This window comes from Triticum aestivum, chromosome 7B (genome assembly GCF_018294505.1).
Source record: "Triticum aestivum cultivar Chinese Spring chromosome 7B, IWGSC CS RefSeq v2.1, whole genome shotgun sequence".
NCBI lineage: Eukaryota > Viridiplantae > Streptophyta > Magnoliopsida > Poales > Poaceae > Triticum > Triticum aestivum.
In genome coordinates, this window is record NC_057813.1 from 246,593,125 (window position 1) to 246,665,213 (window position 72,089).

The window sequence follows — 72,089 nt, forward strand, 5'->3', positions numbered from 1 at the left end:
GAACACTACGTACAACTAAAACCAGACCTCAAGTTTCCTCAAGGTGGAGCTGCAAGTGGCTCTGGTTCGGACCAACACATAGAGAAGCATTGGCCCATGGGGGCGTAATAAAGATGACCCTGGAGAGCGCGACTCCCAAGGGAAAAGTAGGTGGTGGTGAGGCAAATGGTAAAACCAAGGTTGGGCCTTGCTGGAGGAGTTTTATTCAAAGCGAACTGTCAAGGGGGTCCCATAAATCACCCAACCGCGTAAGGAACGCAAAATCAAGGAACATAACACCGGTATGACGGAAACTAGGGCGACAAGAGTGGAACAAAACACCAGGCTTAAGGCCGATTCTTCCACCCTTTACAAAGTATATAGATGCATTGATTAAATAAGAGATATTGTGATATCCCAACATAACCCTGTCCACCATGGAGGAATCTTCAACTTCACCTGCAACTAACAACGCTATAAGAGGGGCTGAGCACAGCGGTAACATAGCCAAGCAACGGTTTGCTAGGAAGGGTGAAAAGGTTAGAGGCTGACATGGCAATTTGGGAGGCTTGAAGAACAAGTGATAGGTAGCGCAGCATAGCGATAGAACAAAGCAACTAGCATAGCAATGATAGTAGTGAGATCCAAGGTGACGGTCATCTTGCCTGAAATCCCGCTAGGAAGAAGAACGAGTCCATGAAGAAGACGAACGGGAGTAGTCGAACGAATCCTCACAATCAAAAGATTACCGGAACTAAGAAGCAACACCGGAAAGAAACAAACAACATGGTAAACACTCAACACATAAACATGACATGATGCAAAACAAGTATGATGCATGACCGGTTTAATGAGGCATGGCATGGCAAAGTGCAACAAACAACACTACAAATTAAGTGGGGCTCAATATGCAAAGAGTTGCATATTGCTGAAACACCACATCAATTATTTGGTTTCTCTCTCGGTTATGTACCCAAAAATATTAAATGTTATTAAACATAGCAAGGGGTGAAGCATAAGAAAACTATCTATTTAGGCAAGTTTAAATGAGGCCGGAAATAACAAATAACAATTCCGGAAAATCCCCATATGTCATTTAGCAATTTAAAGCAAACAACAATTTTAAACATTTTAAATGTTATTATCATGATGCGGATGACATATGCAAGTTTTAAGCAATTTTATGGAAATGTTGACATGAGCATGATACGATGCATTTGTCGCCATGGCGGAAGGAAAAGGGTGCCACGGCGGTGAAACGGAAATGGTGCCACGGCAACATCCCGGTTCCGGCAACTCGATTGAGATGCTGGTGCAAAGAAACAAGTGTGGGTGCGCGAAACGTGCAAGAGTGACGGGGAGTGATCCCGGATACGGGGTGTCCCACATGTCGGTGGCATGGTTTACGGTGAACGTGCAAGGAACAATTCGGACACGGTCCAAACATAGGGTGCATCTCATACAACACATGCATTCGGTCCACGGACGTTGCCTCGGGGTTATACCTTCTAAGCATGCATTTCGGAGCGGTTCGATCTCGTCGAGGGAAGTAGTGGTACTCGCGGGTCGTAGTGGAAGTAGTTGTACTCGTGCCATAGTGGAAGTAGACATTCTCGCAACGGAAGTTGTACACGTGTCGAGGTACTTGTCGAATCCCTAGGATCGTCGGGGACGTAGTGGAACTTGACGGTCTCGGGTCTTGGCGACGGTGGTCGTACAACATTCTGTAGACGTTCGGGGTCGTCGGCACAGATACTTGTCGCATTGCCGGGCGTAGTCGATCTTGGCGTAGGGGTACTTGTGCATCCCAAAATTGCTCCTGTTCGGGGAGGTACCATGACAACAACTCGAGGCGAGGCTACGCGTGGGATGTGCAAGGAGGAGTGAGGGTTGCTGGTCTTGCATCCAGGGACAGGAACATGGGTCGGTGGTGCGAGGAACCCAAGCGAAGAGGACAACAACGGAGGTTGTACACAACAAAAATAGGTTGTGGCCTTGGCGCAGGCTACAGCCCACAGCGAAGCAGAGAGGAGGTGAGACATGAGAAGCGGGACTTGGCGGATTCAGTGGCTGGGTGGCGGAGCAGAGGAGATCCAGACCAGCTCGGGGCCCGACGCAAAGTTGAACGGCGTCTTGACAAACCAAAGGAGGCGGCGGCCCTGGCTCCTGTAGGAGGTGGGCGGCTGCGAGGCGACGAGGAGAAGGCGGAGGGCGGCACCGGAATATGGCAGCAGCTTGGCCAGGAGGGCGACGGAGGCAGCAGCGGTCGCTGGTCGGCGTGAGGGGGTGGTGAGGAACCGGAGTAGGCCTCCAGGCGTTGGGGGCTAGGTAGAGGAGGAAGGGGCACGACGGGGTGGCCCAGGATGGGCGCCATGGGGTTGCAGGTAGCGGAGAGGCGCGGGGCGTCGTGGCCAATCGGAGGGAGGAGGAGGCGCAGATGGGACAGCGCCGGTCGCCGACGCCAGGGCCCATGGTGGAGCTCGTGGTGGTTGGTGGTGGCTCGGGACAAGGATAGACGCAGGGGAGAGGCGGTCGGTAATGGGGCAAGGGCATCACTCCTCTGTACGTGTGTGCGTGGCGGCGGACAGGAACGAGAGGGAGAGATGGGGATCGAGAGGAGGGGATCGGGGTAGCTAGGGTTAACAGCGGGGCGCGGCTAGGCCTGTGGAATGGGACAGTCTGATTGGTCAGGCCCAAGAGGCCGCCGGGGCTGGCTCCTCTCTCCTCTCTTCTCTTATAACAGAGAAAAAGAAAGAAAAGGGAAGAAAATAACAGGTTAGAGAAAGAGTTTGGGCATGGGGATTATTTTCCCGGACTCACAAAAATATGCTTGTTCCGAGAAAATAGAAAAAGCCATGATTGAAAGATGTAAATTCAAACTCATTTGAATTTAATTCAAATGGGTTTGAACTAGGACTTGATAAAAGGAAGGTCCAAAAATGTCGGATTTTTGTTGGAGCTCCGGAATATTATGAAAGAATATATGGCAAGGTTGGAGACCAAGAATTAAGATAACAAAGGCATTGGGATATCTTGCAAGTGTGTTATGGTGAATTCCAAATTAATGAAATATTTAAATATAGCTCCCTAATATTGGGAGGATATGTTATAAAGAGAAGTCACCCTTCCCTCGATTTAAATAGATCAACCATCTATGCAATTTATTAGTTGAGTTGAGATGCAAAGATTAATGACATGATGGCATGATGAATGCAACAAGCAAAGAAAAAACACGACAACAATGAAAAACATGAAAGCCGTCTGGAGCGTCAGTCTTGGGGCGTTACAACACTCCACCACTAGAAGAGGATCTCTTGCCGAGATCTAGGATGGCACCAGAGAGAAGCGGAAGATAAAGAGGTAAGACAAAGTTGCTTCTTTGACAAACGAGTGAACCCAATGAACCTTGAAAGGTTGAAAAGTTGAAAGACAAAACACCACGGAGTTGAACACAATTGAGAGCACTGCGATAGAAAATAGAAACAAGGAACACCATGGGAACCTTGGAGGTTGCAAAGCTACGAATGACGAGTACAATGGACAAGAAGGAATTGGAACCACTCTAGTTGAAACGAGATAAACAAGGAACAAGGAAGATCAAATTCGGATAGCACTCCGGTTGAAAAGAGATGCAAGACTTGATAAGATGAAAAGAACTTGAAGAGATTACACAACACTCTGGTTAAATGGATAAGCACGAAAATAACATGATCTTGACAAAACGAGATGATGGGTCAATGAGAGCAACCTCACAAAGCCTCTGGAAGAAAGAATAGAAGATATATCATTGGAATAACAGAATGGAGAAGAAAATGCCAACTTCTGCCACAAAAGAACTTGGAAAGCACCCTTCCAAGAAGGTTATAATGGAGTTGTTGGAAAACCAACAACGAAACGAATAAGCTTGTAGTGGGCTTATGGAAGACAACTCAAAATTATGAGGTGACAAACGGCCACTAACAAAAAACAATTGATTGCTTGAGAGCAACAAAGAGATGAAAACTTTTTCATCGAGAGGATAGGAGGAAACTTGGATCATTGATAAGCACCACAATAGCATCATTCCTTAGGGAAGGCTTTAGGTGAAATCTATACCAAGATAACCTCGAACAAAAGATTGATTGGTTAAAAAGATCTCTTGAACGAACAGAAAATGATGGATTTAAATATGTCAGTCTTGAAAACTTGTGAATCATGAAACACGAAGGAAAATTATCAAGAATGACATAACACCGCCTCAAAAGATAAGGTAGGAAGAATTGCACTTCGGATGCAAGAAGAAGAATGCTTGAACTCCTCAAAACAAAACATGTGTTGGGTACCATGTTTATTTTTAGAGTATAGCTTGGTGGATCTTAACTCCGTGAGAAATCTTGACGAACAATTGAAGAATGAAAGGGCTCCTTGATGAACCACCATGTAGAGCCTCCATGAAGAGCTCCGGTAATAAAAGGATGATAAAAAGAAAGGGGAGTTGAAACACAAGGTGAAGCCTTGCGATGATTTAGATGGAGCTTCACAACGAGATAAATCGGAAAACTTGGAACTCCGGAAAAGAAAAGATGAAAACACTTGGAACTAGAATTTATTCCTTGAGAACAAACTCTGAAGGAAGGGATTACTTGACAACGATGAAGAATAATGAATTACGTTATGCTTACCTTCATCCAATTTAATTGATGACAAGCGAATTTGGCATGCAACTTATTCTTGTTGAAAAAGGATTAAGGGGGATATAGCACAAAACTTGAGAAAGTCTACATGAATCATCGGTGGAATTGGGAATAACGAATTAATAGATATGATAAGAACGGAAAAGGAATCTCTCAATGAACCACCGTAAGAAATCAAACTTGACTGACAAAAAGGAATGAATCTCCGGGAAGAATTAGATAAGCACGAAGAAACTTGAGAGAATTTAGAGACAAGAGAATGAAGAGATCACAAACTGATTAAAGAGCAAAGCACTTGAAGAATATGAGGATGAACGAAAAGGCATGAATATAAAATAATTGGAGAACGAAGCTGAAAACTTGAAACGAAGAAATACTCTGAAATGATGGCCTTCGGATGATCGGTAGAGAAAGAAACTCCCGAAATGCTCCGGATGGAAGAAAAGAATTGCGCGACTGGAAACAACTTGATAGGGTAGCATCGAGCTAGCACCGTGAATTTCCGAGAGAACGGACAAGATTTAGAGGAAAAACTCTTCTTCGGTCTTCAAATGACGACGAGAAACACCACCAAAATTACTGAGATACTCCGGGAGAATGAAAAACGAAGAGGTTGAGCCAACAATGAAAAAGAATTTGAAAAAGATCTTGGAGAAGGCATCTGACTGATGAAATACATACTTACGTCACACTTGAAAAGAATTGAGAATAACTCCGGGAGAATTAGAAGAGTCAGGTAAGATCCTAGGAAAAGACCTGTGGGTTAGGGCCCACTAGAAGAAAGCACCGTTGGAAAGGATTGTTGAAGAGAAAAATGATGCACCGGAACAATTGAAATATTTGAATGAGGTGACAACCTCGAATTAATTGGAACACAAACGAATCTCCTGAGATGTCTTGAGCACTCCGAAAAGATAAACTGGCGAGAGGCGAACGAGCAAGGGGAAAACATTTGAGCCGAGGAAAAGAATATGATCAACACCAAAAAAACTTGAATTGAATCCACCGGAAAAAGAAAGGGATGAAGAATGACGAACGAGACGAGAATTCACCGGTTGAAATAATTGAGGGAAGGCTGAAAAGGTTCCACATGAATGAAATTGATGCTCGAAATAGACTCAGGATCCGGGAAGAAGAGGGTGGGAGGGCGGGAAAACAAAGGCAACTTGGAAGGGGGAACCGACGAATATCTTGAAGAGAAAACACCGGTTGAACTCATTGAGGAAAGAAAGCAAAGACTTCGCACGAGTAGGATGGATACTCGATTATGGACCCCGGCTTCGAGATGAAAAATGGTGGGTGGGTGGGAAAAAGAAAACAACTGGGGATGGGGAAACAACTTCGATGAGAAAGAACTGAGGATTGATCTTGCAAAAAACAGAGAGGGTTAAATCGACTTGACAAGAAATGCACCGGATAAAAAGAGCTGAGAACCAACGATCGGAAAACCAACTGCGTGATCCTAAAGAAAATTTTTGTAGGAGAAGAGGAGTAAGTCAAAACACCTACGTCGAGATTCCTTACCATAGCGACGAAGGGGCTGAGGAGTAAAAAGAATTCCTACTCTCCGATATAACTAGACTCCAAAAAAGTTTTCTTCTAGACTCGACATCGGCCAAACTACATGATCAATCAAGGGGCTCCTAGGGTCGGTCGAGGCTCTGATACCAACTTGTCACGCCCAATATGCGATACTATCCTAAAGAGACTCGAAGGTCCCATCAAGGATAGAACCACATATTGATACGCTTTTGCAAGGTGGATATCATTACAACAACATTACATAATAGACGGGGATACATACAAAAGGCATACATTGCCACACGAATACAACATCGTCTTACATAAGAGCACCATCCGACTACGGATGAAACACAAACATAAACTCAAACGACATCCACCCTGCTAGCCCAGGCTGCCGACCTGGAACCTATCCCCTGATCGAAGAAGAAGCAGAAGAAGAACTCCAAAATAAGCAAGCATCTCTCTCGCATCATGATCATCGCATAACCTGCACCTGCAACTATTGTTGTAGTAATCTGTGAGCCACGAGGACTCAGCAATCCCATTACCATGGGTATCAAAACTAGCAAAGCTTAATGGGAAAAGAAGGGGTAAAGTGGTGAGGTTGCAACAGCGACTAAGCATGATATGGTGGCTAACATATGCAAATGAGAGCGAGAAGAGAAGCAACGGAACGGTCGTGAAGCTAGCAATGATCAAGAGGTGATCCTGAACTCTTACTTACGTCAAACATAACCCAAAACCGGGTTCACTTCCCGGACTCCGCCGAAAAGAGACCATCACGGCTACACATGCGATTGATGCGTTTTAATTCGTATCTGGTGTCAAGTTATCTACAACCAGATATTAACAAATTCCCATCTGCCACATAACCGCGGGCATGGCTCTCGAAAGTTTATACCCTGTAGGGGTGTCCCAACTTAGCCCATCACAAGCTCTCGCGGTCAACGAAGGATATTCCTTCTCCTAGGAAGACCTGATCAGTCTCGAAATCCCAGTTTACAAGACATTTCGACAATGGTAAAACAAGTCCAGCAAGACCGCCCGATGCGCCGACATCCCGATAGGAGTTGCACATATCTCATTCTCAGGGCAACACCGGATGAACACTACGTACAACTAAAACCAGACCTCAAGTTTCCTCAAGGTGGAGCTGCAAGTGGCTCTGGTTCGGACCAACACATAGAGAAGCATTGGCCCATGGGGGCGGAATAAAGATGACCCTCGAGAGCGCGACTCCCAAGGGAAAAGTAGGTGGTGGTGAGGCAAATGGTAAAACCAATGTTGGGCCTTGCTGGAGGAGTTTTATTCAAAGCAAACTGTCAAGGGGGTCCCATAAATCACCCAACCTCGTAAGGAACGCAAAATCAAGGAACATAACACCGGTATGACAGAAACTAGGGCGGCAAGAGTGGAACAAAACACCAGGCTTAAGGCCGAGTCTTCCACCCTTTACCAAGTATATAGATGCATTAATTAAATAAGAGATATTGTGATATCCCAACATAACCCTGTCCACCATGGAGCAATCTTCAACTTCACCTGCAACTAACAATGCTATAAGAGGGGCTGAGCACAGCGGTAAAATAGCCAAGCAACGGTTTGCTAGGAATGGTGAAAAGGTTAGAGGCTGACATGGCAATTTGGGAGGCTTGAAGAACAAGTGATAGGTAGCACAGCATAGCGATAGAACGAAGCAAGCATAGCAATGATAGTAGTGAGATCCAAGGTGACGGTCATCTTGCCTGAAATCCCGTTGGGAAGAAGAACGAGTCCATGAAGAAGACGAACGGGAGTAGTCGAACGAATCCTCACAATCGCAACATTACCGGAACTAAGAAGCAACACCGGAAAGAAACAAACAACATGGTAAACACTCAACACATAAACATGACATGATGCAAAACAAGTATGATGCATGACCGGTATAATGAGGCATGGCATGGCAAAGTGCAACAAACAACACTACAAATTAAGTGGGGCTCAATATGCAACGAGTTGCATATTGCTGAAACACCACATCAGTTATTTGGTTTCTCTCTCGGTTATGTACCCAACAATATTAAATGTTATTAAACATAGCAAGGGGTGAAGCATAAGAAAACTATCTATTTAGGCAAGTTTAAATGAAGCCGGAAATAACAAATAACAATTCCGGAAAATCCCCATATGTCATTTAGCAATTTAAAGCAAACAACAATTTTAAACATTTTAAATGTTATTATCATGATGCGGATGACATATGCAAGTTTTAAGCAATTTTATGTAAATGTTGACATGAGCATGATACGAGGCATTTGTCGCTATGGCAGAAGGAAAAGGGTGCCACGGCGGTGATACGGAAATGGTGCCACGGCAACATCCCGGTTCCGGCAACTCGATTGAGATGCTGGTGCAAAGGAACAAGTGTGGGTGCGAGAAACGTGCAAGAGTGACGGGGAGTGATCCCGGATACGGGGTGTCCCACATGTCGGTGGCATGGCTTATGGCGAACGTGCAAGGAACAACTCGTACACGGTCCAAACATAGGGTGCATCTCATACAACACATGCATTCGGTCCACAGACTCGCCTCGGGGTTATACTTTCGAAGCATGCATTTCGGAGCGGTTCGATCTCGTCGAGGGAAGTAGTGGTACTCGTGGGTCGTAGTGGAAGTTGTTGTACTAGTGCCGTAGTGGAAGTAGACATTCTCGCGACGGAAGTTGTACATGTGTCGAGGTACTTGTCGAATCCCTAGGATCGTCGGGGACATAGTGGAACTTGACGGTCTCGGGTCTTGGCGACGGTAGTCGTACAACGTTTTGTAGACGTTCGGGGTCGTCGGCAGAGATACTTGTTGCATTGCTGGGCGTAGTCGATCTTGACGTAGGGGTACTTATGCATCCCAAAATTGCTCCTGTTCGGGGAGGTAGCATGACAACAACTCGAGGCGAGGCTACGCGTGGGACGTGCAAGGAGGAGTGAGGGTTGCTGATCTTGCATCCAAGGACAGGAACATGGGTTAGTGGTGCGAGGAACCCAAGCGAAGAGGGCAACAACAGAGGTTGTACACAGCAAAAATAGGTTGTGGCCTTGGCGCAGGCTACAGCCCACAGCGAAGCAGAGAGGATGCGAGACACGAGAAGCAGGACTTGGCGGATTCGGTGGCTAGGTGGTGGAGCAGAGGAGATCCCGACCAGCTCGGGGCCCAACGCAAAGTTGAACGGCGTCTTGACAAACCAAAGGTGGCGGCAGCCTTGGCTCCTGCAAGAGGTGGGCGGCTGCGAGGCGACGAGGAGAAGGCAGAGGGCGGCACCGGAATATGGCAGCAGCTTGGCCAGGAGGACGATGGAGGCAGCGGCGGTCGCTGGTCGGCGCGAGGGGGTAGTGAGGCACGGGAGGAGGCCTCCAGGTGTTGGGGGCTAGGCAGAGGAGGAAGGGGCATGACGGGGTGGCCGAGGACAGGCGCCATGGGGTTGCAGGCAGCGGAGAGGCGCGGGGCGTCGTGGCCAAGTGGAGGGAGGAGGAGGCGCAGATGGGACGGCTCCGGTCGGCGACGTTAGGGCCCATGGTGGAGCTCGTGGTGGTTGGTGGTGTCTCGGGACGAGGATGGACGTAGGGGAGAGGCGGTCGGGAATGGGGCAAGGGCGTCGCTCCTCTGTACGTGCGTGCGTGGCGGCGGACAGGAACGAGAGGGAGAGATGGGGATCGAGAGGAGGGGATCGGGGTAGCTAGGGTTAACAGCGGGGCGCGGCTGGGCCTATGGAATGGGCATGTCTGGTTGGTCAGGCCCAAGAGGCCGGCTAGGCTGGCTCCTCTCTCCTCTCTTCTCTTATAACAGAGAAAAAGAAAGAAAAGGGAAGAAAAGAACAGGTTAGAGAAAGAGTTTGGGCATGGGGATTATTTTCCCGGACTCACAAAAATATGCTTGTTCCGAGAAAATAGAAAAAGCCATGATTGAAAGATGTAAATTCAAACTCATTTGAATTTAATTCAAATGGGTTTGAAATAGGACTTGATAAAAGGAAGGTCCAAAAATGTCGGATTTTTGGTGGAGCTCTGGAATATTATGAAAGAATATACGGCAAGGTTGGAGACCAAGAATTAAGATAACAAAGGCATTGGGATATCTTGCAAGTGTGTTATGGTGAATTCCAAATTAATGAAATATTTAAATATAGCTCCCTAATATTGGGAGGATATGTTATAAAGAGAAGTCACCCTTCCCTCGATTTAAATAGATCAACCATCTATGCAATTTATTAGTTGAGTTGAGATGCAAAGATTAATGACATGATGGCATGATGAATGCAACAAGCAAAAAAACACGGCAACAACGAAAAACATGAAAGCCGTCTGGAGGTCGGTCTCGGGGCGTTACAGATCTCCCTCCGCGAACCTGGATGCCCAGACACCTGCACAACTAGGTGACATTGGTCTTCTCACCAGTCGGCGGGTCTTTCTTGACGGTCATCGACCGACAAGTGAAGATATACTTGAAGAGGCCCCAATGGGGCAGACAACCCAACAAGTTCTCACAGAGAGAGACAAAGGCCGAGAGGTAAATAATGGCGTCAGGAGGAAGATGGTGAAGTTGCGGGCCAAAATAATCAAGAAACTCCTAAAAGAAAGGGTGAGGAGGCATGGAGAAACCCCGCTCAATGTGGGTGATGAGCAGAATGCGCTTGTCCTCCTGGGGCCCTAGCTCGACCTCCCTCGCGCCTGGGCTATGCCATCCCTCGAGCGGAATCATCCCCTCCTCCGCCAACTCCTCTAGTTGTCGAGCTGAGACGTGCGACGGGATCCAGTCCCCCATCGCACCGCCGGTCGCCACACCAGAGCCAGAGGAGGAACCCTTCCCCGCCTTCTTCGCTTTCTCCGCCTTGGCCACAGAATCCCTTGCCATTGCTGCACACTCGAGAGGAGCGAGGAGGCGGAGGAGTCGAAGTGAGGGGAAGAGGGTCTGAGGGTCAGACCTTTGTCCCCAAACCTTTTATATCACTGGACAAAATCTATGGCCGGATCTCTCACCGCGAATCCACGGATCGCTGGCCCACGCGAAAGGGCTTGCACAGGATAGGCGCGACATGTGGCGGGGGTCATGCACACAAATCAAGGAGCCACGCCCCCCACTTCCCCACTAACGCACGACGTTATCGCTTCAACGCGCGAACACGCGAATCCAAATCCCGAGATCTTCAGGACAGATCAATCCGATTGATTACCGGTGATTCCTTTCCTAAAGGACGCATGTCAGTCCGACTGACCACCCTCCATGGGGACCCGTGCATTCGGCCACGTTAAACACCTGACTGAAGTCCCCTTCAGGATCGTTATGAGACGAGCTTGACGCCCCTCTGCGGGTTCACTTGGCCATCTCAGTAGGCTCCAAGGTGCATGACTCGTAAACCTAGACTCGTAGGAGGCCTGCGCCGGCGTTCCCCTGGGATAAGGAGTGGAATCTCTCTAGAGAGTTAGACCAAGCGTCGGCGTCGTGGCGTCTCTCTGGAGAGTTAGATCATGTGTCGGCATCGCCACTTGAGTTGTTATGGCATGCCCTCACTCGGGCCCATAGTCCATTTCCTCTTAGAGACAAAACAAATGCCACCGGGTTTTTTCTCGACGATCCATAGCACCCTGTCATCTGGGTAAAACTAAAGTCCAGAATCCATTGTGTTTTCGTCGAAGGAACAACAAATCACGGCCCGGAAACATATCCCGAGTGTCCCTGCAGCACTCGGACCCAATCGAAGGATTGGTTTGTTTGTCCTACGAAATCCCAAGCGATTCGGGGGCTAATTATGTGGTCACCTATTACAGGTAGGGTCAAGGGCCCATTATCTGGGACCTACAGGGGGCCCATCAACGTCGTAGGAAGGTCTCTGGACCATGTCAGCATTCGTATGATACATCAGGAGGATCACTCGGACGGCTCTACAGCACTCGAACAACCACATGTCACTCGGCAGACAAACTACCACTTGGACTTACCGGACAGGGAGGCATCGTGGGAGCTGCAACGGTCGAAGAATCCCAAGTCATCAACTAAATAGAGTTATAGCTACCGTTACCTGTAACTGCTGCAGTAGAGTCTCATTACACTAGTAACTCTCTCATTCAATGGCATTAATTACCCCAGCGGCATGGGAGACATGGGGCTGCAGCGCACTCTATATAAGCCGCTCCCTTCTCCATAGCCGGGCATGTTCAACCCTTGTAACCATATTGTAATGCCACTTATGTAACATTCCCCTATTTGGCAATATATCCACTTTATGTTCATCCAATTCCTTTTGGGTTCCATCATTTTGGCCTCTTTTTTTGATGTGTTGTTTTATTTATTGCATTTGCATTACTCACCCCCTTGCCACTTTGCATTTGTGCCTCTTGTCATTTTGCATTTCATCATGCTCATCATGTGCATTTTGTTATTCATCTTGTCATTGCTTGCTCTATGTGTGACCCTTGAATTATCACCCTCTCATTTCCTTCTACTTCCTTTCTTTTTGCAAGTGCCACTTTTCCCTTCTCCATTAATGTTCATCTTTTCCCTACAAATATTAGACCTTGACCTAAACCTCTCTGCCAAATTTCATTCTATTTGAAGTTGTTTTGGTTAGGTTCAAAAATGCCTCAAGTTTGAATTTTATTCAAACTCGTCTTATTTTTCTACCTCTAAAAATGTCCAAACCAATTTGATTAAATAGAGCGTAATTCCAGGAGCTTGAGGATATTTTTATATCTACAAAACTCCTCTCCTAGCCCACTGGCATTTTTACTTTCTTGCACTTGTTTATTTAATTAAACAGAGAGTAAAAGAAAAGAAAACGGGCTTACTTGGGCCGGCCTCAGAGCGCAGCAGCTACCGAGCCCAGATAGCAGGCCAGTTAGGCGCCCCGCAACCCACCTGGACCCGCACGACCTCCCTCTCCCTCTTTTTCTCACCCAAATGCTCGCACACCCCCTCTAGCTCCTCGACACGTGGCCTGGCAGACCCCACCCGTCAGCGACCATGCCAGCCCGCTCACCCACCTTTCCCCTTCCTCGGCCCCCCTCGCCGAGCACGCACATGGGCGATGCCGAGAGAATGCGAGCTCCAGCTCGACGCCTCCGGCCCCCTTTTAACCCCTCTCCTTTCCCACCTAACCCTCTAGGGGTTCCCTCTTCCCTCTCGCCGTCGCCAGGTGATTTAGCCACCAGATCCGCCGCTAGAACTCCGACCTGACCCCGACCAGGAGTGTGTGTCGTCGCCGGCGTGCTCCCATTCCTCTCCTCCCAGAGACCGTGTCCGTCAAGTCTGTCATCATCGTCTATGTCAGCTACTTCCCCTATGGCCCGCGGGACATCAAGTCCAAGCCGACATATTCCTCGACATCCGCGGCAGTGGCCGCATCTTCTCCGACGATCCCCTCTGTCTCCGCCCATGTCCCGAGCAGCCAAGGACACCACCGTGATTGTGGTGAGCCACCGCGTCTCCCGACCCCCTTTTCTTTGCCTGTCTGGCTCTCTGTCGCCGTTAGCTGTTCGCGCCCGACCTCCCCGCTGTCGGACCTCGCCCCGGCGAGTGCTCGGACCACTGTAGGCCCTCCACACGTGTCCTTCGTGTTTGACGTACCGCTTGGTGTTGATCAGTGCATGCAACTTCTCACCTAGGCCCGTCATGCGCCACGTTCGTCTCCGCCGTCGCCGTTTATATCACCTCGTCGCCAGCATCGTTCTCGTCATTGTCCGACGTCATTCTTATCATGCGCGTGAGCGGGATCCCTTGGCGATCCCATTGCGCTCCACCACCGCGTCTTTTGGTCACTGGAGCAAACTCCGACAGCCTCCTCCACCATGTCGTCCTCGCCGTCGGCCTCCCCTGTCCCTCCTCTACTCTGCTTTGTTTGAGCCCAGCTGCAGCCACCGCCAGGTGGGCCCTGCACGATCCGCTTGTCATCCCCACAGACAGCCAGGACCCCACCTATCACACACCTAACCCCTCCTTTTTCTTGTATTATTTTTCTTTGCAGCGAATGTTCCATTTCAGGCAAGGGAATCTTTCCATTCAAGGCAAGTCTATTTCTGGACATTTCCCTTTGAGGAAAATGCCAATTTTGTCATAATCCCTTTTAGGTAGGTTCTTAATTTGTGCATTTGTGGAGATTTTTCCATGGTGAACCCAACATATTTTATATGTTTTTGGGCTAGAAAAATCCAATGAATCCAGTGGTGGAATTAGTTTTAGCTTTTGAACAAGTTTGTTCTCATGTTATATTTGCATTTAATGCCATTTATGTTATGAGGAAGTTTTGCATGTAAACATGTTCTTCATCGTGTCTATTTTCTGTTAGAATTATTTACATGACATGTTATGTTTTGTGGTGAGTTAAACAAGCTTGCAAACATGCCTACTTGAATCTGTTTTTGCCATGCTAGTTTTTTTTTGCCAAGTCTGAAATAGTTTATATCATGTGCCCCTTTTGCATTAGAGCTATCGTTAGTGGCGGATCCAGGATTTGAAGTTACCCGGGGCGGATTTCTAATATAAATAAAAATTGAAGTCACAATACAATCAAATAAGGAAATCAAGTATATTAATAAGCCAAGAATACACATTCAGACAGGACGATCAACACAATGAATTTTTCAAAGTTGTTTCACTCTTAAGAATTACTACGTGGAAAATATATAATGCAAAAATTTATATAAAATCTAACTTCCAAGAATTATGCCAACGTAACAACAAAATAAAGAATGATAGAACAACAGAGGAGAAGACTAGGGGATAGCCAAGAACCTGCTACTTGTTGTTTTTGTTGGTTGCTCGCTTGTTGTTTGGATCGGGGCGTGCGGCCACGGTGAACACGTCTCCTGTGCTTATTAATGGACTCGTCTAATCTTTTACTGGGCTTACTTGACTGGCCCATATCTAACTCTTCCAGCGCCTATCTGGCCCATATCTCTCCCGACGAATCGTTTCTTTTACCCTTCCTTCGTCAAGCTCGCACCCATCTGAAACCTTCGACTGAATCTGCTCACCTCCCATGGTGTCCATCGGCCAAAAGCAGCAAGGGTACCCTAGGTTACCGAAATTTACCTGCGGCGGCCGCCCCTACACGACCCCACGCTGGATCCGCCCCTGGCTATCGTCTTATCGATTGACTTCTAGACAAAGTTAAGTGAGGGAGTTTTGTTTAGTGCATATAGTACTAGAATGCCATTCTCTTGTTTTCCATAATATGTTCCTTTAGCATATTGTTTCCTAGCTGTAAACATTGCAACCCAGATCTGTTTTCTGCTATGTCCAGTATTTTTTTACCAAGTCTGTAAAACTATTATCATTTGCCATTTTGCCATGTTGTTTTGATGATGATCTATTAAGTTTTAGAAATAGATCAGTAAGCATGTTTTGAAGTAGATGCTATGCAATATCATACCATATCACTTGTTTCCTTGTTTAAGTTCTGAATCATATTTAAATGTTGCATCTAAAGTGCCATGTTGCTGTTATGGTCAGTTTTGCATTGCATATTGTTTTACTCGCCGTTTGAGCTCCGTGCATCCGTTTTCGATGATCTTTATATCGTTTTCAACCGAGATCTTCCTATCTTTCCAGTGGCATGCTTGGGTTACCAAGATTTTGCCCATATCCATCTTGTCCCCATCGATTCCTTCCCGTTGACGTATCCCTCGTTCCGGTAGAACCGTAGCTCCGTTCATAACGTTCTTCATATGCATTCATGATAGAATGGCATGTAGAATATGTTCGTTGCCATGACTTGTTTGTTTATTGTATGCTTGTACTTTCTTGTGGGTAGTTCTGGGAGACGAGTTCGAGTTCGAGGACCCTGTCGAGTACGTTCACGGGGAACAAGGTTTCGATACCACCGAGGACAATTCAGGCAAGATGACCATTACCCCCGATATCACTACTATCTTTGCTTGCTAGTTGTTCGTTGATATCGCTATGTCGCGCTACTACCACTTGTTTATCAAGCCTCCCATGTTGCCATGAAAATCCTCTAACCCACCTTCCTAGCAAACCATTGTTTGGCTATGTTACCGCTTGCTTAGCCCCCTCTTATAGTGTCGCTAGTTGCAGGTTGTTCCACTCTTGCCAACCTAGTTTCCATCATACCGGTGTTATGTTCCTTGAATTTTGTGTTCCTAAGGTGGTCGGGGTTTTTGGGCCCCCCTTAACAGTTCGCTTTGAATAAAACTCTTCCAGCAAGGCCCAACTTTGGTTTTACCATTTTCCTAATAACAACTAAAATTTTCATAGGGAGTAATTAACCCGAGGATTCTTAATCAACAAGCTGGGCCAGTGCTCCTCATGAGTGTTGGTCCAAAACAGAGCCACTTGCGGTGCCAACCTATCAACTGGGGTTTTCAGTTGCCGTATGTAGTGTTCATCCAATCGCGGCCTGAGAAAACATACGTGCGGCTACTATCAGGGTGTTGGCACATCGGGAGGTCTTGCTGGTTTTGTTTTACCATTGTCGAAATGTCTTGTGCACCGGGATCCCGAGCTTGATCGGGGTGTCCCGAGATGAAGACGCCTCCGCGGATAATGAGAGCTTATGATGGGCTAAGTTGGGACACCATTGCAGGGTTTAAACTTTCGAAAGATGTGCCCACGGTAATGTGGCAGATGGGAGTTTTTAATATCCGGTTGCAGTGAACTTGTAACTAAACTCTCTTAAAATACACCAACCGCATGTGTAACCATGATCGTCTCTTTTCGACGAAGTTTGGGAAGAGAACACAATTGGGTTATGTTTGAACGTAAGTAGTTTAGGATCACTTCTTGATCATTACTAGTTTGCGACCGTTCTGTAGTTTCTCATCTTATTCTTGTGTTCGTAGTTTAGCCACCATACAAAGGCTTTGAGCTTGCTGCAACTCCAACACTTTACCATGCCATACCTATTTTAAGCTTTGATAATCTTGACACCGTGGGTAATAAGATTGCTAAGTCCCTATGGCTCACAGTATACTACAAACACAGCTGCAGGTACCTTTGAGTCAGACATAGAAGATGCCACTGAGCTCCAGTTGGTGTTTGACGAGGATCTTGGTTGTTTCTATGTTACATATCCGTATGATCAATAGAGGCCCTAGTCGGAGTATCCAGGGATAGTAGCAGGGTGGTATTTTCTTATTTATCTTGTCCATAGTCGGACTCTATCTATATGTCCTGGATGATTGTATGATGATTGTCATATTTATACTATTCTGGGGCAAGTGTATGCCTTGATCTTGTATTCTGTCTATTCATTTGGTTGTATGCATTTGTATGCCACCTTGCTATGTGTTCCAAAATGGGATTCTGCCATGACCTCGAATTCATCACGAGATCGCTATAGAGTTTCGTCTTGGGTGTTACACATATCTATCAGAATCAAAGCAAGCCTCAAGGCACGAGATGTAGGGCTTTTACCTCCACCGAGTGAGGGGCCTGAACTCGCTGAACACCGAGTGTTACACATATGTCGTAGTTAGTCTCTACCCCTTATTCGTACCCCTAGTACTCATTGTCACCATCATAACCCCGACATTGGCCAAATACGAAAATGCATACTATGATTTCCAAACACATCACTGTCTTCAAAATACTTTGCTTCCAAACAGAGCTAGCTCCCAGGAATTGAAACTTTGGCAGCGATCCTGGCTTGCTCCCGTCGCTATCCCCACTAATCAGAAAGTGTTTGCCACAGGTGTCTTGTAGTGTGTCATGTGTTCCCGGGCTAGTGCGTCTGTGTCGACACGTGTATTTTCATTGCATCATGGGGTCGGTGGAGAAGGGAAATTATCGCGTGAGAAGGGGAAACTTCTGGTGCATGTTGTTATTTTCGTTCTATATCAGGCGTGGTGATTCCTAGCGGGGCTCTGTGTGGAGATTTGATGATATTTGTCCTATGTGTGCCGCTCGTGCTCCCTCCACCCTCCCCCACTGGGAAGGCAACTCGGCATGCTCCTCTAGGAGCTCCAGCCGGGCAGGAATCCTAGGGCCGCCCCCGGCTATGGTCGCGCTCGCCATCAAACGAGAGGAAGAAGCATCGCATATGATGTGCAGGTTTGGGTAGCTGTGAACTAGAGAACGGCGGATGTGGGCAGGGCATGAGCGTGGCGAACATGCTCTCCGTGCAGAGACTCGAGCGCGACCATTGAGTTTGCTAGCCCTGTTCTTTTCTGAATCAACATTGATGCATCTATTGCCTATGTCCAGAAAGAAGCAAAGTTTGGTTTTTCTGAATCAACACAACACTTCAGTTGGGGAGAGAGTAGTTAGTTTTATGTGTTCCATTTTACTCGGTCAATGCCAGAGAGAGGTACTCGCTGCAGGTTTGTCTCATCTTCCAGGTCGATTGAGACCATGGGAGACTGGGCGGGGGCTTCTGGTATGGATGAACTCGTGGCAGAGTAGGTTACTGTGTGGAGTGTGTGTGCCAGAGAGGGTTGTCATGTGGAGGAGGGTGGCGCTGAGTTATTGTCCTGTGGGTTGATTTCACGAAAGTGTGGGGACTTTTATGCAAAATGTGCGATGACGGACGAACAGAAGCGCTCAATGCTTTATTATTAGGTAAAGATCGGGAGGGAGGTTGAGAGATTGAGAGAAAGATGAGAGTGGCTTCGGATGATTTGCCATGGCTTGCTTATATAGAGATTTTGTTGCTGCTATTTATGGTTGTTGCATATATACACACGCTCTACTTTTGCTATTGGTGCTAAATTTGTCGTTCATCGTTTCATATCCCGGTCACTAATTTCACTATAGATGACCTATTGTACTTCAGATCTGCTACAAACATGGTAGTGCCTTGTGAAAGATGAAAAGGGTTGGATGATCGAGAAAAACACTTCTTGATTTATGATTGTTGATTTTGAACCTGAGCTGGTAATCCATACCCCTTATTCTTCCTATATTATGGTATATAAGGGCAACTCCAATGCTAACCCCCAAACTTGATCGTTAAGGGCTGGTATGCAAACAGTGATGCAGGAGCCAGGCATCCAATGCTATGCCCTAAATATCCGCCCAAGTCCGGTATTTTTTAAATTCAAATGCGCCCGATCACACAGAGCCCAATCACACAAAAAGAAGCAAGTATGCATAGTTTTAAATGCCCGATCACAAAAGAATGTCAGTCTGGTAGTTAGTGCATTTTTTGCCCTGCCGAACTGGCAATCCGAACCTCCACGCTCACTTTGTCGTCGCCACCTTGTCTACCACCTTCTTCCCCGCCTTCGCCTCTAGCTGATCCTTTCACGCTATAACGTCTTGAAACGGACGGCTTGCATGATCATGCTTGCATCATATTTAGGGTCAACATCTTCATCTCCTCCAAAGCCATTTCAATCTGAACCTTCTTCCCTTCAAGCATGGCCTTCTTCTCTTCAAGCTTGAGCTTTTTCTCGGTAGCCTCCATCAACATGTTAAACCTCTCGACCTTACATGCCTCTTTGATGTCCGAACGCTTGACATATTGTTGTGGTTTTGTCATGACAGATGTCCTCATGAGAGAACTAAGTTGTGGGGCCATCGCAGCTAGGTGATTGCTTGAATGGGGTTGGTTGGAATCGAGAGATGCGACTTTACCCAGGTTCGGCCCCTCACGGTGGAGGTAAAAGCCTACATCATGCTTGATTGCTATTGATGATAATGATGATCTTGGTTACAAGGGCGGTGTTTCGCTACCTCTATTTCATGAGCTACTAATTTGTCTATATGTAATCCCATGTTGAAAGCACAAGTGCTCCCATGGTGATTTTGGTAATTAATGTCAACATATCTCTTGTTGGACTAATACCTTTATCTAGTATATTTCAGATAAGTCCAACAGTGGATTGGCATCGACAAGAGGATGTAGAACCCCTTCAAGATGCTAAGGACAAAGAATTGGCTCAAGCTCAAAGCTCAGGACTCAACATTTTCTATTTTCAGTGATCCAAGATCACATTGAGTCCATAGGAAAGCCAATACTATTAAAAGGGGATGAGGTGTTGCTTAATGGCTTGCTTGCGCAAAGTGCTTAGTGATATGCTCCAAAGCCCTCAACCACTTTCTCATTTCCACATATGTCCCAAACCAAAAGTCAAACTCGGCCCCACCGATTTGATCCATCCGGCACCACCGAGTTCATTTGACATAGCCACTGCCAGAAACCCTAATCAATTCGATCTCACTGATGGGATCTCGGTCTCACTGAGATGGGCTTGCAAACTCACTGTTATCTATTGCAATATTTTTGGTCTCACCGAGAATATTTAATCGGTCACACCGATTTTGCCTGACCAACTCTCTGTTTTGCTTATTACCAAATTGGTCCCACCAAGTTGTGTAATCGGTCAAACCAAGATGAGGTTTTACCCTAACCCTTGCACATCGGTCCCACCGAGTTGATCGTGTCGGTCCCACCGAAATGCCTAACGGTCACATTATGGACTAAATCGGTCCGACCGAGTTTTCTGATTCTGTCCCACCGACTTTGATGAATTGTGTGTAACGGTTAGATTTTGTGTGGAGGCTATATATACCCCTCCACCCTCTCCTCATTCGTGAGGGATGCCATCAGAATGTGCCTACACTTCCAGCATTCGTTTTCTGAGAGAGAACCACCTACTCATGTGTTGAGGCCAAGATATTCCAATCCAACCATATGAATCATGATCTCTAGCCTTCCCCAAGTTGCTTTCCACTCAAATCATCTTTCCACCAAATCCAATCCTATGAGAGAGAGTTGAGTGTTGGGGAGACTATCATTTGAATCACAAGAGCAAGGAGTTCATCAGCAACACCATCTATTACCTTTTGGAGAGTGGTGTCTCCTAGATTGGTTAGGTGTCACTTGGGAGCCTCCAACAAGATTGTGGAGTTGAACCAAGGAGTTTGTAAGGGCAAGGAGATCGCCTACTTCGTGAAGATCTACCCTAGTGAGGCAAGTCCTTCGTGGGCGATGGCCATGGTGGGATAGACAAGGTTGCTTCTTCGTGGACCCTTCGTGGGTGGAGCCCTCCATGGACTCGCGCAACCGTTACCCTTCGTGGGTTGAAGTCTCCATCAACGTGGATGTACGATAGCACCACCTATCAGAACCACGCCAAAAACATATGTGTCTCCAATTGTGTTTGCACACTCCAATCCCATCCCTTTACTTTCTTGCAAGTTGCATGCTTTACTTTCTGCTGCCCATATACTCTTTGCATGCTTGCTTGATATGTATTGTGAATGGTTAAACTTGTGCCTGAACTCCACCGAAACTTGAAAAAACTTAAAAACTGCCAACTTTGTGTGGTGAGGGTTTATTCAACCCCCCTCCCTCTAGACACCTCTTCTCGATCCTTTCAATTGGTATCAGAGCTTTGGTCTCCATTGCTTTGGTTTAAACACCATTGGAGGAAGATGGATGAGTCTACTTTGGGGAGTCTTAGACATAGATTGCCTAATACTTGATGGAGAGTACTTTCATGAGTGGAAAAATGAAATGCTTGTGATTTTCAATGAATATCATTTTAACAAGTACATTACTAGCCGTTGTGCACCTCATGTTGATCCGATGCATCCTACTCTTGATGAGTCCATTGACATGATTCACAATCTTAGGACTGTTAACCTTATCACTAGAGGTCTGCCTAGAAACCTGATTGGTTACTTGCCTACTCTTAATTGTGCCTACACTATATGGAGATTTGTTGAGGAAAGATTTCCAAACTATTCTTTGCAAAATCTAGATGAGATTCTCCATAAGTCTATTGCCTTGAGTAAGATGAATTCCAATGATCCTAAGTTTGGTGACTGTCTATTTGAGCTTAAAATCTTATGCATGCCAAAGGAGATGTTGGAATTATTAGCAATGTTATTTCCGAAGCTATTAGAATTCATAAAGATGATCATTGTTAAAATCATTTATCTAATGAATCACCCTCTCTAGGAATTGATCCACAACATGACGATGTTGAATGTGGATACTATGATGAGGATGATGATAGTGACTATGATCTTGATGATGGAATGAGACACTTTGGTCTTATTGCAAATTTTCGAGGATACATGGAAGGAGGAAAGGAATGGGTTCTTGATAGTGGATGTACCGATCACATGACCGGAGATAAAGATATGTTTCGTGAGCTTGCTGAAAACGACGGCCCTCGAAAGTATGTCACTTTTGGTGATAACTCAAAGGGTAAGGTGGTTGGCCTCGGTAAGGTGGCCATCTCACATGATAGCTCCATACAAAATGCCATGCTCGTTGAATCTCTTGGCTATAATCTGCTTTCTATTTCTAGACTAGCTGACTTTGGTTTCAATGTCCTACTTACCAAAGTAGATTGCCAAGTGTTTCGTAGAGATAATCATAAAATGGTCTTTATCGGTATACGTAAAGGTGATCTATACATTGTTGATTTCACTAAAAAGACTCAACCTAGAACTTGCTTAATTGCTAAATCTTCTAAAGGCTGGTTGTGGCATAGGCGGTTAGGTCATGCGGGCATGCGAAACCTTGACAAGCTTATTAAAGGTGATCATATCCTTGGTGTTAAAAATGTCATATTTGATAAGGATAGACTTTGCAGCGCTTGCCAAGCAGGAAAACAGGTTGGAGGAAGCCACCTCGTGAAGAACATCATGACCACAAGGAGACCGCTCAAGCTACTTCAGATGGATCTTTTCGGTCCCAATGCTTACAAAAGTCTTGGTTGAAACTCATTTGGTCTAGTTATAGTTGATGCTTTTTCAAGATTTACGTGGGTGTTCTTTCTCAATGATAAATCATAGGTCCAAAAGATCTTCAAAAACTTCGCTAGGAAGGCCCCAAATCAATTTGAAGTGAAGATCAAGAAGGTTCGCAGCGACAACAGAACGGAGTTCAAGAACACCAATGTGTATACCTTTCTTGACGAAGAAGGGATTTCACATGAGTTCTCGGCTACATACACACCTCAACAAAATGGAGTTGTTGAGAGGAAGAACTGGACGCTCATTGAAATGGCGAGAATGATGCTTGAAGCACTTTTGGGTGGAAGCGGTTGAGATAGCTTGTCATGTGACAAATCGCTTGTATCTTCGCAAGCTACTCGGCAAGACGGCATACGAGCTACTCACCAGTAACAAACCCCAAGTTGGATACTTTCGAGTATTCGGCTCAAAGTGCTACATTCTTGATAAGCATCATCGTTCTAAATTTGCTCCCAAATCTCATGAAGGTTTCCTACTTGGTTATGGCTCAAACTCTCACACTTACCGTGTCTACAACAATTTCACCCGAAAGGTTGAAGAGACAGTACATGTGAAGTGTGATGAATCTAACGGATCGCAAGTAGAGCAATTGCCAATTGATGTAGGAGATAAAGACCCTTCGAAAGCAATCCAAGACTTGTCTATTGGCAAGGTCTATGCAACGGAGGTGAAGGAGAGGACCCCATCCATCCAAGTGGAAGCTTCTACCTCACGACAAGGTGAACCAAGAGTTGATATGGAAGCATCCACAAGTGGGGCACACCAAGATGAAGAAAACGAGGAAGTAAACCAAGATGAACCGCATCAACCTCCCTCTCCACCACGATGAGAGAACGACAACGTCAACAATGAAGAACGCAAAGAAGAAGAACGAGATGATGAAAAAGTTGTTCCACCCCGATCAAAGCAAAAGCTCTCATGAATTCGAGCAAGAATTGCTAGAGACCATCCCGTCGAGCAAATCTACAATGATATCCAAACCGGGAGAATCACCCGCTCTAAATCTTGTTTGGCTAACTTTTGTGAACATTATTCATTCATCTCTAGCATTGAACCCATGATCGTTGAAGAAGCATTGGAATATCCGGATTGGATAAACGCCATGCATGAAGAACTACACAACTTTGAGAGAAACCAAGTGTGGACATTGGTCGAGAAGCCTGACAACAACCATAACATCATCGGTACCAAATGGGTGTTTCGCAACAAGCAAGATGAAGATGGACAAGTAGTTCGCAACAAAGCATGTCTCATCGCCCAAGGCTACGCTCAAGTCGAAGGTATGGACTATGGTGAGACATATGCCCCCATTGCTATACTTGAGTCCATTCGCATCTTACTTGCCTATGCTAATCACCATGATATCACTTTATACCAAATGGATATTAAAAGTGCTTTTCTAAATGGTGAAATTGAGGAGGAAGTTTATGTTAAACAACCTCCCGGCTTTGTTAATCCTAAGAAACCCAATCATGTTTACAAACTTCACAAAGCTCTTTATGGTCTTAAACAAGCTCCTAGAGCATGGTATAAATGCTTGACCAAGTTCCTTATTGAAAAAGGCTTTGAGATTGGAAAAATTGATTCTACTCTTTTCACTAAAAGGGTTAATGGAGAATTATTTGTGTGCCAAATTTATGTTGATGATATTATATTTGGATCAACTAACCCTCATTTTAGTGAGAAGTTTGGGAAAGCTTATGTCGGAGAAGTTTGAGATGTCTATGATGAGTGAACTCAAGTTCTTTCTTGGTTTGCAAATCAAGCAAACTAAGGAAGGTACCTTTGTCTCTCAAACGAAGTACACCAAGGACTTGTTCAAAAAGTTCAATATGCAAGAATGCAAAAGTATGAGTACACCCATGCCTACTAGTGGACATCTTGACTTGACTAAAGATGGTGAACCCGTTGATCAAAAAGTTTACCGCTCTATGATTGGTTCATTATTATATCTATGTGCCTCTCGTCCCGATATTATGCTAAGTGTGTGCATGTGTGCATGATATCAAGCGGCCCCTAAAGAATGTCATCTTAAGGCTGGATAGTGAGATACTAAATACATACACCAAATTTTGGCATTTGGTATCCTAAGAGGTCTTCTTTTGATCTTGTTGGCTACTCCGATTCGGACTATGCCGAAGACAAGGTTAATAGAAAGTCCACTTCGGGTACTTGTCAATTTCTTGGTAGATCTCTTGTGTCTTGGTCCTCCAAGAAACAAAACTCGGTATCCTTATCCACCGCCGAAGCGGAATACATTGCCGCCGGTTCATGTTGCGCTCAATTACTTTGGATGACCCAAGCTCTTAAATATTATGGGATATATGTGAAACATGTTCCTTTGCTTTGCGACAACGAAAGTGCTATTAAGATTTCTCACAATCCCGTGCAACATTCTCGAACTAAGTATATTGAAGTTCGTCATTATTTCATTCGAGATCATGTTGCTAAGGGTGATATTAACCTAAAGCATGTTTGTACCGACAAGCAATTAGCGGATATATTCACTAAACCACTTGATGAGAAAGTGTTTTGCAGGTTGAGAGGTGAATTGAACATCATTGATGCTTAAAACTTGGAGTAGGAACTCCATCTGGATACATGCAAGACATGAGCCTATGACTAATCCTTGATATTTCTCTTATGATGATAATCACATGTCTTGGATATATTTGCACCCTTGCATGTTATCTAACCCTTGTAGGTACTTGGATGAATCTAAATCTATGAGATTGCAACTCACTCACATCTTGAGCAATCTCTACATCACCAAGTCTCTACTTTACGGTGGTTGAAGACAAGGAAGCATGAAACCCTTCAAATATATCCTTTGACAAAACCCTATATCAAATGTCATGATTGTCATTTTGGATGCACAAGTGCTATTCCTTGCAAAACTAATTCATGTAGGAAGATGAACTCCAATTACAAGTGGTGCTCCCAATGAACTACATCAACATTGAGCGTCCCACACAAGTTCAACTACATGATCAAGATCAACACCACCACCCAAGGTATGTTATTCCATTTTAGAGAAGCTTTACCCCAAGTCATGGGTCAAAGCAGATCAACAAGATGAGAATACATCAAAATGCTTAAACGAAAAATGGCAACCCCATTTTGAGCTTAAAAGATGAGTCTGACCTATGATCAAGTGTCTTCACTTGACTCCTAAGTCAATATACTCTAACATAGGTGACTTTGTCGCCGACCAATTCTATACAAAGTTCTCTAGTGTTTCTTCTTGTTCTTGCATTTGTCTCATGCATATTTGTTTCCCCTTTTAAAAAAACTTCATCTAGATTTCTTCTTTTATTTTTGTTCTGCATTTCTCTCAATCCAATTCATTGCAAATCCTTTAATTAATTCATTGCAATTTATAGCTGAGGTGACTAGTGCTTTTTCTCTATGATGAACTCGAACAAACCGACTTGCCTCTTTCGGTCAAACTGAAACTTTTCGGTGCCACCGAAGGAAACAACTCGGTGTAGCCGATCTCAATGCTGAGAAAACACTCTGTCATTTCCATCCTGCACATTCTGTTCCAGCTCCACTCGATGATTCTTATCCTCTACCAGCACCTTATTTTTCCCTGCTACTTTGCTATGTGGCTCAAGGACCAAACCTAATGACTCACACTAGAAGACCCTTCTTGGAAATTGATGTCAAAGGGGGAGAGAGAGCTCACATCAAAGCTTAAACATGTCAAAAAGGGAAAGAGAGATAAATAATCACATCAAAGAGAGACCCCAGTTGCTTGGTATTCAAGCGGAGAGATCTTCCATGTCTTTAGAGGGGAATACATGTTCATGTTGTTTTTGTGTGCTTTGCTCTGATTTTTCTATTCCCTATCTTCTCCCAATATCCCATATAAGATATAGGGGGAGCAAGACAACTAAGGGAAGGAAATCTTCAAATTCATTGCATATCTTTACCTTTGGGGACATGTCTACACTCAAATAGAGTACCTAGTACTCACTCTATACATGTCATCCCAATCTTGGTACTCTTGTGGTTTGCTGCTCTTGCTCTGGTTAGTAGATGTTTCTATGTTGTCTAACCTTGTTTACTCAGGTTCATCCTTTCCAAAGCTAGCTCAAGACCACAAGGTAAGTATATGCATCACACTCATGTGCATGAGGGTTTATTGCTGATGTACATATTGTTTGCAAGAAGGACTCGTGAACATGAAGGTACTTTCTCAAATTCACACCATTTACTCTGATGCATATAGCCAAGATACATGTAACTCATTGCCTGATCTGTCATGATTATGCACTCACATGATTTTATGTTCCATATCTGCATGATTGCATACATGTAGGGGGAGCCTATGCATGTTACATGTCCTTCCAAAGCTTTACATGTCCTTCTCTATATCTTTATCTAAAGCTTTGATGTATGTTGTCATAAATTACCAAGAAGGGGGAGATTGAAAGCACAAGTGCTCCCTGGGTGATTTTAGTAATTAATGTCAACATATGTCTTGTTGGACTAGTACCTTTATCTAGAGTATTTCAGATAAGTCCATCAGTGGAGTGGCATGGACAAGAGGATGTGGAACCCCTTCAAGATGCTAAGGAAAAAGGATTGGCTCAAGCTCAAAGCTCAGGACTCTACATTTTCTATTTTCAGTGATCTAAGATCACATTGAGTCCATAGGAAAGCCAATACTATTAAAAGGGGATGAAGTGTTGCTTAATGGCTTGCTTGCTCAAAGTGCTTAGTGATATGCTCCATAGCCCTCAACCACTTTCTCATTTCCACATATGTCCCAAACCAAAAGTGAAACTCGGCCCCACCGATTTGATCCATCCGGCACCACCGAGTTCATTTGACATAGCCACTGCCAGAAACCCTAATCAATTTGGTCTCATCAATGGGATCTTGGTCTCACCGAGATGGGCTTGCAAACTCCCTGTTATCTATTGCAATATTTTCGGTCTCACCGAGAATATGTAATCGGTCACACCGATTTTGCCTGACCAACTCTCTGCTTTGCTTATTACCAAATCGTTCCCACCGAGTTGTGTAATCGGTCAAACCGAGATGAGGTTTTACCCTAACCCTTGCACATTGGTCCCACCGAGTTGATCATGTCGGTCCCACCGAAATGCCTAACGGTCACATTATGAACTAAATCGGTCCAACCGAGTTTTCTGATTCAGTCCCACTGACTTTGATGAATTGTGTGTAATGGTTAGATTTTGTGTGGAGGCTATATATACCCCTCCACCCTCTCCTCATTCGTGAGGGAAGCCATCAGAATGTGCCTACACTTCCAGCATTCAATTTCTGAGAGAGAACCACCTACTCATGTGTGGAGGCCAAGATGTTCCAATCCAACCATATGAGTCCTGATCTCTAGCCTTCCCCAAGTTGCTTTCCACTCAAATCATCTTTCCACCAAATCCAATCCTATGAGAGAGAGTTGAGTGTTGGGGAGACTATCATTTGTAGAACAAGAGCAAGCAGTTCATCAACAACACACCATCTATTACCTTTTGGAGAGTGGTGTCTCCTAGATTGGTTAGGTGTCACTTGGGAGCCTCAGACAAGATTGTGGAGTGAACCAAGGAGTTTGTAAGGGCAAGGAGATCACCTACTTCATGAAGATCTACCCTAGTGAGGCAAGTCCTTCGTGGGCAATAGCCATGATGGGATAGACAAGGTTGCTTCTTCGTGGACCCTTCGTGGGTGGAGCCCTCTGTGGACTCGCGCAACCATTACCCTTCATGGGTTGAAGTCTCCATCAACGTGGATGTACGATAGCACCACCTATCGGAACCACGCCAAAAACATCCGTGTCTCCAATTGCATTTGCACACTCCAATACCATTCATTTACTTTCTTGCAAGTTGCATGCTTTACTTTCCGCCGCCCATATACTCTTTGCATGCTTGCTTGATATGTATTGTGAATGGTTAAACTTGTGCATAAACTCCACCGAAACTTGAAAAAACTTAAAAACTGCCAACTTTGTGTGGTGAGGGTCTATTCACCCCCCCTCTAGACACCTCTTCTCGATCCTTTCGCATGTCCCTCTTGGGGTGCCTTGCCCGTCCTTATATAAGTTAAAGGGGCCGACTTACATGTAGAGTCCTAGTAAGACTACAACTAGACTCTTTTTTATTACAAGACAGATACTAGTTCGGGTCTTATCCGAACATTCCAAAAATCGGCCTGCTAGGTCATCCCCATGTTGGGCCACGCTCGGGCACCCGTATTCTCTTCCGCACAATTCAACCCAGGTCGGGTCTGTCATCGGCTGGGTCTCGTTTCCCTCACCGGGTTCCTTCCAGGCTCCCAGCCTATGGAGAGTTGGCCCGCATGATGCCTTGGACAACCAGGGCATGGGCCTTCTGTTCTAGCCGGGTCATGTCTCGGACTGTCGGGTCTAGCCACGGGTAATTCCCCCGACATTACCCCCCAGGTTAGCTTGAATTTGTTCATGCTAAGCTCCTGAAATAAGAATAATTAATTTGTTAAGGGACCAGCTGTCGGTGTCAAAACCGGCGGATCTCGGGTAGGGGGTCCCAAACTGTGCGTCTAAGGTTGATGGTAACATGAGACAGGGGACATGATGTTTTAGCCAGGTTCGGGCCCTCTCTATGGAGGTAATACCCTACTTCCTGCTTGATTGATCTTGATGAATACGAGTATTACAAGAGTTAATCTACCACGAGATCGTAATGGCTAAAACCCTAGAAGTCTAGCCTATGATTATGATTCTGCCCTATGTACTAAACCCTCCGGTGTATATAGACACCGGAGGGGACTAGGGTTATACAAAGTTGGTTATAGAGAAAGGAATCTACACATCCGAATCGCCAAGCTTGCCATCCACGCAAAGGAGAGTTACATCCGGACACGGGACGAAGTCTTCTGTCTTGTATCTTCATAGCCCAACAGTCTGGCCCATGTTAATAGTCCGGCCATCTGAGGACCCCTTAATCCCGGACTCCCTCAGTAGCCCCTGAACCAGGCTTCAATGACAAGGTGTCCGGCATGCAGATTTTCATCGGCATTGCAAGGCGGGTTCCTTCTCCGAATACTCCAAAATAGTCTTCGAACACAAGAATCGTGTCCGGTTCTGCAAAACAAGTTCCACACACAACTGTAGAGAGTACAATATTTCACGAGTTCAATCCGCTGACAACTTTTTTGTAGCGTGACATCACGTCACTGCCCGGTCATTATTCGAACCGTTTTTAGCCTGCTGCTTCATATTTCGAGGTGCAGTTTTATTGGCATGTCTCGTCAAAGCAGTGATCGTGTCCCCTTATTGCGGGATTCTCATCAATACGGGCATGGGTAACCCAACCATGCCACCTACACGGCCCTTGGGGAATAGGCGAGTTTCAAGGCGAGTGGGGAGGCGCATGACTTTTACTGCCTTTATAAAGAGATAAAGATTCACCCTTTTTCACCCACGCCTTCTCCTTCCGCTGCCCATCCATTCTCGAGCTCCAGCGCCCAAGATCTCGCCTTCTCCGTCCAAAAAAGCACTCCCACCATGTCCAGATCCGGAGTAGGAGGCAAGTGGATGGCCTCCTCCGTCAAGGAGAAGGACCTCACGAAGCTTCGGGAGGCCGCGTACCTGGCCAAGGAAATCGCCCATCGGCTTCCGGCCGAGGGACAGATTGTCCCCACCCCGAAGCCCCAGGAGAGGGTGGTGTTCATCTCACACTTCGTCCGCGGGCTGGGATTCCCTCTCCACCTGTTTGTCCACAGACTCATGTTCTACTATGGGCTGGACTTCCACGATCTGCCCCCCAACTCCATCCTCAATATCTCGGCATTTATTGTCGTGTGTGAGGCCTTCCTCCGCATCCCACCTCACTTCAGGCTATGGCTGAAGACCTTCAATGTGAAGCCGAAGGTGGTGAGTGGTCAACAAGCAGAGTGCGGAGGCGCCATGGTGGGTAAGATGCCCAATGTCACATGGCCTGAAGGCTCCTTTGTGGAGACTGTCAAAGGGTGGCAGTCAAAGTGGTTCTATGTCACAGAGCCGCGCAGCACCAACTGGGCTGCGGCTCCCGCATTCCGGTCCGGAGTCCCGATGCGGCTCACCTCCTGGCAAGAGAAAGGCCTAACTTGGTCTTCCACGGACGAGCTGACGGTGCTCCGGACGCGCGTTCAAAACATGATAAACAAGAGAATCAAGCTCGTCAACATGATCCAGGTGATGCTTGGTCATCGGATCATTCCGTGCCAAAGCCGGACTTGCCATCTATGGGAGTTCGATTTGGCCAAGCACCAACCCCTACTAGAGTTCTTCGGCACTACGCACCAAGACATGTGGAAGGTGCTCTTCAAGGCCAACGAGGCGCCACCGCCCACGACCGAGGATCGCAGGCACGATCTAACCCACCCTGCTAGTCCGATAAGTTCTTTCGTGTTTTCAAGGTATACCCTTTACTTGCATACCTGAGGAAGGCATCTAAGCCTCCCTGCTAATTTTTCAGGCCTGGACAGAGATGGCAGAGCGGATTAACTGTCCAGCTCCGCTGCCTGAAGGCCCAGAAATCCCGCTTCTGACGAAGATGATGGTTCCGGCGCCTTATCAGGTGCCGGAGAAGAAAGCCAAGAAGAAGGCCAAGGGCACCAGAGGTGGTCTCCGTCGCAAGGGCAATTCAGACGTGACGTCCGAAGAAGCCGAGGCTCACTCCTCCACCACCGAGGACGACAAGGAGGAGGAGGAGGAAGAAGAAAGCCATCCCCCCTGCATGGGGGAGAAATAAGAGGACGGCCTCCACGCATCTGTAAGTCGAGGCGTCCAAGAAGGGGAAAGCCTCCCTTTTGGATAGCTCTGCAGCGGCCACCGACAGCAGCTAGGAATGGGAGCCCAGGGACAAGCCACTAGCCAAATCGTAAGTGTCCGGACACATTCATATATCTGGCCTCTTTACTTAATTGTTTTAATTTGCTGAATTATGCATTTGTAGTCCGGCTCGGTCCAACCTCGAACTATCCTCCTCTTCGGAGGGCTCGCTGGACCCAGAGGCGATGGACAGCGGGACCCTTCCGGTGGCCTCCTCCCCCAAGACCGTGGACAACATTGAGGTGTTGTTCCGAGGGATCCCAGGTTAGGGAGAGGCTCATGAGGCCATCCAGGCGGCGCCGAAGGGTGAAACCTCGGTTGCCGAACACATGGGGGAGCAAACCCCCATGGACACCAACGACGGGGGCCATATCTAATTTGCCCTCAGCCGAATACAGTTTCGGAGACCCATGCGACTCCGGAATCAGGCAGGCTGCCTCTTTCTAAAGAGGGAGGTGCGCCTACTCCACCGGTGACCTCTGTCCATCTAGAGGCACCGGATAGTTTGCTGGAAGCGCTGCGAGGCGCTTCCGTTGTTGAAGAACACCGTACCCTTATGGGTACGGTGATTAAGAGGATCCAGTCCGTGAAGAACAGACAGATCGAAGCGTGCACGAGCCTTCTAATAGGATTTGAGGTAAGCAACGCAACCATTAAAAGAATGTCACAGTATAGACAATAGCCCATGATACTCTGTCTGGTGTTCGGAAAGAAAAGCTGAACAGAGGATCAAATAATTTTTGCTTGAGTCTAACTTAATATGTCTATGTCGTAAGTAGGCATCACTGCTAGCTGCAACCTCACAGACTGCGGAAGTCTCCGAACTAAAGCAAAGTTTGGAGCAGACCGAGGAGGAGCTCAGTCGCGTGAAAAAGCGGCTGGAAGATAACCAAGGTATGCAATAACCTTGTATATATTCAGGAAGGAGGAAATGATTTGAGCTAACCAAAGTTCCATTTTATTTGTTAGGAGCGGCGACTGAGGTGGAGCCCCTCAAGAAGGCGCTAGCCGAGGCCGAGGAGAGAGCAGCCAAGGAAAAGGCCACCTGAGGGAGTCCTGGACTAGGGGGTGTCCGGATAGCCGAACTATCATCATCGGCCGGACTCCAAGACTATGAAGATACAAGATTGAAGACTTCGTCCCGTGTCCGGATGGGACTTTCCTTGGCGTGGAATGCAAGCTTGGAGATACGGATATGTAGATCTCCTACCATTGTAACCGACTCTGTGTAACCCTAGCCCTCTCCGGTGTCTATATGAACCGGAGGGTTTTAGTCCGTAGGACGAACAACCATTACAACAATCATACCATAGTCCGCACTGTCACGACGGGCATGATTTAGCTCTACAGCCGGACAATAGCCTGGAGGCCGCACTCGAGCCCGCTCCGATCTTCAATTCGGAGCCGGCTGCGCAGATCGAGGACGGATGGCTAGAAACCGCCTCGGGGGCTGCAACCTCTATGGCGATAGAGACGAACACTGACCTTGTCCCTCTTGAAGCTCGTGACTCCGAGGTGCCGGACTCCGAACCTCCCGCGCCACCTCCAATCGAATCCGATTGGGCGCCGGTCATGGAGTTCACCGCAGCGGACATCTTTCAACACTCACCTTTCGGCGACATCTTGAGTTTGCTAAAGTGTCTCTCGTTATCAGGAGAGCCCTGGCCGGACTGCGGTCAGGACGGTTGGGATGCGGACGACGAAGAAATTCAAAGCCCACCCACCACCCACTTAGCAGCCACTGTCGACGATTTAACTGACATGCTAGACTACAACTCCGAAGACATCGATGGTATGGACGACAATGCCGGAGACGACCAAGAACCAGCGCCTACCGGGCACTGGAAAGCCACCTCATCATATGACATATACATGGTGGATATCCCAAAGGATGGGAATGGCAAAGGAACAGCGGAGGATGACCCCTCCAAGAAATAGCCCAAGCGCCGGCGTCAACGGCGCCGCTCTAAATCCCGCCACAGCAAGAATGAAGATTCCGGCACCGGAGATAATAACACACCGGACAGTGCCGAAGACAACCCACTCCAGCAAGATTCAGCACAGGAGGACGGAGACGCCAGCCCTCATGAGAGAGCGGTAGAAGAAGAGGTAGAGGATTATATGCCTCCCTCCGGAGACGAGGCAAGCCTCGACGATGACGAATTCGTCGTGCCTGAGGATCCCGTCGAACAAGAGCATTTTAAACGCAGGCTTATGGCCACGGCAAACAGCCTCAAGAAAAAGCAGCAACAGCTTAGAGCTGATCAAGACCTGCTAGCCGACAGATGGACTGAAGTCCTCGCGGCCGAAGAGCATGAGCTCGAACGCCCCTCCAAAAGCTACCCTAAACGCAAGATGCTCCCCCGATTAGAGGAGGAGGCGTATGAACCTGCATCACCAGCAGACCATACGGCTGACCGACCACCCCGTGGTCACGACAGAGAGGTCTCTAGGCCCTTCACTAGAACCGTACCCCGGCATCGCTCGAAAAGCACAAGGCCACAGGGGAACGCTCCGGACTTGCGAGATATATTGGGGGATAAGGCAAGACAATCAAGATCGATCTACGGATCGCGTGGGCGCCCCATGATACGCGACGACAACCGTCGCGCCGGACACAGTAAGTTCGGCCGGGCCGAACAAAATAGACAAAGCTCTTTTGAGCTTCGTCGTGATATCGCTCAGTATAGGCGCCGCACACCCACTATGCTTCACAGATGAAGTAATGAAGGGTTTAAACCTGTGAATATTGAATCTTACGATGGCACAACAGACCCCGCGGTTTGGATCGAAGACTATCTCCTCACATCCAGATGGCCCGCGGTGACGATCTTCACGCCATCAAATATCTCCCACTCAAACTTAAAGGACCAGCCCGGCATTGGCTTAACAGCTTGCCAGCAGAGTCAATCGGGAGTTGGAAAGACCTGGAAGCCACATTCCTCGATAACTTCCAAGGCACGTATGTGCGACCACCAGACGCCGATGACCTAAGCCACATAATTCAGCAGCCAGACGAATCGGCCAGACAATTCTGGACATGGTTCTTAACCAAGAAAAACCAAATCGTCGACTATCCGGATGCGGAGCCCCTCGCGGCCTTCAAGCATAACATCCGTGACTAGTGGCTTGCCTGGCACCTGGGACAGGAAAAGCCGAAATCCATGGCATCCCTCACATCACTCATGACCCGCTTCTGCGCGGGTGAGGACAGCTGGCTAGAACGCAGCAACAACCTCAGCAAAAATTCTAGCAGTCCGGATATCAAGGACCGTAATGGCAGGTCGTGTCGCAACAAAAACAAACGCCGCATTAACGGCGATAATAGTGAAGATACGACAGTCAATGCCGGATTCAGAGGCTCTAAACCCGGTCAGCGGAAAAAGCCATTCAAAAGAGCTACTCCGGGTCCGTCCAATTTGGACCGAATACTCAACCGCTCGTGCCAGATACACGGCACCCCCGAAAAGCCAGCCAACCACACCAACAGGGACTGTTGGGTATTCAAGCAGGCAGGCAAGTTAATTGCCAAAAACAATGACAAGGGGCTGCATAGCGATGACGAGGAAGAGACCCGACCGCCGAACAATAGAGTACAGAAGGGTTTCCCCCCATAGGTGCGGACGGTGAACATGATATACGCAACGCACATACCCAAAAGGGAGCGGAAGCGTGCACTCAGGGATGTATACACGATGGAGCCAGTTGCCCCAAAGTTCAATCCATGGTCCTCCTGCCCGATCACTTTTGACCGAAGGGACCACCCCACAAGCATCCGCCATGGCGGATTCGCCGCATTGGTTCTAGACCCAATCGTCGATGGATTTCACCTTACCAGAGTCCTGATGGACGGCGGCAGCAGCCTGAACCTGCTTTATCAGGATACAGTGCGCAAAATGGGCATAGACCCCTCAATGATTAAACCTACCAAGACGACCTTTAAAGGCGTCATACCAGGTGTAGAAGCCAATTGTACAGGCTCAGTTACACTGGAAGTGGTCTTCGGATCCCCGAATAACTTCCGAAGCGAGGAGTTAATCTTCGACATAGTTCCGTTCCGCAGCGGCTATCATGCCCTGCTCGGACGTACCACACTATGCATACCTCAAGCTCAAGATGCCAGGCCCTCGAGGAGTCATCATGGTCCATGGAAACACTGAACGTTCTCTCCGCACGGAGGAACATATAGCGGCTCTCATGGCAGAAGTACAATGCAGGCCTCTTAAGGCAATTCTCGAGTCCGGCCGTTAAGCGCCGGACACAGCTAAGCGCGCCCGGAGTAACCTACAACAAGACCACCTGGCATGTTCCGAGCACGCGTAGCAGTGCGGCCCCAACCCCAGCCCCTGTAAAACGTCAAGACAGGTCCTTCGCGTACACCATTACGCTCTGAAGATACCATGGGCATGGGAGAGGGGCACGACCACGATAGGCCCAGACTGCGGCTCAACCACACCAGGGGATCTCACGTGTGTCGTTCTTTTTTTCTTTTTTCTTTTTTATTACCCATAGGACTCCGTTCGCCAGAGGCCCTGTCCGGCAGCAGACCTGCCGAACTCACGATGCAACAGCCAGGGAAGGAGAAAGGCTACAACGAATATCCAGGTGGTCTCCATTACGAGCATTAAATCTGTTTTATGCACCATTCCGCAGCCTACCCCTGGAGGGGGACATGTTTAATAGTCCCACCCCTTTCTTATCGCACCATTTGTATCGTTCTGCATTTACAGCAGTTTTTCTTGAATAAGTAATGCAGCACCCTTTTGCTTCCAATTGCATTTCTTTCTTATACATATGTTCATTTATGACCTGTTGCGTCCGTACATTTTGGTACGGCTAAATACACCAGGGGCTTATGTTTCCCGCATCATGGTGTCATAAGTCCGAACACTTTCACAAGTGTGGCACCCCGAACTTATAGCATTATATTCATCGGCTCCGAATCATGTCTTGGGTCAATAGTTGGGTTTGCCCGGCTCCCATGTTTTGGTACCTTACGTTCCGTTGTATCGGCTAAGGTAGCACTGGGAGAACCACTACGATTGTGCCCCAGTTGAGCTGGGCGAGCGCCTCAGTGGAGAAAGCTAAAACTGACCGTCATGATGAGGCGAGAGTTGGTCGCTGTTCGAGAGGTTTTTTGCGAGTCCCTAAAGACTTATGCCGCTTAGAGCGAGGAGCTAGCTTTTGTCCAGCCCAGGCGTGGATAGCGCCCCAAATTCGGCCTTCCGAAGACTAGGGGCTTCGCCAAAATTTAAAATTATAGAATTCTATGGCTAAGTGAGAGTGTTCAAGCATTATAAGTCTGGTTGCCTTGTTCGCTGTGTTGAGCGCCTCCCTAGATGGACCCAAAAATGGGAACAAGAGTGCTCAAGTTTATCCCAAACACCCCAGCACTCGTGGCATGGGGGCTGAAGCCGACGACTTGCCATCTCTTAGATTTGATAAACAGCCGCACAGAAGGTAATATTTTAAATTAACAAGCGTTGCTTAGCGCATATGAACTAAGTTTTCAGCGCACAGGATAACAAAATGCGAGTCTACTCAAATATTACATCTTTGGAGCACTCACCCGCAATAGTGCGGGCACCCTTCAGCACAGTCTTATAATACATCTTGGGAGTACGATACTCCTTGCCCTGCGGTGGCGCGTCCTTCACAAGCTTCTGAGCATCCATCTTGCCCCAGTGCACCTTTGCGCGGGCAAGGGCCCGACAGGCACCTTCAATACAGGCGGAGTGCTTGATGACTTCAACCCATGGACACGCATCCACCAGCCGCCGCACCAGGCCGAAGTAGCTCCCAGGCATGGCCTCCTTCGGCCACAGCCGAACAATGAGGCCCTTCATGGCCTGTTCGGCCGCCTTGTGGAGCTCGACCAGCTGCTTCAGCTGGTCGCTAAGGGGCACCGGATGTCCGGCCTCAGCATACTGAGACCAGAAGACCTTCTCCGTCGAGCTCCCCTCCTCGGCCCGGTAGAACGCGGCAGCATCGGACACGCTGCAAGGAAGATCTGCGAACGCTCCTGGAGAGCTCCGAATTCGGGTAAGCAACAGGTAATTAACACTCACATACTTACTTTGCATGAAAAATGCCTTACCCGCTGCTATTTTCTTCAACACCTCGATTTCTTGGAGGGCCTTGTAGGCTTCGGCCTTAGCGGCTTTGGCACTCTCAAGAGCCATTGCAAGCTTAGACTCTTGAGTCTTCGAGTCACGCTCCAGGCTCTCATGTTTTTTCACGAGATCCTGGAGCTCTTGCTGTACCTCCGCCACCCGCGCCTCCTGCTTCTCTCGCTCGGTGCGCTCCGCGGCCGCATTACGTTCGGCCGCGGCCACCGCCTCCTTCAGGGTAGCCGCCTCGTTAGTGGCCCCTGCAATACCCACATTATCCTTGTCATTCTTTTTGCAACCAAAATCCTTTTCTGTAAGGTACAATTTTAATAAGGTCTTACTCACCTTCCTTGTCCTCGAGCTGCTTCTTGGCACGGCCGAGCTCGTTCTCGGACCGCTCGAGGTTTTGCTTCAAAGTATTGACCTCCGCAGTCAGTGCGGCAAAGGTCAGTAGCGCAGCCTGCAATCCCATATTGACATATTTTTTATAACTCCTGCGTATATCTTTTAAGATCCTCAGTCCGGCTTTTCTTTCCGAACACCGAACCGAGCATCAGGGGCTACTGTCTATGCGGTACTATTTTACATATATCAAAATTCTCACCTCAAAGCCTGTTAGAAGGCTGCTGTAGGCTTCGGTCAGCCCACTCTTCGCAAGCTGAACCTTCTGAATCACCGCACTCATAACAGTGCGGTGTTCCTCTTTGATGGAGGCGCCATTGAGCGCCTCCAGCAAGCTATCCGGCGCCTCCGGTTGGACGGAGGCTGCCGGGTCACGGTCTTGCCCTTCTTACGAAGGGGCCGCCCGCCGGACTCCGGAGCCACTATGGGTTCCTGGGCCGAGTCCGGTGCAAAGTCCGGGAGGTTGTCCTGTGACACCTCCGGGGCCTCCTCCTCCTGGTGGGTCCGTTCTCGGGATCCCACCTCGGCATCGTCCACGTCACGGGGGGTGGAGGCGGTCGGAAGAGAATCCATATCCGACGCACCTAAGGACCCGCTCGACGAAGCGGGAAGATCATCCTTGGGCGGACTGCAGGGTTGTATGCGGCATTAGAAAGACATTGCATGGCAAAAAAGAAAAACCATGAAGTTATTTGGGAGTCCGGATACTCACGATCTCGCCAGGGGCTTGGCCCTTGGAGGCCAGTCCTCGTCGTCGTCACTGGCGTTGGCAGAGCAGTCTGGGGAAAGAGTTTTGCCTCCCTCGTTGGGGAGGCCTTCCTTTTCCTCCCTCCCCCCACTGGGGGAGAGGCTTTCTTCTTCTCCTCCTCACCTTTGTGAGAGGAGTCGGCCTCGGAGTCGTCATCCGATAACACCTGAAAACGGTAACTCTTCCGAGTGCCCGTGGCCTTCTTCTTGGCCTTCTTCTCCGGCACCACGTGGGGTGCCGGAGCCAGCAGCCCCGTTAGGCGGGCGTCCGCTGGGTCCTCTGGCAATGGGGCCGGACAAATAGTCTGTTCGTCCATCGTCAGCCAGTCCTATCAAAGGAAAGGGATTTTAGATCCCGCATAGTGTCAAACTATGGAAAACAAGTGTCCCGTAAAGCACAAAATCGCTTAGCTCGTCAGCCGGACGCTGCGAGCTGAATCCGCGATGTTCGGTAGGGGATGCGGGAGCCTCGGCGCCCTTGAACAGCACCTTCCAGACATCTTCGTACATAGTGTCGAAGAGCCCGCTCAAAGTCTTGTGCTGTGCCGGATCGAACGCCCACATGTTGAAGCCCCGTCGTTGGCACGGGTGGATCCGGCGGATGAGCATGACCTAGACTACGTTGACAAGCTTGAGCTTCTTGTCCACTAGCTTTTGGACGCAGGCTTGGAGTCCGGTCAGCTCCTCCGAATCACCCCATGTCCGGCCGCTCTCTTTCCAGGAGGTGAGCCGTGTGGGGATGCCAGATCTGAATACGGGGGCCGCTGCCCATTCGGGGTCACGCGGCTCGGTGATGTAGAACCACCCCGATTGCCACCCCTTAATGGTTTCCATGAAAGTGCCCACAAGCCAAGTAACGTTGGACATCCTGCCCACCATGCCGCCTCCGCACTCCGCTTGGCTGCCCTTCACAACCTTCGGCTTGACACTGAAGGTCTTGAGCCACAAGCCGAAGTGGGGCTGGATGTAGAGGAAGGCCTCACACACGACGATAAATGCTAAGATGTTGAGAATGAAATTCGGGGCCATATCATGGAAATCCAGGCCATAGTAGAACATGAGCCCCCGGACAAAGGGATGGAGTGGGAAGCCCAGTCCACGGAGGAAATGGGTAAGAAATACTGCCCTCTCATGGGGCCTAGGGTGGGGATGAGCTCTCCCTCGTCGGGGAGCCGATGCGCGATGTTGCTGGATAAATATCCGGCGCTGCACAGCTTCTGGATGTGCCCCTCCGTGACGGAGGAGGCCATCCACTTGCCTCCTGCTCCGGACATAGTTGGAGAAGTTTGAGGTGAGATGTGTGCACTTGGGCGCTGGAGCTCGAGTTCACGGAGATGGATAAGCCAAGGAGGAAGAAGGCGCAGGTAAAAGGGTTGGATCTTTATCGCCTTATATGGGCGGAAAAAAACATGTGTCCCCACCGGCCTGGTAAAACTCGCTTATCTCCCAAGCGCCACAATCAATGGCGCGGTTGGGTTATCCACGTCCGTATTGATGGGAATCCCAGAATAAGGGGAACACGATCTATGCTTCGACAAGACATGCCAAGGAAACCACTTCGCTAAACGCGCTGAGGTGGTACAATAAAAACAATTCGAGTAAAGCCTTGGTAGTGGTGTGACATCATGCCACGAAATACGTCAGCAGATTGAACTTGTGTAAATGTTATTCTCTCTACGGTGGTACGTGGAATTTATTTTGCAGAGCCGGACACTATCCTGGTGTTCACAATCTTCTATAAATTATTCGGAGGAGGAACCCGCCTTGCAATGCCGAAGATAATATGCGCGTCGGACTCGTCGTCATTGAAGCCTGGTTTAGGGGCTACCGAGGGAGTCCTGGACTAGGGGGTGTCCGGATAGCCGAACTATCATCATCGGCCGGACTCCAAGACTATGAAGATACAAGATTGAAGACTTCGTCCCGTGTCCGGATGGGACTTTCCTTGGCGCGGAAGGCAAGCTTGGCGATACGGATATGTAGATCTCCTACCATTGTAACCGACTCTATGTAACCCTAGCCCTCTCCGGTGTCTATATAAACTGGATGGCTTTAGTCCGTAGGACGAACAACAATCATACCATAGGCTAGCTTCTAGGGTTTAGCCTCCTTGATCTCGTGGTGGATCTACTCTTGTAACACACATCATCAATATTAATCAAGCAGGACGTAGGGTTTTACCTCCATCAAGAGGGCCTGAACCTGGGTAAAACATCGTGTCCCTTGTCTCATGTTACCACCCGCCTAGACGCACAGTTCAGGCCCCCCTACCCGAGATCCGCCGGTTTTGACACCGACACCACCCGTGAGCAACATGAGGCCAGGGTCAATGAGGTCCAACAGGAGCTCCAAGACGCCGTCAAGAACTTTGAGTCCTTGGAGCGCGACCTTAAGGATCAAGGGTCCGAGCTCATCAAGGCCCGCAAAAGCGCACACGATGCCCGGGATGAAGCCCAAGGTGACCTCCAGGAAATCCAGGAGGCCAGCAAAATCGCGACGGGTAAGGCCTTTATTATGCAGAGCAAATATGTGAAGAAAAGGTTCCTATTACTGACCCAGATTTGGAGTTCTCCAGGGGCATTTGTAGATCTGCCGCGCAACATTTCCGATGTTGTGGAATTTTTCCGAGCCGAAGAGGGGAGCTCTATGGAGGCGCTATTCTGGTCGCAATACCTTGCGCTAGAATACCCGGTACCGTTGAGCGGTCAGCTAAAACAGCTGGTCGAACTGCACAAGGCGGCCGAACTAGCCATGAAGGATTTGATAATCCGGCTGTGGCCTGCCGAAGTCATCCCCAGCAGATACTTCGGGCTCGTGAAGCGGCTCATTAATGCCTGCCCTTGGCTGGATGCCATCAAGCGGTTAGTCTGCATCGAAGGCGCGCGAATGGCCTTCGCCTGAGTCAAGATGCATTGGGCGAAGATGGACGCCGCGAAGCTTATGACTGAGGGACCGCCCGCGGGCAAGGATCACCGCACCCCTGAGCTGCATTTTGACAATGTCATGGAGGGGTCCCGCATTGTTGCGGAGCGATGTGCAAAGGATGTTATGTTTCCCTGAATACATTCATGTCATCGTGTCCTATATCGTGAAACAAGATCGTTATGTAATATAATGCTTGTTATTTAAAATTTTACCTCATGTGCGGCCGTTATTGTTAAATCTGAAAGTTGGCTAGTTGTTGGCTTCTGCCCCCACGTAGGTAGTACGGGGGTGTTTGGGATAAATCTAAACACTCTTTACTCCAAAGTTTGGTCCTTAAAGGAGGTGTTTAGCGCAACGAATAAGGCAATCAGACTATGTGGCTTTATCACCCTCACTTAGCCATAGGAGTTTGACAATAAAAATTTAGGCGCAACCCCTAGTATTCGGAAATCTGAGCTTGAGAAGCTGTCAACACCTGATCGGATAAAAACTGATTTATCGCAAGATGCGGAGAAAATCCCAAAAGATTTAAAAACCTCTCAAACAGCTGACCGGCACACGCCGCATCATGACAGTCAGTTTTCGGCTTTCTCTACTGAGGTGCTCATCCGGATGAACCGGGACACAATCGCAGTAGTTCTCCCTTTACTACGCTAGCCGATATAGAAGAACGTAAGGTAGCTAGCACAGGAGCCGGGCAACCCAACTATTGACTAAAGACTTGATTCGGAGCCGATGCATATAATCCTATAAGTTCGAAGTGCCCAACTATGCTGTAAAATAAAAGTGTTCGGACTTTGTTGCCGTATTATGGAGCATAATGGAGCCCCAGGCGAATTAAGTCGTACCAGAGTGTACGGGCACAAGTTGATCAAGATATCAAGAAAAGGAAAAAAATGAAATAATGGGCTAACGCTGCAAAAATTGGGCCACCAACTATCTTTCATTGTAGTTTGATTAATACATCAAAGCATATTTTGTACAAGTAATGCGATAAGCACCAAGGATATTTAACATGTCACAACAAAGGGAGAGCTACGTGCGGGTCCTCAAGACATGTATAATGATTATTTAAAGAAACCATCTGGAAATTTCCCCATGCGTCGATGCTTCTTGCCGTCCTGGTGTATCCGTCCCTCTATAGGTCTATCGATCAGGTTGCCAGGAACTACCTGGGAAAGAAAACAGACCTGAAAATAAAAAGGAAAGGTAAAAGTATGTGGATCCAGGAGCGGTTTTGCCGTAATATGGACCACAATCTAGATGTGCCTGTCGGTGTCAAAACCGGCGGATCTCGGGCAGGGGGTCCCAAACTGTGTGTCTAAGGCTGATGGTAACAGGAGGCGGGGGACACAATGTTTACCCAGGTTCGGGCCCTCTCTATGGAGGTAATACCCTACTTCCTGCTTGATTGATCTTGATGATATAAGTATTACAAGAGTTGATCTACCACGAGATCATAGAGGCTAAACCCTAGAAGCTAGCCTATGATTATGATTGTTCTTGTCCTACAGACTAAACCCTCTGGTTTATATAGACACCAGAGGGGGCTAGGGTTACATAGAGTTGGTTATAGAGAAGGAAATCTACATATCCTAATTGCCAAGCTTGCCTTCCATGCAAAGGAGAGTCCCACCCGGACACGGGATGAAGCCTTCAATCTTGTATCTTCATAGTCCAACAGTCCGACAAAAGTACATAGTCCGGCTGTCCGAGGACCCCCTAATCCAGGACTCCTTCAGTATCCCCTGAACCAGGCTTCAATGACGATGAGTCCGGCGCGCGGATTGTCTTCGGCATTGCAAGGCGGGTTCCTTCTCCGAATACTCCATGGAAGATCCTGAACACAAGGATCGTGTCCGGCTCTGCAAAACAAATTCCACATTCCACCGTAGAGAGCACAATATTCTACAAATCTAATCCGCTGACAACTTTTCATAGCATGACATCATGCTACGACCCGGTCATTATTCGAACCGTTTTTCTCAACCCGCTATTGCACATCTTGCGAGGCAGTTTTACTGGCACGTCTTGTCGAACCAGAGATCGTGTCCCCTTATCACGGGATTCTCATCAATACGTGTGTGGGTAACCCAACCGCGCCATCAACCCGGCGATTGGGGAATAAGCGAGTTTACCGGGCAAGTGGGGAGGCGCAGGATCCCTGCTGCCTTTATAAGGAGATAAGGACTCCCCTTTTTCACACACGCCTTCTCCTTCCTCTGCTCATCCATTCTCTCTCACTCGAGCTCCAGCACCCAAGTGTTCATCTTCTCCTCCCACAAAGGCCCTCCGAAAATGTACGGATCCGAAGCAGGAGGCAAGTGGATGGCCTCTACCGTCCGGGATAAGGATATCAAAAAGCTTCGGGAGGCCGGGTATCTGGCCAAGAAAATCAGCCAACGTCTCCCGACGGCGGGACAGATCGTCCCTACTCCGGAACCCCATGAGAGGGTTGTATTCCTCCCTCACTTTGTCCGCGAGCTAGGGTTTCCCCTCCACCCACGTCCGCGGCATCATGTATTACTACGGGATCGATTTTCATGATCTATCCCCCAATTCCTTCCTCAACATCTCGACATTCATCGTCGTGTGCGAGGCCTTTATCCGCATCTCACCACACTTCGGCTTATGGCTGAAGATTTTTAATGTGAAGCCCAAGGTAGTGAGCGGTGAGCATGCTGAGTACGGAGGTGCCATGGTGAGCAAGATGCCCAACGTCACATGGCCATCAGGTACTTTCAGTGATTCCATCAAAGGGTGGCAACAACAGTGGTTCTACGTCACTGAGCCACGTGACACGAAATGGGCCGCAGCTCCCGAATTCCGATCCGGAGCTCCCCTGCGGCTTACGTCTTGGCCCAAGAAGGGCCTGAACCGGTCTTCACCCGACGAGTTGTCGGTGCTCCAGACGCGGGTCAAGGATATGGAAGACAAGAATATCAAACTTGTCAATGTAGTCCAGGTGATGTTAGTTTGCCGGATTCTCCCTTGTCAACACAGGGCCTGCAATTTATGGGAATTTGACCCGGCCAAGCACCAAACCCTACTAGAGTTCTTTGGCTCATCGCACAAACACATCTGGAAGGTTCTCTTTAAGTCCGGCAAATCATGATCGGACTCAGCCGAGGACCACGGGTATCAACTGACCCGCCCTGCAAGTTCGGTAAGTCATTGTACGTTTTATTTGCATAATCCAAGGGAAATGATTAATGTGTTTTCCACAACTCTCCTAGGGCTGGACGAAGAAGGTGGGGCGGATCTACTGTCCGGCCCCACTACCAGAGGAACCAGCCGGCCCACTTCTGACGAAGATGCTGGTCCTGGCAGTGCCGAAGAAGAAAGCCGAGAAGGAGGCTAAAGATACCAGGGCGGTCTTCGTCGCTGCGGCACTTCGGACACAATATCCGAAGACTCCTATGCCCGCTCTTCCTCTGAAGAGAACGAGGAAGAGGAGAAAAACCAATCCCTCCCAGCGAGGGGAAGAAACAAAAGGACGACCTCCACATACTTGGAGGCCGAGTCGCCTAAGAAGGGAAAAACTTCCCTTCAGGAGGAGTCTGTCGCCGCTGCCGACAGCAGCCCGGAGTGGGATCCCAGGGCCCAGCCCCTGGTGAGATCATGAGTATATAAAACCTGGTCACGTTATGCATCCAGACTCACTATTGTATGACGTTTAATCATTGAGCCACACCTTTGTTTTTTTATAGTATGGCGAGGTCCCGCACCGAACAATCCTTATCGAAGGATTTACTGGGCTCGGATGCTATGGACTTCGGGACACCCCTGAGGGCCCCCTCCCCAAAACACGTGAGTGACACCGAGGCATCGTCCTAGAGGGACCTAGGCCAAGGGGGCGAAAAGACCGTCAAGGCAGTGCCAGGGGGTTAAACTTCGGTGGACGGACACACGGGAGAAAATGCTCCCATGGACATCGACGACGGGGGCTATCACAAATTCGGCCCCTACCTGGACACAATTCTGGAGATCTATACGGCTCCGGAATCAGGCAGGCAGCCTCCCTTGATAGGAGGGGGTGCGCCTATTCCACCGGCAACCTCTAACCAACCAGAGGTGCCGGATACCTTATCGGCGGCGCTGAAGAGCGCCTCCATCGTTGAAGAACACCGTGCCATTATGGGTGCGGTGATTGAGAAGTTTCAGTCCGCTGAGAGTGGGCTGAATGAGGCCTACATCAGCCATATACCAAGCTTTGAGGTATATTTTGTGAGGTTTCCAAGAGTGTTATAGTATAGGTAGTAGCCCCTGATACACTGTTCGGCGAAAGAAAGAACCGAACAGAGGATCAAATATATGTTCGCAGGAGACTCACCTTATGGGATCTCTCCCTCTTTTTTTATAAGCAGGCGTCTAAAGCGTCTGCCGCCTCTCATACTGCAGAAGTCTCCGGACTGAAGCAAAATCTGGAGCAGGCCGAAGAAGAACTTGGCCAATTGAAAAAGCAGTTGGGCGATAACCAAGGTGTGCAAAAAACCTTGCTCGTGTTCAGCACGAATGAATAATTTGGTATGATAAAAATATGTTCATGGTGTGCTCTAGGGGTGGTGACCGAAGTCAAGGCTCTTAAGAAGGTTGTGGCCGAGGCCAAGAAAAGGCAGCCGCAGAGCAGGCTCTTCGTGAGAAGCACGAGGCCAGTGTTATGCAAGCTCAGCAAGAGCTCCAAGAGGCTGTGAAGAAATGCGAGACCTTGGAGCAGAGTTTAACAGAGAAAGAATCCGAACTCACCAAGACTCATCAAGCCGCACGCAATGCCTGGGGGGAAGCTCAAGGCGCCCTGCAGGAAATCTGGGAGGCAAGGAAGATCGCGGCGGGTAAGGCTTTTTCTATGCAAAGCAAGTATTTGAGGAGAAAATCGTGTTGCTAATTTGAATTTGGATTTCTCTAGGTGTATTTGCAGAGCTGCCGCGCAGCATATCTGATGCCGCACAATTCTATCGAGCCGAAGAGAGGATCACTGCGGAGAAGCTCTTTTGGTCGCAGTATCTGGCGCTGGAGTATCCAGTGCCCTTTGCCGATCAACTGAAGCAGCTAATCGAACTGCATAAGGAGGCCGAACTAGCCATCAAGGATTTAATTATCCGGCTATGGCCTGCCGAGCCGATTCCCAGCAGTTACTTCGGGCTCGTAAAGCGGCTTGTGAGTGCCTGCCCTCGACTTGAAGTCATCAAGCGGTCGGTCTGTATGGAGGGTGCGCGAATGGCCTTCGCCCGCATGAAGGTGCACTAGGCGAAGATGGATGCTGAAAAGCTGATGACCGAAGGACCGCCAGTGGGGAAGGAGCACCGCAAGCCCGAGTTATATTATGATAGTGTCCTGAAAGGATCCCGCCTTGTGGCGGAGCAATGCGCCATGGACATTATATTCCCATGAATACAGTCATGTTGTCCTTTGTAATGTTAGACAAGGTCATTTATATTATTTATTGCATGTTATTTGAAAGTTTTTCCTCCTGTGCGGTCGTTTTATATATTAATCCTGAGAGTTGGCCAGTCGTCGGCTCCTACCCCCACGTAGGAAGTATGGGGGTGTTCGGGATAAACCTGAGCACTCTTTACCCTAGTTTTGTGTCCTTGAAGGAGGTGTCCAGGGCAACGAACCAGGCAATCGGACTATAAGGCTTTATCACTCTCACTTAGCCATAGGAGTTTGACAAAAGAAAGGTAGGCGCAGCCCCTGGTGTTCGAAAGACGCACTAGGGGCTCTATAAGCACCAGATCGGAAGAAAAGCCGATCCATCGCACGCTGCATTAGTTATCGCATAATGCGGAAGAAATCCTTAAAGATTTTGCAACCTCACGAACAGCTGACCAGCTCTCGCTGTATCATGACAGTTAGTTTACGGCTTTATCTATTGAGGCGCTCGTCCGGAAGAACCGGGACACAATCACAGTAGTTCTCCCTTTACTACCCTATCCGATATAGCGGAACGTAGGGTAGCAAGCACATGAGTGTTGGGGAACGTAGTAATTTCAAAAAAATTATTATGCACACGCAAGGATCATGGTGATGCGTAGCAACAAGAGGGGAGAGTGTTGTCCACGTACCCTCGTAGACCGGAAGCGGAAGCGTTAGAACAACACGGTTGATGTAGTCGTACGTCTTCACGATCCGACCGATCCAAGTACCGAACATACGGCACCTCCGAGTTCAGCACACGTTCAGCTCGATGACGATTCCCGGACTCTGATCCAACAGGGTGTCGGGGATGAGTTCCGTCAGCACGACGGCGTGGTGACGATGATGATGTTCTACCAACACAGGGCTTCGCCTAAGCACCGCAACAACATGACCGAGGTGGAATATGGTGGAGGGGGCACCGCACACGGCTAAGGAACAATCACAAAGATCAACTTGTGTGTCATGGGGTGCCCCCTTGCCCCCGTATATAAAGGAGGGAGGGGAGGTGCAGCCGGCCCTAGGGGTGCGCCTGGAGGAGTCCTACTCCCACCGGGAGTAGGACTCCCCCCTCTTGCCTTGTTGGAGAAGGAAGGGGGAAGGGGGAAAGAGGAAAGGGGGGCGCCCCCCCTTCCTTGTCCTATTCGGACTAGGGGGGTAGGGGGCGCGCGGCCGGCCCATGCCGGCCCTCCTCTTCTCCCTTAGGGCCCATGTAGGCCCAATAACACCCGGGGGGTTCCGGTAACCCCCCGGTACTCTGGTAAAATCCCGATTTCACCCGGAACGATTCCGATAACCAAATATAGGCTTCCAGTATATCAATCTTTATGTCTCGACCATTTTGAGACTCCTCTTCATGTCCATGATCACATCCGGGACTCCGAACAACCTTCGATACATCAAAACTTATAAACTCATAATAAAATTGTCATCGTAACGTTAAGTGTGCGGACCCTACGGGTTCAAGAACTATATACACATGACCTAGAACTGTTTCCAGTCAATAACCAATAGCAAAACCTGGATACTCATATTGGCTCCTACATAATCTATGAAGATCTTTATCGATGAAACCGCATAACAACATACGGTGTTCCCTTTGTCATCGGTATGTTACTTGCCCGAGATTCGATCGTCGGTATCCAATACCTAGTTCAATCTCGTTACCGGCAAGTCTCTTTTCTCGTTGCGTAATGCATCATTCCGTAACCAACTCATTGGCCACATTGCTTGCAAGGCTTATAGTGATGTGCATTACCGTGAGGGCCCAGAGATATCTCTCCGACAATCGGAGTGACAAAACCTAACCTCAAAATATGGCAACTCAACATGTACCATTGGAAACACATGTAGAGCTCCTTTATAATCACCCAGTTACATTGTGACGTTTGGTAGCACACAAAGTGTTCCTCCGGTAAACGGGAGTTGCATAATCTCATAGTTGTAGGACTTTGTATAAGTCATGAAGAAAGCAATAGCAACATACTAAACGATCAAAATGTTAAGCTAACGGAATGGGTAAGGTCAATCACATCATTCTCCTAATGATGTGATCCTGTTAATCAAATGACAACACATGTCTATGGTTAGGAAACATAACCATCTTTGATTAATGAGCTAGTCAAGTAGAGGCGTACTAGTGACATTAAGTTTCTCTATGTATTCACACATGTATCATGTTTCCGGTTAATACAATTCTAGCATGAATAATAAACATTTATCATGATATGAGGAAATAAATAATAACTTTATTATTGCCTCTAGGGCATATTTCCTTCAGTCTCCCACTTGAACTATAGTCAATAATCTAGATTACACAGTAATGATTCTAACACCCATGGAGTCTTGGTGTTGATCATGTTTTGCTCGTGGAAGAGGCTTAGTCAACGGGTCTACAACATTCAAATCCGTATGTATCTTGCAAATCTCTATGTCTCCCACTGGGACTTGGTCCCGGATGGAATTGAAGCATCTCTTGATGTGTTTGGTCCTCTTGTGAAATCTGGATTCCTTTGCCAAGGCAATTGCACCAGTATTGTCACAGAAGATCTTCATTGGTCCCGATGCACTAGGTATGACACCTAGATCGGAAATGAACTCCTTCATCCAGACTCCTTCATTTGCTGCTTCCGAAGCAGCTATGTACTCCGCTTCGCATGTAGATCCCGCCATGATGCTTTGTTTGGAACTGCACCAAATTAAAGCTCCACCATTTAATAAAAGCACGTATCCGGTTTGCGATTTAGAATCGTCCGGATCAGTGTCAAAGCTTGCATCGACATAACCATTTACGACTAGCTCTTTGTCACCTCCATAAACGAGAAACATATCCTTAGTCCTTTTCAGGTATTTCAGGATGTTCTTGACCGCTGTCCAGTGATCCACTCCTGGATTACTTTGGTACCTACCTTCCAAGCTTATTGCTAGGCATACGTCAGGTCTGGTACATAGCATTGCATACATGATAGAGCCTATGGCTGAAGCATAGGGAACATCTTTCATTTTCTCTCTATCTTCTGCTGTGGTCGGGCATTGAGTCTGACTCAACTTCACACCTTGTAATACAGGCAAGAACCCTTTCTTTGCCTAATCCATTTTGAACTTTTTCAAAACTTTATCAAGGTATGTGCTTTGTGAAAGTCCAATTAAACGTCTTGATCTATATCTATAGATCTTGATGCCCAATATGTAAGCAGCTTCACCGAGGTCTTTCATTGAAAAACTTTTATTCAAGTATCCCTTTTTGCTATCCTGAAATTCTATATCATTTCCAGTTAACAATATGTCATCTACATATAATATCAGAAATGCTACAGACCGAGTACTTTCTTGTAAATACAGGCTTCTCCAAAAGTCTGTATAAAACCATATGCTTTGATCACACTATCAAAGCGTTTATTCCAACTCCGAGATGCTTGCACTAGTCCATAAATGGACCGCTGGAGCATGCACACTTTGTTACCACCTTTTGGATCGACAAAACCTTCTGGTTGCATCATATACAACTCTTCTTCCAGAAATCCATTCAGGAACATAGTTTTAACATCCATTTGCCAAATTTCATAATCATAAAATGTGGCAATTGCTAACATGATTCGGACAGACTTAAGCATTGCTACGGGTAAGAAAGTCTCATTGTAGTCAACCCCTTGAACTTGTCAAAAACCTTTCGCAACAAGTCAAGCTGTGTAGACAGTTATATTACCATCAATGTCAGTCTTCTTCTTGAAGATCCATTTATTCTCGATGGCTTGCTAATCATCGGGCAAGTCAACCAAAGTCCATACTTTGTTCTCATACATGGATCCCATCTCAGATTTCATGGCCTCAAGCCATTTCGCGGAATCTGGGCTCATCATCGCTTCCTCATAGTTCGTAGGTTTGCCATGGTCAAGTAACAGGACTTCCAGAATAGGATTACCGTGCCACTCTGGTGCGGATCTTACTCTGGTAGACCTACGAGGTTTGGTAGTAACTTGATCTGAAGTTTCATGATCAATATCATTAGCTTCCTCACTGATTGGTGTAGTTGTCACAGGAACCGATTCTTGTGATGAACTACTTTCCAACAAAGGAGCAGGTACAGTTACCTCATCAAGTTCTACTTTCCTCCCACTCACTTCTTTCGAGAGAAACTCCTTCCCTAGAAAGGATCCGAATTTAGCAATGAAAATCTTGCCCTCAGATCTGTGATAGAAGGTGTACCCAATAGTCTCTTTTGGGTATCCTATGAAGACACATTTCTCCGATTTGGGTTCGAGCTTATCTGGTTGAAGTTTCTTCACATAAGCATCGCAGCCCCAAACTTTAAGAAATGGCAACTTTGGTTTCTTGCCAAACCACAGTTCAAAAGGCGTCGTCTAAACGGATTTTGATGGTGCCCTATTTAACTTGAATGCGGCCATCTCTAAAGCATAACCCCAAAACGATAGCGGTAAATCAGTAAGAGACATCATAGATCGTACCATATCTAGTAAAGTGCGATTACGACGTTCGGACACACCATTTAGTTGTGGTGTTCCGGGTGGCGTGAGGTGCGAAACTATTCCGCATTGTTTCAAATGTAAACCAAACTCGTAACTCAAATATTCTCCTCCATGATCAGATCATAGAAATTTTATTTTCTTGTTATGATGATTTTCCACTTCACTCTGAAATTCTTTGAACTTTTGAAATGTTTCAGACTTGTGTTTCATCAAGTAGATATACCCATATCTGCTCAAATCATCTGTGAAGGTGAGAAAATAACGATACCCGCCGCGAGCTTCAATATTCATTGGACCACATACATCAGTATGTATGATTTCCAATAAATCAGTTGCTCGCCCCATAGTTCCGGAGAACGGCGTTTTAGTCATCTTGCCCATGAGGCACGGTTCGCAAGTACCAAGTGATTCATAATCAAGTGATTCCAGAAGTCCGTCAGTATGGAATTTCTTCATGCGCTTTACATCGATATGACCTAAGTGGCAGTGCCACAAATAAGTTGCACTATCATTATCAACTCTGCATCTTTTGGCTTCAACTTTATGAATATGTATATCACTACTATCGAGATTCAATAAAAATAGACCACTCTTCAAGGGTGCATGACCATAAAAGAGATTACTCATATAAATAGAACAACCATTATTCTCTGATTTAAATGAATGACCGTCTCGCATCAAACAAGATCCAGATATAATGTTCATGCTCAACGCTGGCACCAAATAACAATTATTTAGGTCTAAAACTAATCCCGATGGTAGATGTAGAGGTAGCGTGCCGACCACGATCACATCGACTTTGGAACCATTTCCCACGCGCATCGTCACCTCGTCCTTAGCCAATCTTCGCTTAATCCGTAGTCCATGTTTCGAGTTGCAAATATTAGCAACAAAACCAGTATCAAATACCCAGGTGCTACTGCGACCATTAGTAAGGTACACATTAATAACATGTATATCACATATACCTTTATTCACTTTGCCATCCTTCTTATCCGCCAAATACTTGGGGTAGTTCCGCTTCCAGTGTCCAGTTTGCTTGCAGTAGAAGCACTCAGTCTCAGGCTTAGGTCCAGACTTGGGTTTCTTCTCTTGAGCAGCAACTTGTTTGTTGTTCTTCTTGAAGTTCCCCTTCTTCTTCCCTTTGCCCTTTTTCTTGAAACTGGTGGTCTTATTGACCATCAACACTTGATGCTCCTTCTTGATTTCTACCTCCGCAGCCTTTAGCATTGCGAAGAGCTCAGGAATAGTCTTGTCCATCCCTTGCATATTATAGTTCATCACGAAGCTCTTGTAGCTTGGTGGTAGTGATTGAAGAATTCTGTCAATGACACTATCATCAGGAAGATTAACTCCCAGTTGAATCAAGTGATTATTATACCCAGACATTTTGAGTATGTGTTCACTGACAGAACTATTCTCCTCCATCTTACAGCTATAGAACTTATTGGAGACTTCATATCTCTCAATCTGGGCATTTGCTTGAAATATTAACTTCAACTCCTGGAACATCTCATATGCTCCATGATGTTCAAAACGTCATTGAAGACCCGGTTCCAAGCCGTAAAGCATGGCACACTGAACTATCAAGTAGTCTTCAGCTTTTCTCTGCCAGACGTTCTTAACATTGTCAGTTGCATCTGCAGTAGGCCTGGCACCCAGCGGTGCTTCTAGGACGTAATTCTTCTGTGCAGCAATGAGGATAATCCTCAGGTTACGGACCCAGTTCGTGTAATTACTACCATCATCTTTCAACTTAGCTTTCTCAAGGAACGCATTAAAATTCAACGGAACAACAGCAAGATCCATCTATCTACAACAAACATAGACAAGCAAAATACTATCAGGTACTAAGTTCATGATAAATTTAAGTTCAATTAATCATATTACTTAAGAACTCCCACTTAGACAGACACCTCTCTAGTCATCTAAGTGATCACGTGACCCAAATCAACTAAACCATGTCCGATCATCACGTGAGATAGAGTAGTTTCAATGGTGAACATCATTATGTTGATCATATCTACTATATGATTCACGCTCGACCTTTCGGTCTCCGTGTTCCGAGGCCATATCTGTTATATGCTAGGCTCGTCAAGTTTAACCTGAGTATTCCGCGTGTGCAACTGTTTTGCACCCGTTGTATTTGAACGTAGAGCCTATCACACCCGATCATCACATGGTGTCTCAGCACGAAGAACTTTCGCAAGGTGCATACTCAGGGAGAACACTTCTTGATAATTTAGTGAGAGATCATCTTAAAATGCTACCATCAATCAAAGCAAGATAAGATGCATAAAGGATAAACATCACATGCAATCAATATAAGTGATATGATATCGCCATCATCATCTTGTTCTTGTGATCTCCATCTTCGAAGCACCGTCGTGATCACCATCGTCACCGGCGCGACACCTTGATCTCCATCGTAGCATCGTTGTCGTTACGCCATCTATTGCTTCTACGACTATCGCTACCGCTTAGTGATAAAGTAAAGCAATTACAGGGCGTTTGCATTTCATACAATAAAGCGACAACCATATGGCTCCTGCCAGTTGCCGATAACTTCGGTTACAAAACATGATCATCTCATACAATAAAATATAGCATCACGTCTTGACCATATCACATCACAACATGCCCTGCAAAAACAAGTTAGACGTCCTCTACTTTGTTGTTGCAAATTTTTACGTGGCTGCTACGGGCTTAGCAAGAACCGTTCTTACCTACGCATCAAAACCACAATGAATGTTTTGCACCCGTTGTATTTGAATGTAGAGCCTATCACACCCGATCATCACATGGTGTCTCAGCACGAAGAACTTTCGCAATGGTGCATACTCAAGGAGAACACCTCTTGATAATTTAGTGAGAGGTCATCTTAAAATGCTACCGTCAATCAAAGCAAGATAAGATGCATAAAGGATAAACATCACATGCAATCAATATAAGTGATATGATATGGCCATCATCATCTTGTGCTTGTGATCTCCATCTCCGAAGCACCGTCTTGATCACCATCGTCACCGGCGCGACACCTTGATCTCCGTCGTAGCATCGTAGTCGTTTACGCCATCTATTGCTTCTACGACTATCGCTACCGCTTAGTGATAAAGTAAAGCAATTACAGGGCGTTTTGCATTTCATACAATAAAGCGACAACCATATGGCTCCTGCCAGTTGCCGATAACTTCGGTTACAAAACATGATCATCTCATACAATAAAATATAGCATCACGTCTTGACCATATCACATCACAACATGCCCTGCAAAAACAAGTTAGATCTCCTCTACTTTGTTGTTGCAAATTTTACGTGGCCGCTACGGGCTGAGCAAGAACCGTTCTTACCTATGCATCAAAATCACAACGATAGTTCGTCAAGTTAGTGTTGTTTTAACCTTCGCAAGGACCGGGCGTAGCCACACTCGGTTCAACTAAAGTGAGAGAGACAGACACCCGCCAGTCACCTTTAAGCAACGAGTGCTCGTAGCGGTGAAACCAGTCTCGCGTAAGCGTACGCGTAATGTCGGTCTGGGCGGCTTCATCTCACAATACCGCTGAACCAAAGTATGACATGCTGGTAAGCAGTATGACTTGTATCGCCCACAAATTACTTGTGTTCTACTCGTGCATATGACATCTACGCATAAAACCTGGCTCTAATGCCACTGTTGGGGAACATAGTAATTTCAAAAAAAGTTCCTACGCACACGCAAGGATCATGGTGATGCATAGCAACAAGAGGGGAGAGTGTTGTCAACGTACCCTCGTAGACCGAAAGCGGAAGCGTTAGAACAACGCGGTTGATGTAGTCGTACGTCTTCACGATCCGACCAATCAAAGTACCGAACGTACGGCACCTCCGAGTTCAGCACATGTTCAGCTCGATGATGATCCCCGGACTCCGATCCAGCAGGGTGTGGGGGATGAGTTCCATCAGTACGACGGCATGGTGACGATGATGATGTTCTACCGACACAGGGCTTCGCCTAAGCACCGCAAGGATATGACCGAGGTGGAATATGGTGGAGGGGGGCACCGCACATGGCTAAGGAACGATCACGAAGATCAACTTGTGTGTCATGGGGTGCCCCCTTTCCCTCGTATATAAAGGAGGGAGGGGGAGGTGCGCCTGGCCCTAGGGGTGCGCCTGGAGGAGTCCTACTCCCACCGGGAGTAGGACTCCCCCCTCTTGCCTTGTTCGAGAAGGAAGGGGGAAGGGGGAAAGAGGAAAGGGGGGCACCGCCCCCCTTCCTTGTCCTATTCGGACTAGGCGGGAGGGGGCGCGGCCTGCCCTGGCCAGCCCTCCTCTTCTCCCTTAGGGCCTACAATAAGCCCCGGTGGGGTTCCGGTAACCCCCCGGTACTCCGGTAAAATCCCGATTTCACCCGGAACAATTCCGATATCCAAATATAGGCTTCCAATATATCAATCTTTATGTCTCGACCATTTCGAGACTCCTCGTCATGTCCGTGATCACATCCGGGACTCCGAACAACCTTCGGTACATCAAAACTTATAAACTCATAATAAAACTGGCATCGTAACGTTAAGCGTGCGGACCCTACGGGTTCGAGAACTATATAGACATGACCTAGAACTGTTTCTGGTCAATAACCAATAGCGGAACCTGGATGTTCATATTGGCTCCTACATATTCTACGAAGATCCAACCGCATAACAACATACGTTGTTCCCTTTGTCATCGGTATGTTACTTGCCCAAGATTCGATTGTCTGTATCCAATACCTAGTTCAATCTCGTTACCGGCAAGTCTCTTTACTCGTTATGTAATGCATCATTTCGTAACCAACTCATTGGCTACATTGCTTGCAAGGCTTATAGTGATGTGCATTACTGAGAGGGCCCAGAGATATCTCTCCAACAATCGGAGTGACAAACCCTAATCTCGAAATACGCCAACTCAACATGTACCATTGGAGACACCTGTAGAGCTCCTTTATAATCACCCAGTTACGTTGTGACGTTTGGTAGCACACAAAGTGTTCCTTCGGTAAACGGGAGTTGCATAATCTCATAGTTGTAGGAACTTTGTATAAGTCATGAAGAAAGCAATAGCAACATACTAAACGATCAAAATGCTAAGCTAACAGAATGGGTCAGGTCAATCACATCATTCTCCTAATGATGTGATCCTGTTAATCAAATGACAACACATGTCTATCGTTAGGAAACATAACCATCTTTGATTAATGAGCTAGTCAAGTAGAGGCATACTAGTGACATTAAGTTTGTCTATGTATTCACACATGTATCATGTTTCCGGTTAATACAATTCTAGCATGAATAATAAACATTTATCATGATATGAGGAAATAAATAATAACTTTATTATTGCCTCTAGGGCATATTTCCTTCGATGAGCCGGGCAACCCAACTATTGACCCAAGACATGATTCGGAGCCGATGCATATAATGCTATAAGTTCGGGGTGCCGAACGACCGTGAAGGTGTTCGGACTTTATTGCCATATTATGGGTAGAACGAGGCCCCTGGCATATTAAGGCATATCGCAGTGTACGGATGCCATTTGACAAAGAGTGTCAATAAGAAACAACAGCAGATAAGCGTCATATAAAGCCACATGTTGTAATTGAATAACACGTCGATGCATACGAGTACATGTAATATGATAAAAACAAATATGACTTCGGAACCTACTGAGATTAGGCGGGGGGAGGCTGTGTGCGGATCCGGATTATAATCGGATGGTCATCGAGGGGAATATCTAAGGATTCCCTTATGCGTTCGAGCTGTTTCCCTTCTAGGTATATTCGTTCGTTCATGGGTCTGGTCTCCATGTCGTCAGTCCTAGCCTACACAAAAGTGGACCTGCAAAGAAAATGCAAAAAAACGTTTGTGTGCCACGGAGCGGTTAAGCCGTATAGTATGGCATATCCTAGCTTTGCCTCCGTTTACAGTTGGAGTGTTTTAATTGATCTCCTAACGAGCCGGGCTATCCTGCCGCGAAGTAGTTTGGACTCCTTTGATGGTGTCCAGAAGCTTGGCTGTCAACTCAAGGTTCGATTGAAAGATGCCACTCGTTGCTTCTACTATTAAGGCGGTGGTGTGCTCTTCGGCATGGAGGGAGCGCTCGGCCTTGCCATTAACTGTTATGACGCCGCGTGGACCGGGCATCTTGAGCTTAAGGTAGGCATAATGTGGCACCGTGTTGAATCGAGCAAACGCGGTTCGTCCGAGCAGTGCATGATAGTTGCTGCGAAAAGGGACAATGTCGAAGATTAACTCTTCGGTACGGTAATTATTCGGTGGTCCAAAGACTACCTCCAGAGTGATGGAGCATGTACAACAGGCCTCCACATCTGGTATAACACCTTTAAAGGTGGTTTTAGTGGGTTTGATCATTGAAGGATCGATACCCATCTTACGCATTGTGTCCTGATACAGCAGGTTCAGACTGCTGCCTCCGTCCATAAGGACTCGTGTGAAGTGGAATCCGTCAATTATTGGGTCTAGGACCAGTGCGGCCAAATTGCCTTGACTGGTATTGGTCGGGCGATCCATACGGTTAAAGGTGATCGGGCTGGACGACCATAGGTTATATTTTGGGGCGACTGGCTTCGTTACGTCGTCATCCCTAAGAGTGCACATCTGCTCCCGCTTGGGAATATGGGTGGCGTTTATCATGTTCACCGTTTTGATTTGCGGGGGAAATTTCTTTTGTCCTCCTGTGTTCGGTGGCCGGGGCTCCTCGTCATCGTCATTGCTTTGCAACCCCTTCTCCTTGTTTTCAGCACCTGACCTGCCGGCTTGTTTGAAGACCCAGCATTCACTGTTGGTATGATTGGATGGTGTTCCTGGGGTGCCGTGAATTTGGCATGAACGGTCGAGTATGCGGTCCAGACTAGACGTGCCCGAACTGTTTCTTTTGAATTGTTTCTTCCTTTGACCGGTATTAGAGCCGCTGAATCAGGCATTAACAGTCGTGTCTTCGGCTTTGTCGCAATTATTTTGATGCTTGTGTTTGCTGCGTAGGGGCTTGCCGTTGTTATCTCCTGGTTTAGAAGTCCCAGGCTTGCTTGATGTGTTGTTGCTACGAGCTAGCCAGCTATCCTCGCCCACACAAAAGCCTGTCATGAGTATCGTGAGGGCTGCCATGGACTTTGGCTTCTCTTGGCCGAGGTGTCGGGCAAGCCACTCATCACGAATGTTATGCTTAAAGGCCGCTAGCGATTCAGCATCCGGATAGTCGACAATTTGGTTCTTTTTAGTTAGGAACCGAGTCCAGAATTTCCTGGATGACTCTCTGGGCTATTGGGTTATGTGACTTAAATCATCAGCATCCGATGGTCGCACATAAGTGCCCTGGAAGTTATCCAAGAATGCGTCTTCCAGGTTGTCCCAACTTCCAATGGAGTTTGCCGGAAAACTATTCAGCCAATGCCGAGCCGGTCCCTTGAGTTTTAGTGGGAGGTACTTGATGGCATGTAGATCATCGCCGCGCGACATGTGAATGTGGAGAAGGAAATCTTCTATCCATACCGCGGGTCTGTAGTCCCATCGTAGGGCTCGATATTCACGGGCTTAAACCCTTCTGGGAATGCATGCTCCATTACTTCGTCAGTGAAGTATAGGGGGTGTGCGGCGCCTCTATTCCGGGCTACATCACGACACAGTTCCAATGAGTCTGGTCTGTTGTATTCGGCCTGGCTGGATTTGGATTTAGTATATTCAGCATGGTGGTCATCGTCATGCGTTGGGACGCGCCCCCGTGATCCGTAGATCAATCTTGACTATCCTGCTTTTTTTTCAATTCGTCTCGTAGGTCTTGCGTGTAGCCCCGGGCCTTCGTGTTTTTGTTTGTTTGGCGACGGGGTGCGGGCTGGTGTTCGGGCTGATACGCCGCTTTGTCTTGGCCACGAGGTGGCCGGTCAGCCGCATCCTGCGCTGGTAGTGTAGGCTCTAGTGCCTCCTCCTCGAATTGAGGTAACAACCTGCGCTTTGGGTAACTTTTGGTTGGGCGCTCGAGTCCGTATTCCTCGGCTGCCAGGACCTCAGTCCATCTATCAGTTAGCAGATCTTGATCAGCTTGAAGCTGCTGCTGATTTTTCTTCAGGCTTTTTGCAGTGACTATAAGCCGGTGCTTGAAGCGCTCCTGCTCGACGGGAGCCTCAGGCATGATAAATTCTTCACCGCCGAGGCTCACCTCGTCTTTGGAGAGGGGCATGTAGTTGTCGTCCTCCGAGTCTCCGTCCATTGCCTGTTCATCAGGGCTAGCTTGCCCATCCTCCCATCCGGCTTGCTCGAAGCTTGGCTGGGCGGGATTGTTTTCGTCTTCGGCATTATCCGGAGTGCTATTGTCTCTTGTGCCGGTATCGCTATTTTTGCTATGGCGGGGCTTAGAGCGGCGCCGCTGACGCTGGCGCTTAGATTGCTTCTCAAGGGGGTTATCCTCCGTTGCCTCATCGCCATGCTTTCTTTGGGTGTTTCCACCATATATATCATATGATGAGGTGGTTGTCCAGCGCCCTGTGGGCGGTGGTTCCAGTTCTTATCCGGCATCGTTGTCCATACCGTCGATGTCTTTGGAGTCGAAATCAAGCATGTCGGTTAAGTCGTCGACAGTGGCTATTAAGTGGGTGGTGGGTGGGAAACAAATTTCTTTGTCGTCCGCTTCCCACTCAAGCCGGACATAGTTCGGCCAGGAGTTTCCTGACAGGGAGATAGATTTCAATGAATTTAGCACGTCGCCCAAGGGCGAGTGCTGAAAGATATCCGCGGAGGTAAACTCCATGATCGGTGCCCAATCAGGTTCGATAGGCATGGATGCGCGCGGTTCGGAGCCTGTGGTCGGAGACGAGTCCAAGGGTCCGATGACACAGACCTCATTGGAGGCGAAATCTGTGTTCGGCTCTATCTCCGATGAGTGTGTGGCCTCCGTAGCGGGGTCTATCCACCCATCCTCGGATTACATGATCTGCTCCGGATCTAAGGCCAGGGCAGCTTCAGGTGCGCTCTCCTGAACACTGTCCGATGGCAGATCTAGGTCATGCTCATCGTGACTGTATGGCGCACCTGTCATGGGCTCGAATCCGTCAAAGATCAAGTCTCCGCGGATGTCGGCGGTGTAGTTCAGGCTTCCAAACCTGACCTAATAGCCAGGGGCATAGCTAAAGATCTGCTCCAGATGGCCAAGCGAGTTGGCCCGCAGTGCGAAGCCGCCGAATATGAGGATCTGTCCGGGAAGGAAAACCTCACCCTGGATCGCATCGTTGTGGATGATTGAAGGAGTCATCAAGCCCTATCGTGACGACACAGTGGAACTCTCAATGAAAGCACCAATGTCGGTGTCAAAACCGGCGGATCTCGGGTAGGGGGTCCCGAACGGTGCGTCTAAGGCTGATGGTAACAGGAGGCGGGGGACACAATGTTTACCCAGGTTCAGGCCCTCTCTATGGAGGTAATACCCTATTTCCTACTTGATTGATCTTGATGATATGAGTATTACAAGAGTTGATCTACCATGACATCGTAGAGGCTAAACCCTAGAAGCTAGCCTATGATTATGATTGTTCTTGTCCTATGGACTTAACCCTCTGGTTTATATAGACACCGGAGGGGGCTAGGGTTACATAGAGTCGGTTACAGAGAAGGAAATCTACATATCTGAATTTCCAAGCTTGCCTTCCACGCAAAGGAGAGTCCCACCCGGACACGGGACGAAGTCTTCAATCTTGTATCTTCATAGTCCAATAGTCCGGCACAAGTACATAGTCCGGTTGTCCGAGGACCCCCTAATCCAGGACTCCCTCAGTGCCTTCGTCTATGCCATGGTATTTTAAGTGTGTAGTTATGTACGCGCGACACGAGTGTCACTGCTTGGTCGGGACTGGGACGGAGGCCGAATTTCTAGTCAAGCTCTGGACGAGCTGGACTGTCCTGCTGTAGAGTAGTTCGGACTCGCTTGATGGTGTCCGGGAGCTTGGCTGCCAAATCGAGGTTCTACCTAAAAAGGTTGCTCTGTACTTCTGCTGCAAGGGCAACGGTGTGCTTCTCACTGCGGAGGGAGCGTTCTATGTTTCCATTGACTGTTATGACACCGCGTGGTCCGGGCATCTTGAGCTTGAGATAGGCGTAGTGCGGCACCGCTTTGAACCAAGCGAATGTGGTTCGTTCGAGCAGTGTGTGATAGCCACTGCAGAAGGGGACGATATCAAAGATCAATTCTTCGCTTCGAAAATTGTCCGGAGATCCGAAGACCACTTCCAGTATGATTGAGCCCGTATAGCAGGCCTCTACACCTGGTATGACACCTTTAAAGGTGGGTTTGGTGGGTTTGTTCCTTGAGGGATCGATACCCATTTTGCGCACTGTATCCTAATAAAGCAGGTTCGGGCTGCTGCCACCGTCCATGAGGACTCGCGTCAAATGGAACCCATCAATAATTGGGTTAAGGACCAGTGCGGCTGAACCACCATCACGGATATTGGTCGGATGATCCCTGCGATCAAAAGTGATCGGGCAGGATGACCATGGGTTGAACTTTGGGGCGGCTGGCTCTATCGCGTAGACATCCCTGAGTGCGCGCTTGCGCTCCCTCTTGGGGATATGGGCAGCGTATATCATGTTCACCGTTTTGACTTGGAAGGGAAACTTCTTTTGTCCCCCTGTGTTCGGTGGCCGGGGCTCCTCATCATTTTCCTCGCTTTGGGACCCCTTCTCCTTGTTCTCGGCATTTAACTTGCCGGACTGTTTGAAGACCCAACACTCTCTGTTGGTATGATTGGCTGGTTTATGAGGGGTGTCATGGATTTGACATGGACGATCGAGTATGCGGTCCAAGCTGTATGGGCCCGGATTGTTTCTTTTGTGTGGCCTCTTCCGCTGATCGGACTTACAGCCACTGAATTCAGCGTCGACCGTCGTGTCTTCGGTGTTGTCACCATTGTTTCAACGCTTGTGTCTGTTGCGTCAGGGCTTGCCGTTGCTGTTTCTGGTTTCAGAAGTGCCAGGTTCACTTGTATTGTTATTGCTACGGGCTATCCAGCTATCTTCGCCCGCACAGAAGCTGGTCATGAGTGTCGTGAGGGCTGCCATAGACTTCGGCTTTTCCTGGCCGAGGTGTCGGGCAAGCCATTCGTCATGGATGTTGTGCTTAAAGGCTGCTAGGGCTTCGGCATCCGGACAATCGACGATCTGGTTCTTTTTTGTTAAGAACCTAGTCCAAAATTTCCTGGCTGACTCTCCGGGCTGTTGAACTATGTGACTTAAGTCATCGGCATCCGAAGGTCGGACATATGTACCTTGGAAGTTGTCGAGAAAAGCGTCCTCCAAGTCCTCCCAGCTGCCAATGAATTTTTCAGGTGGACTATTCAACCAGTACCTGGCTGGTTCTTTGAGTTTTAGCGGGAGGTATTTGATGGCGTGAAGATCATCACCGCGGGCCATATGAATATGGAGAAGAAAATCCTCAATCCATACCGCGGGGTCTGTTGTCCCATCATATGATTCGATGTTCATGGGTTTAAACCCTTTTGGGAAATCATGTTCCATTACTTCATCAGTGAAGCAGAGGGGGTGTGCGGCGCCTCTGTATCGGGCCAGGTCATGACGTAGCTCGGATGGAGGTTGTCTACGGTCATCGGCTCGGTCGTGATTATGTTTGTCACATCCGGCTAGGTGGCTGTCATAGCACGTAGGGGCATGCCCCCGTGATCCATAGATCGATCTTGTATGACCTGCTCTGTTTTCCAAGTCACGCCGCAGGTCATGTGTGTATCCCCAAGTTGTTGTATTTCTATTTCTACGACAAGGCAGTGCGGTCTGGTGTTCGGCTCGAGGTGCCGCTTTGTCCCGGCCATGTGGTGGCCGGTCAGCCGCATTATGCGCTGGTAAGACAGGCTCCGGCGCCTCGTCATCGAACTGTGGTAACAGTTTGCGCTTCTGGTAGCTTTTGGTTGGGTGCTCGAGGACATATTCTTCAGCTGCTAGGACAGCAATCCATCTATCCTTGATCAGATCTTGATCAGCTTGAAGCTGCTGCTGCTTCTTTTTTAGGCTCCTTGCAGTGGCAATTAGCCGGCGCTTAAAGCGCTCCTGTTCGGCGGCCTCCTCTGGCACGATAGAATTTTCATCACCGAGGCTCACCTCGTCCTCGGAGAGAGGAAGGTAGTTGCTACTCCGAGCCTTCATTCATGGCCTATTTGTCGGTGTACTAGAGTAGGGGTACCCTAGTATCCCGAACTTGTGCACGGGCAGTCGCAGCACCCCGCGGCAAGGCTTGCCGGGTGACCGCCAAGGTCCTTCGTGTTTCCTTTGGAACCATTCAAGAACAAAGTATTCAAGCCAAGGAGACAAGGCCCCGGCAAGAGGAGCTTGCCGGGAAGGCCAACCAAGGCATCTCAAGGAACTTGCCGCGACGTGCCACGCGTCCCGGCAAGGCCCGGCGAGTGACAAGATTCCGGACGCGACAAGACAACGGCCGCGGCAAGGCGCTTGCCGCGGCAAGCTACCACTCTGTACCCGCGCTCCAGCACATCCACCAACGTGTCACCCTGGGGCCTTTCCAGGCGTGCGTGGCAGGAGGCTGTGCAGCCAGCGGTGCGCGGTGGCAAGCGACGCTGACAAGACTGCCATCGCGGCGAGCGGTGGCGTCCCTGACGGTCCCTTTCTGCACTATTTGGGCGACGCAGACGGGCATTTAATGCCTTTGTCCCCTGCCGTCAGGGTTGGGGAGGCAGAAAAACACTCACGCTCGGTCTCGTTAGCAGCTAGTGTGTACTGTAGCACTCAGCGCTCCCGAGCAAGAACTCAATACACTCAGACATGCAGCAGTAGGAGTGTTATCTCTCCGGAGAGCTCCGAAGCTGGGTAAACTGCTCGTGTGTTTGGCCTCGATCCGCTCTTCGTGCGATCTCCGCCCCCCCCCCCCCCCCCCCCCCCCCCGCCGAACCGAAAGGGGCTCGGTCCGCCGGTCCCATAGGTGTTCGTGGATCAGTTTCCCCGACATCTTTGGCGCGCCAGGTAGGGGGAGTCGAGGTTGTGTGAACCTGATCCGGCGTTCACACGAGCTAGATCTTCATATTCTTCATCAACATGCCACCGAAGAAGAAGACTTCGGCGGCAGCTGTTCCGTCCACGTCGATCCCACCACCACCGGAGCAAACGAGTGGTGGGGTAGACGCCGGCGGAAGAACGGGCGTCGACGAGGGAGCTCACGGTGCTGCCAGGTCCAAGGACAAGGCTGCGCAGACGTCGGCGTCCGTACATGCACCGCGCCCGTCTCAGGAGGCGCAGGATCGACAGTGTCATGGTATTCGCAGTGCCATACGTTTGTTGGAGCAAGATCGAGCTGGTGGATCTCGGGGTGCTCAAGACCAGCATGCATGCCAACGTGCTGGCACGAGCGAGACACGGTCGCCTGGACGGGATACTGCTCCTTCTAACATTGTTAGAAGTCCGAGCATATCCCACTCCTCGCACCGTTCGCCACTGCCGCCCACCACTCCAGCAGAAGCTTTGGCGCGAGCTCAACTGCTCCTGGATTACCCTCCAATGGCAGACAAGATCGATGAATGGAGGGCCACCATTCAGAGTCTCATCGGCTTCGCCAACGGCGACACTCCACGGCAGCCGAGTGCATCGCTGCCGTGGCAGGACCGCCAGGCACGAGCCGATGGCGACGAAACCGGTGGGGGTGCGACCACCATGCACTCTCCACCCTGAAGACCAAGATCGCCGACTCGCCGGATCCACCTCGACAGCGACTCCACCACATCATCAGATCCACGAGCTCATCGCGATCAGCGCCAAGTTCTTCACGAACGACAGCAAGAAGACGCTCGTACTCGCATCGAGCGCCGAAGAGAAGCGCGGCGTCAATCAGACCAGCGCGCTGGGCCCTCTGTCGACATGCATGCGCCAGGGGAACCAGGCGACTTTCCATACGCGGTAGGTTGCCCTGCGTTCACTCGTGAGCTGCGGCAAGTCCAGTGGCCCAGCACGAAGAATTTCAAGCCAGGCATGCCAGAGAATTACGACGGCAAGTCGCATCCGTCGGAGTTCCTCAGCATCTACACCATCGCGGTGCAAGCTGCCGGGGTGCGGGACGACAAGATCCTGGCCAACTACTTCCCGCTGGTGCTCAAGCCCAATGTCAGATCTTGGCTCATGCACTTGCCGGACAACTCCATATCCTCCTGGGTAGACCTATGCCATCAGTTTGTCGGCGCCTTTACAGGCGGCCACAAGCCTCATGGCCAAGAGAGTGACCTTCATCTGCTCGCCCAGAAGGAAGGAGAGCCCCTGCACAAGTATATTTAGAGATTCAGCCGTGTACAGCACAACATCCCAGATGTCCACCCTGCCGCGGTAATCAGCGTGTTCCATCAGAATGTGCGAAACCGCAGGATGCAGGAGGAGATGGCGATGTGCAAGAATAGAGACGTCAGTGAGCTATATGCCCTAGCCGACAAGTGTGCACGTGCTGAGGAAGGGAGGAAACTCCCCGGAGAGAATATAGGAGCAGGAGGATCTGATAGTGAGGAGACTGCCCCGGCAAAGAAAAACCGGCGGCGGAACAACAGGAAGAAGAAAGGCAAAGATGTGCTAGTCGTTGAGCAGTCCAGCAACGGAGGTGGCGCCAAGAAAGCCAAAGCTGGTAGCTCCGGCGAGGAGGCTGTGGCGGTCGCCGACAAGCAGGACGGCACCAACAAGCAGTACTGCAAGATCCACCGCACCAAGGGCCATGACCTCCAGAGCTGCAAGAAGGTCGAGCAGCTTGTCGAGCAGCAAAAGGCTGAATACGAGCGACGCGACAAGGAGAAGGCCCAGGAAGGTGCTGGAGGAGCCGGCAAGAAGCGCCCTGGCCGAGGAGGACGCCGCGGCAAGGCCAAGCAGCGGCAAGGAGACAGACCTCCCCGCGGCCGCGACAAGGATGAAGATGACGACGACGATGAAGATATGGATGATGACGAGGCCGATGATCAGGAGTTCCAGAAAGCCACAGAGGTCTTGTGCGTTGATGGCGGTGCTTCTTTGCATACTTCACACCGCCAGCTCAAGCAGTGGGTGCGGGAAGTCAATGCAGCAGAACCACCCGTCGAGTCACGCAAGCCTCTGAAATGGTCCAGCACGCCTATCATCTTTGATATTGAGGACCACCATGATCGCATAACTGCGGTCGGGTGCTTGCCGATGTTGGTTTCACCAACTATCCGCAACCTCAAGGTCACTAAGATGCTAGTTGACGGCGGGGCCGGCTTGAACCTGATCTCCTCTGCGGTACTCCAGAAACTCCAGATCCCTGATGGCGAGCTCGAAGAGACCGGCACATTCCAAGGCAGCAATCCGAGAAGGAGCAAGCCGAAGGGAAAGATCACATTGCCGGTGACATTTGGCAGTGAGTTGAACTTCACGACTGAGAGGGTCACTTTCGACGTTGCTGACTTTCCATTGCCTTACAATGGGATACTCGGCCGTCCAGCACTCGCCAAGTTCATGGCAGCCTCTCACTATGCATACAACATGCTGAAGATGCCAGGCCCGATAAGTGTCATCTCTGTCCCTGGCGACAAAAAGGATGCTCTTATCTGCGCCGACAAGATCTACCGGGAAGCAGCAGCCGCAACAGATCACAAGTCACTTGCCGTTGAAGCTCCCGGGGCGAAGAAGAAGACCAAGTCCGGCAAGAGTTCTGATGCCCACTCCGGCAAGCGCACCTCTTTGGAGTGTTGTGCTACCGTCGAGGACGCACCATCGAGCTCCACCGACAAGTGTAAGAAAACAAAGGTGTCCACCAAGGAGGATGGCACTGGTGGTACCTTCACCATCAGTGCCACTCTCGACCCTAAATAGGAAAACGCGCTTGTTGCTTTCCTGCGGGCGATCGTCGATGTATTTGCATGGCAACCGTCTAACATCCCCGGTGTTCCAGGAAAGTAATTGAGCACCATCTTGCCGTCTGTCCTCATGCGCGGCCCGTCAAGCAGAAAGTCAGGAAACAGGCAGTGGAGCGCCAAGAATTCATCGCAGAAGAAATCAAGAAATTGGAAGCAGCAGGCCTCGTCAGAGGAGTGCTCCATCCTACGTGGTTGGCCAACCCTGTAGTTGTGTGCAAGGCAAACGGGAAATGGAGGCTTTGTATCGACTTTACCAATGTCAATAAAGCTTGTCCCAAAGACCCATTTCCCTTGCCGCGCATCGACCAGATTGTTGACTCCACGGCCGGATGTGACTTGCTTTCATTTCTTGATGCATACTCAGGATACCATCAGATCTTCATGGCAGAAGAGGATGAAGAGAAGACCGCATTCATCACCCCATGTGGCACATACTGTTTCGTACGGATGCCTTTCGGTTTAAAGAATGCTGGTTCAACATTTGCAAGGGTAGTCCATGACGCTTTTGAACCGCAAATACACAGAAATGTGGAAGCCTACATGGATGACATAGTGGTCAAGAGCAAGGACAAGGCGACTCTGATTCAAGACTTAGACGAAATATTTGCAAATCTGCGCAAGATCAACCTCAAGCTTAACCCCGAGAAGTGTGTGTTTGGAGTCCCCTCCGGCAAACTTCTCGGGTTCTTCGTGTCTCAGCGGGGAATTGAAGCCAATCCCGACAAGATCAAGGCCATTGAGCAGATTGAAGCACCAAAGCGCGTCAAGGATGTACGAAGACTTGCCGGTTGCGTAGCTGCTCTCAGCAGGTTTATCTCTAGGTCTGCTGAGCGCGCCCTGCCATTTTTCAAAATATTGAAAAAGGCAGGACCAATGAGATGGTCTCCGGAAGCGGAGGCTGCGCTGCAGGACTTAAAGAGATACCTGTCCTCCACTCCAACGCTTGTCGCACCTAAGCCACAAGAGAAGTTGCTGCTGTATATAGCGGCAACCAATCAAGTGGTTAGTGCTGCGTTAGTAGCGGAGAGGGAGGCGGATGATGAGCCAGCAACCACGGCAGATGCATCCAGCGACAAGCAGGGGACTTCACCGACAAGCTCTGGTCCCAACAAAGATGGATCTGCGCAGGCGCGTGAGAAGATGCAGAAAAGAATGGTGCAGCGCCCAGTTTACTTTGTCAGTTCCCTTCTGCAAGGGGCTAGGTCAAGGTACTCTGGTGTGCAGAAATTGCTTTTCGGCCTTCTCATGGCCTCGAGAAAGCTGCGCCATTACTTCCAAGCACATGAGATCACAGTCGTCACTCGTTTTCCGCTGAAGAGGATACTGCAAAATCCAGAAGCAACAGGCAGGATTGTCGAGTGGGCACTGGAACTGTCAAGCTTTGGCCTCAAGTTTGAGAGCACTTCAACTATCCAAAGCAGAGCATTGGCAGAGTTCATAGCAGAGTGGACGCCAACACAAGATGAAGAAATTCCAGAAACAAGCATCCCCGTTAAGGAAGCAAGCAAAGAGTGGCTGATGTACTTTGATGGTGCCTTCTCGCTGCAAGGCGCCGGTGCGGGCGTGCTACTTGTTGCACCCACCGGAGAGCACCTCAAGTACGTAGTTCAGATGCACTTTCCCAAGGAGCAAGCAACGAACAATACCGCAGAGTATGAAGGTTTGCTTGCCGGTCTCAGGATCGCAGCAGACCTTGGGATCAAGAAGCTCATTGTCAGGGGTGACTCACAGCTTGTCGTCCGCCAAGTGAACAAGAATTATCAGAGTCCGTTGATGGAAGCCTACGTTGATGAAGTGAGAAAGCTAGAAGAGCACTTTGACGGCCTACAGATGGAACATGTTCCAAGAGCTTAGAACGACATTGCCGATGGCCTGTCGAAGTGCGCCGCACTTAAGTTACCTGTGGAACCAGGGATCTTTGTGCTCAAGCTGACTCAACCGTCTGTAACGCCATCAACTGGACAGAGCAAGAAGAGGAAGTTGATTTCTGGTGACTATTTTCCGGCAGAGCTCCCCAAAGCCGCCGCCAAGAAGGTCCTCAAGATCAACACCGAAGGTGCTGAGGAGCAGTCTGCTCCGGCAAGCCTTAGGGTTTGTTCCGTTGAAGCAGACGCTCCCGACAAGTTTTGCTCCGGCAAGCTTGCCGGGGAACGTCAAGCTACGGCTGAGCCGCAGGTTCTCGCCATAGAAGCGGATGTTCCCGCAGCAGCAGATGTGCCTTTAGACTTTGTTGTCGAGCCGCAAGCTCTAGCATGGGCACAGCAGATTGTCTGTTTCCTTCAGACAGGAGAACTTCCCGAAGAGCAAGAAGAAGCGGAAAGAGTAGCCCGGCAGTCAAGTATGTACCAGTTTGTCGACGACACACTGTACATAAGAAGACTCAACGGCGTGAAATTGAAGTGTATTCACCGGGAGGACGGACAAAAGCTGTTGGCAGAGATACATGGAGGCATATGTGGTCACCACATTGGCGCAAGAGCACTTGCCGGCAAAGCGTTCCGGCAAGGTTTCTTTTGGCCGACAGCCCTCCAGGATGCAACTGCACAAGTAACCAAGTGTGAAGCGTGCCAGTTCCATTCCAAGCAGATACACCAGCCAGCTCAAGCTCTCCAGACGATCCCTTTATCCTGGCCATTTTCGGTCTGGGGGCTCGATATCCTCGGCCCTTTTCCCCGAGCTGTCGGGGGCTTTGAGTACTTGTACGTTGCAATCGACAAGTTCACAAAGTGGCCGGAAGTGGAACCAGTGAGGAAGGTGACAGCACAGTCAGCAGTCAAGTTCTTCAGGTCGATTGTTTGCCGTTTCGGGATCCCTAACAGGATCATCACCGACAACGGCACACAATTCACGAGCCGCACCTTCATGCAGTACGTCCAAGATCTTGGCGCCAAGGTCTGCTTCGCTTCTGTTGCTCATCCGAGAAGCAACGGTCAAGCGGAGAGGGCAAATGCTGAAGTGCTGCGCGGGCTCAAGACCAGGACTTTCGACAGGCTGCGCAAGTGCGGAAGGAACTGGATTGAGGAGCTGCCGGTGGTTCTTTGGTCGATCAGGACGACGCCAAATCGAGCCACTGGCCAGACACCTTTCGCTCTAGTCTATGGAGCAGAGGCAGTTCTCCCCACGGAACTCGTATACGGATCACCTCGAGTGCTCGCTTATGATGAGCTTGAGCAAGAGCAGCTGCGACAAGATGACGCGCTGCTCCTTGAGGAGGACCGTCTTCAGGCTGCTATACGAGCTGCTCGATACCAGCAAGCTTTGCGCCGCTACCATAGCCGCAAAGTTAATGCCAGAAGTTTCGAGGAAGGCGACCTTGTTCTTCGGCGCGTTCAGTCCGCCAAGAATTCCAACAAGTTGACGCCGAAGTGGGAAGGCCCTTACCGGGTGAAACGAGTCACTAGGCCTGGCGCTGTCCGCCTTGAGACCGAAGATGGCATTCCGGTGAGCAACTCCTGGAACATTGAGCATCTTCGTAAGTTTTACCCGTAGGGCGCGGTTGCCGGAACCATTTCCGGCAACCACCTTTTGTACAAGTCTTGCCGATGTTGCATGTAATCCTTTGTACAAAGCCGGGCGCAGACCCCGTGCATAAGTAAAGCTCACGTGCTCCGCACATCTTGTCAATTTCATGCTTTATACTATTTTTTGGCATGCGTTATCTGACACTTTGTGCAGCGCCTACCCCCGGTAAGCAATAACGAGCCGTAAGGCTCCATATCTTTATTTTCTCTTCTTTCTTTTTCTCAAAAAGGAAAGGAAGGTTCCCTCGCCCACAAGTTTGCCGGGGGGAAAGGAGGAGATAATGGTGTGGACCAGGCATCGTTCAAGGAAGTTTCACCTTACCGGAAAGCAAACGACAGAAAAGCTAAGTTGCCAAAGTTTGAGCAATCAGTTTTAATTTTTAAGTTATCTTCCTCGAACGACCGTGCTTTGTATGGAAAACCTGTGCGCGGAGGAACCAACTCGTAGCTAGTTGCGACCTTACTTTGTTTCGAGTCCGCTCAACAACTTAAGTGAGCTGCGACTAGTTGCGACAAGGTTTCTTGTCGGAAGCGGCACCGCCAGCAGGCTGCTGATGTCCCGCACTCAGCGCTCGCGGCTAAGGTGCCTGCGCCGACAAGTTCAAAGGAAGGAATCAAGTAAAGGAAATAACACAGCAATCTCTAACCAAAATAGAGTTATATTACAAGATAGCTTGTCGCAGCTCTAACAGATTGTTCTCATGACATGACCAGCAGCGACAAAGAAAAAGATAAAACGGACGGCCTAATCTACGCGATCGCCCTCAACCCTCTTGATCTCGCTCACCTTGTCCACAATGGGTGCGACAAGGGCCTTGAGCGCTTCCAGATCAGCATCCGGCGGCAGGGACCTGAGGACGTTGGTGAGGTTGAGGCCTGGGTTGCGGAAGGCCACCTT